This window comes from Dioscorea cayenensis, chromosome 20 (genome assembly GCF_009730915.1).
Source record: "Dioscorea cayenensis subsp. rotundata cultivar TDr96_F1 chromosome 20, TDr96_F1_v2_PseudoChromosome.rev07_lg8_w22 25.fasta, whole genome shotgun sequence".
NCBI classification, from domain to species: Eukaryota; Viridiplantae; Streptophyta; class Magnoliopsida; order Dioscoreales; family Dioscoreaceae; genus Dioscorea; species Dioscorea cayenensis.
Genome location: NC_052490.1, coordinates 31,683,003 through 31,750,984, shown reverse-complemented (window position 1 = coordinate 31,750,984; position 67,982 = coordinate 31,683,003). Strand labels below are relative to the sequence as shown.

General features: G+C 36.6%; 11 protein-coding genes across 17 annotated transcripts; 5 read left to right on the top strand and 6 right to left on the bottom strand.

Moving 5' to 3' along the window:
- The first annotated feature begins 13,122 nt into the window (after positions 1–13,122).
- LOC120251195 (hevamine-A-like) lies at positions 13,123–14,788 on the top strand. Its single transcript, XM_039259732.1, has 2 exons — positions 13,123–13,659; positions 14,208–14,788. Exons 1-2 carry the CDS (start codon positions 13,123–13,125, stop codon positions 14,574–14,576), a joined length of 906 nt encoding a protein of 301 aa, XP_039115666.1. The 3' UTR covers positions 14,577–14,788.
- A 662-nt stretch (positions 14,789–15,450) lies between these two features.
- Positions 15,451–16,184, top strand: LOC120251196 (disease resistance response protein 206-like). The gene has a single exon (XM_039259733.1). The coding sequence runs from the start codon at positions 15,489–15,491 to the stop codon at positions 16,050–16,052; it is 564 nt and encodes a 187-aa protein (XP_039115667.1). The 5' UTR covers positions 15,451–15,488; the 3' UTR covers positions 16,053–16,184.
- Positions 16,185–17,159: 975 nt separating this feature from the next.
- LOC120251117 (GDT1-like protein 1, chloroplastic) lies at positions 17,160–22,265 on the top strand. Its single transcript, XM_039259655.1, has 13 exons — positions 17,160–17,422; positions 17,528–17,621; positions 17,997–18,308; positions 18,668–18,721; positions 19,096–19,157; positions 19,845–19,913; positions 20,051–20,102; positions 20,193–20,267; positions 20,398–20,527; positions 20,613–20,683; positions 21,275–21,322; positions 21,827–21,918; positions 22,070–22,265. The coding sequence occupies exons 1-12, from the start codon at positions 17,283–17,285 to the stop codon at positions 21,896–21,898; spliced, it is 1,179 nt and encodes a 392-aa protein (XP_039115589.1). The 5' UTR covers positions 17,160–17,282; the 3' UTR covers positions 21,899–21,918; positions 22,070–22,265.
- Positions 22,266–25,852: 3,587 nt separating this feature from the next.
- LOC120251497 lies at positions 25,853–30,459 on the top strand. Of its 4 annotated transcripts, none has more exons than XM_039260015.1 (3): positions 25,853–26,005; positions 26,670–26,734; positions 28,033–30,459. In XM_039260015.1, the coding sequence occupies exon 3, from the start codon at positions 28,302–28,304 to the stop codon at positions 30,192–30,194; it is 1,893 nt and encodes a 630-aa protein (XP_039115949.1). In that variant the 5' UTR covers positions 25,853–26,005; positions 26,670–26,734; positions 28,033–28,301; the 3' UTR covers positions 30,195–30,459. The 4 variants fall into 4 exon arrangements, with proteins under 4 accessions (XP_039115949.1, XP_039115950.1, XP_039115951.1 ...); XM_039260016.1 differs by having other exon boundaries at positions 26,670–26,752; XM_039260017.1 differs by having other exon boundaries at positions 26,670–26,775.
- Positions 30,460–30,607: 148 nt separating this feature from the next.
- LOC120251676 (plastidial pyruvate kinase 2) lies at positions 30,608–36,125 on the bottom strand. The gene is made up of 12 exons (XM_039260287.1): positions 35,719–36,125; positions 35,104–35,391; positions 34,834–34,999; positions 33,856–33,990; positions 33,593–33,703; positions 33,404–33,492; positions 32,750–32,812; positions 32,068–32,243; positions 31,821–31,923; positions 31,579–31,727; positions 31,311–31,419; positions 30,608–30,912 (listed from the first exon to the last, which is right to left on the bottom strand). The coding sequence occupies exons 1-12, from the start codon at positions 35,947–35,949 to the stop codon at positions 30,805–30,807; spliced, it is 1,728 nt and encodes a 575-aa protein (XP_039116221.1). The 5' UTR covers positions 35,950–36,125; the 3' UTR covers positions 30,608–30,804.
- Positions 36,126–38,261: 2,136 nt separating this feature from the next.
- Positions 38,262–48,614, top strand: LOC120251522 (protein timeless homolog). Of its 2 annotated transcripts, none has more exons than XM_039260065.1 (20): positions 38,262–38,468; positions 38,573–38,725; positions 38,808–38,967; positions 39,377–39,695; positions 39,984–40,118; positions 40,219–40,408; positions 40,503–40,633; positions 42,062–42,277; positions 42,370–42,536; positions 43,651–43,729; positions 44,089–44,592; positions 44,671–45,029; positions 45,122–45,238; positions 45,311–45,421; positions 45,643–45,837; positions 46,343–46,402; positions 46,540–46,758; positions 46,908–47,009; positions 47,561–47,677; positions 48,285–48,614. In XM_039260065.1, exons 1-20 carry the CDS (start codon positions 38,366–38,368, stop codon positions 48,553–48,555), a joined length of 3,708 nt encoding a protein of 1,235 aa, XP_039115999.1. In that variant the 5' UTR covers positions 38,262–38,365; the 3' UTR covers positions 48,556–48,614. The 2 variants fall into 2 exon arrangements, with proteins under 2 accessions (XP_039115999.1, XP_039115998.1); XM_039260064.1 differs by having other exon boundaries at positions 46,334–46,402.
- A 167-nt stretch (positions 48,615–48,781) lies between these two features.
- LOC120251455 (probable protein ABIL1) lies at positions 48,782–50,852 on the bottom strand. Its single transcript, XM_039259972.1, has 10 exons — positions 50,840–50,852; positions 50,517–50,680; positions 50,361–50,447; positions 50,175–50,257; positions 49,808–49,958; positions 49,629–49,728; positions 49,473–49,548; positions 49,348–49,400; positions 49,147–49,256; positions 48,782–49,054 (listed from the first exon to the last, which is right to left on the bottom strand). Exons 1-10 carry the CDS (start codon positions 50,850–50,852, stop codon positions 48,902–48,904), a joined length of 990 nt encoding a protein of 329 aa, XP_039115906.1. The 3' UTR covers positions 48,782–48,901.
- Positions 50,853–51,026: 174 nt separating this feature from the next.
- LOC120251523 lies at positions 51,027–53,462 on the bottom strand. The gene is made up of 2 exons (XM_039260066.1): positions 53,086–53,462; positions 51,027–51,740 (listed from the first exon to the last, which is right to left on the bottom strand). Exons 1-2 carry the CDS (start codon positions 53,412–53,414, stop codon positions 51,254–51,256), a joined length of 816 nt encoding a protein of 271 aa, XP_039116000.1. The 5' UTR covers positions 53,415–53,462; the 3' UTR covers positions 51,027–51,253.
- A 1,293-nt stretch (positions 53,463–54,755) lies between these two features.
- Positions 54,756–57,695, bottom strand: LOC120251453 (G-type lectin S-receptor-like serine/threonine-protein kinase At5g24080). The gene is made up of 5 exons (XM_039259971.1): positions 57,460–57,695; positions 56,093–57,387; positions 55,841–56,021; positions 55,308–55,761; positions 54,756–55,225 (listed from the first exon to the last, which is right to left on the bottom strand). Exons 1-5 carry the CDS (start codon positions 57,693–57,695, stop codon positions 54,875–54,877), a joined length of 2,517 nt encoding a protein of 838 aa, XP_039115905.1. The 3' UTR covers positions 54,756–54,874.
- Positions 57,696–59,455: 1,760 nt separating this feature from the next.
- Positions 59,456–61,565, bottom strand: LOC120251793 (acyl-lipid (9-3)-desaturase-like). The gene is made up of 2 exons (XM_039260442.1): positions 61,250–61,565; positions 59,456–61,138 (listed from the first exon to the last, which is right to left on the bottom strand). Exon 2 carries the CDS (start codon positions 61,130–61,132, stop codon positions 59,783–59,785), a length of 1,350 nt encoding a protein of 449 aa, XP_039116376.1. The 5' UTR covers positions 61,133–61,138; positions 61,250–61,565; the 3' UTR covers positions 59,456–59,782.
- Positions 61,566–62,906: 1,341 nt separating this feature from the next.
- LOC120251227 (S-type anion channel SLAH3-like) lies at positions 62,907–65,198 on the bottom strand. 3 transcript variants are annotated; one of them, XM_039259763.1, is made up of 5 exons: positions 65,002–65,198; positions 64,574–64,674; positions 64,311–64,478; positions 63,467–64,237; positions 62,907–63,374 (listed from the first exon to the last, which is right to left on the bottom strand). In XM_039259763.1, exons 1-5 carry the CDS (start codon positions 65,063–65,065, stop codon positions 63,051–63,053), a joined length of 1,428 nt encoding a protein of 475 aa, XP_039115697.1. In that variant the 5' UTR covers positions 65,066–65,198; the 3' UTR covers positions 62,907–63,050. The 3 variants fall into 3 exon arrangements, with proteins under 3 accessions (XP_039115697.1, XP_039115699.1, XP_039115700.1); XM_039259765.1 differs by having other exon boundaries at positions 64,842–65,075; XM_039259766.1 differs by having other exon boundaries at positions 64,917–65,075.
- Positions 65,199–67,982: the final 2,784 nt, after the last annotated feature.

Sequence of the window (67,982 nt, the reverse complement as noted above, 5' to 3'; positions counted from 1 at the left end):
ATCGAAATAGTTTTTTCGATCGTTATGATTGCCTAATATTTATAACGCATATTTCCCTCTTTCGTTGACATGGTCATAGCTTACAAATGAGGTCGACGCGAAGAAACGATGTTACGCTTAAAATTTGTCGTTCTGGCTAGATTCTCGCCTCCTGCTAACAAAACGGGTCTCGCTAACATTTTATATCTCCTCTTAATAACCTAGAGTTTACCGCTTAAAACCTATATTTCCGCTTAAACTTTGTCAATACCGTTTATATGGTCATGGTGACATGCGGTCAACCTAGTTAACAAGGGCCGCTATTTGACAGACCGTGGCATCTTAGATAATCGAAAGGTACACGACCGACATCGGAGATTATTCAGGGGACAACGTCGTAGCTGCTCAATCGAACTGGAAGTCATATATACCAAGAGTAGTACTTCTTGATTTTCAGCAGCACGTTTGGCTCTGACCACAAATTCAGGACGGGAAAGTCACCGAAGCTCGCACCTCAAGACGCGTCCTCGCTCGTCTGCGTCACGGCGACGCGAGCTGGTCTTCAAGAAGAAAGCACTCGCGCTGCCTCGTGGCTGTGATTCAACAAGACACTCCACGGTAGAGACATGTAGGACTCCTGACTGCAAGAGCACTTCCGCGCAGGAACTTGCTTCGGGAGGTAGGCAAAGACACCCTCACATAACCCCGAGCTGCGCTCCTACGCTGTGAGCGCATTTCTTCCCAACACATCACGCCTTTGCTCCTAACCTGGACACGTACGATGACGCTACCGTACATCCACAGGACAATATGCATCGCGCTAGCGACTTTACGCTCTGCTCAGGAGGATATTCCACAAGCGTCACCGCAGCGCAAGATATAGACGCTACTGCGAAGAAGCACCAACACAGTAGTACATTAAGCGTCAGCTTTTGGTCACGCTTTAACGTCTGAAATTTTACGAGCTTCACCCAATCTGAAAGAAAGTCCGCTTTACAGAGACTCCCAAAGGACGTCACACATAGCGATTAAGTACTCTCACTCTAAGCAAGTCTACTTTGGGTAGAAAACGAGCTTGTCATATCGACAATGGAGAGAGAGGTAATAAATCATGGATCAAATGTCTACTATAAGTCTTTTCACGTTTAAACATTTTATTTAGCTAAGCTGACTCAGTATTTACCGCTATGAATTGTGTCCATAACCGCTTAAATATTTTGCTCCTCCGCTTAATTATAACTTTCGAGAACGCTGAAACATATAAAACGCTCCTGCTTAAATATAGTTTCTTATACTTTGAAGTTCCTTGAAGTGCATCTCATCGAAATTGTTCTACAGTTTATATACGCTAGTTTCAGTCAGTTCCAGTCAACGTCAAGAAGAAAAGTGCCATTTGTCAGTCAACCGACTCCACGCACGCCATCAAGCCTCCCGAACCACTCGTCAAGGCGACGAGAGGCGACATCATCGCGCTGGCTACCGATCGCCATACTCTCCTACTCTCCAACACCACGCCGCGCGATTCACTTTGAGGCTTCCTCCCTACAAGCAGATCGCAACAACCCCCTACCACGACAACGACGGATTCCCTCGACTACTAAGCAGTCCGGATCGCGCGCGTACTCTCAATCGGTGATATCGCGTAAGATGTCACCGCGAACCTTGGCGTGCGCAGTATCACGCCAGAGTATCGATTGACCGAAGTTTCTCGGTACCGCCTGTCAAAGTGAGGCGCGCTGGAAGGATCGCTTCACAACCGGCCGCGCCAGCCATCACGAAAGAATCCTATGGCACCGCGGGATTTAACGGTAAGGCCGGAATTCGAATGCATCACTTTACATCATCGGGAAGGTCATGCCCAAGCGGCCACATTCGCGTTACCAGACCGCATAGCAGAGAGAATTAACATCGCTTCCGCCTCCACCGCCTACTGACGGCTGAACACTAGCAACACCATTTACGGCTACGTGGCGTCAAGTATCGAGTCTGTTGTTGCTGATGATATGGTTGACGCGCTGAGGACATCGTGGATATGTATGGGTTGAGATGGTGGCGACTCTTCTCGATTAAATTGCCGACCCGGCTGAACTGGGCCGGTGATCATGAGATCAAAGATGGTGACAACCGAAGGTCAAGAACAAAGCGATGCTGGCTCCCAAACGATGTCATACGGCCAGCCTGGCCAGAAGATCGCTTTAATCCGCCGCTACTACCGACAAGATCAGAGCTGCTGTGACACAATCCCACCACAACAAGAACCATGGGTATGCTCATGGCCACGCCGCCGCCGTCTCCTCAAGATCGCTGCAAGCACAATCCTACAACAAGAACAAATAATGGGCGACGTGGTTCAGCAAATATGCCGTCAACATCGCCCCTGCATCAAGGAAGATGCTGATGTAAGACTTCCTAACAACGAGTTGTTCTAGAGATGATCACAGCCAATCAAATCGACCATCACTTAAAGTCATTCCTACAGTTAAATTATTCATCAACAACAACAACACACAACATCGTTTTAACAACACGAAAGTGAGTTGACGAGATCTTCCTCAACCGCCTACTGGACGTAAGCCGTGAACGCTTTATGATATTGTTTGTTAGCTTTATGTTGTTTAACTATTACCCATCAGTTGTTTAATACCACTACGTTATCATTTCAGTTTTCGCCAGCCTACCGCTTAATTATATATAATATCACGAATAACCTGGAGCAATATCATTTAAACATTTACACATGCCTCTAATATTCATATCTGCCATCCCTCGAAGACCAGCATGAAGAACGACGTCGGCCGTTAATTTAATACCTTTGCTGCGCTATACACGCCGCCAGGGGAAGGAGAATGTCACCGAAGTGACGTGATCGACGCCAGTATGCATAATACAAAATCGCCGAAGAAAGAGCCCATATCTCCACAAGAAGCGCTACCATCATCGTATCGGCCATACTGCTTTTACGCTGAAAGAGGACGTACGTTTATCACGACACACCATTAGCTATGATCTGGGATGTCGCTACAAGAACCCGCATGTTTCAAATCTGTCATCCTCCCGATAATCACGACGGCCACCTCCACGCTGCCGCTCCGGACAATGATAAACAACACTATTGTGTACTATTCTTCACGCCCGGTAACGTATAAGGACGCTACGATACGCAAGTTCTTTTAATTACGTCGAATAATAACCGCTTTGTGATTTAAATCCTGGGTGATTCTAATCCTCTCTGACTCAGACATCTCGATCATTAGCCGAATCTATCTCGGACCTTCGGCCGAGACATGGAGTTAGTGCTTAGCATGGCCACTTTGCAGCATCATTTCAAGACAGCGGCTACGTAAAACACGTCTTAAACAAGGAAAGCTGGCCGATCGCGCCTGGGCTCATCGCGGCTCATCGAAAGAATCACCGCAAGGAGAAGTCATACGCGCCACCAGACGATGCCTGCATACCTGGGACTGGCTGAGTATGCAAGGAGCTACTCTACGAGCAGCGCAATTGCCATTCAATACTTATTAGCGTAATACAAGTTAAATTGCTGAATAACATCTCTCAGATATCCTGATCACAATTTTGTTTTCAAATGTAATCCTGGACAAATTCAATTCATCGAGCTCGTTCAAAGAATACTGACCAGAAGTATATCTTTATACGTAAATTTTGCTTTGTTTTCGAATCAGAAAGTCGCGTTAAATCTCCATTCTGCTTTTATTTCATCGCTTAATTTACGCTGACGATCGTGCACATTTCACTTTCATTGTTTAAATATAAGATATACATGTCTTAAACATCAGCTTTAAATATTTCAAAATTACTGTGCACCCGCTTTAAAATAACACTTTCTCTGCTTAAATGAACGCACTTATTGCTTAACCAAATACTGAAAGTCGCTCATCAATACAGTCAATTCAATTCATTGTTTTTGTTTTCGGGTAAGAATCACGACTTGTATATCTCAATGTAAATTTTGTTTGTTTTCAATCAGAAGTTAAATTTCATTCAGTCATTTCATTGCTTTAATTTACGTTGTAGTTGTGTACATTTCGCTTCATTGTTTAAATATACCATATATCGCTTTAAACATCAGCTGAAATATTTCAAATTACGATGTATCCGCTTTAAAATAACAACGTCTCCGTAAATACATTCAATTCGTTATAACACACAATGCTTTCCTCGCCATCGCTCGCTTATTAACAATGCTCAGTTTCATGGACGCTTCATTGCAAAGATCGCCGATCGCGACCGGACCCTCGCGCGGCCGCAATGTAACCTCGTGGACATCAAACGCTGCGACTTCGATCCTCTTTCGCCTGCAGCCGCCCAGCCGCCTTCTAGATCACAAAGGTCGCAACGAAGCTTCACGATTTCCGCCTCAAGGCCCGTCATCGTCGCATGGGAATATAGCTTTCGTACGCCATCAGTAATTGCTTTCGACGCGCGAAGTACCCGCTCATAAAATCGACGTACGCTCAGCGCCCTGTCTGGCATTAGTCACGCAAGCATTGCTTGCAGGATACCATAACTTCACACCTTCGATACGAATGTTCCTGATGGCGAGATCCACGGAGTCTGCCGCAGACTCGTCAATCACTGCAGAATCTATCATCCGACACAACGCACTCAACACGTAAGATTTCACCGTCCTCAACAACGATCTCTAACTTCGAACGTACGTCTGGCACAAGTAGGTCTCCCATTCGTCGCCTCACGCCTTGCTACATAACACGCGATCAACTCGAACCCGCAAATAAGGTTAAAACAAAGACAAATGATGGTTAACAATTCTAACATGTTTAAAACATTATCAGAATTAAATAAACGTAAAACGATTAATATTTAAAGTCGTAGTGGTAATTAAACAAAGATCGAGAACGCTTAGTGCGGTAATACTAAAATGTTAAGCTGTAAATCAACATTCGCACTCTACGGAGTTTCCACTACCTTTCGCCACCCAGAAACGACGAGCTTCCTCGATCCAAGCATCGAATCCACTCCGCCGACGCTCGAATACATCTCACCCCAACGATCACCTCCGAAATGATAATCCACCAATCGCTACATCCGATTTATTAATCAACCAAAACATGAGCCGGTGATACGGCCTCAGCTCATTCTACTGGATTATCGAAATCTTTAGCCGTGGACGCCACGCAATGCGGAAGCATATGCACTCAAGACTTCCTCCTCAACGCCTTCCCAAGTCCGACATCGCTTTCATAAATCGCGCCTGCCGAAGACGTGACGACGACGTGGCGAAGAAGGGAAGACTTCGCATCGTGCCACAAGGCCCTCGACCGTCCGACACGAAGGTAATTATCTCACGATAATCTCCACCCTCGTATAAGGCATCGCCCAACTTAGATACTTTAACCAAGTCCAATCGCATCGGTCTCGCGTACGACTATACCGAAGGCGACGCGGAAAAACCATCATCACTATCTTTCCTCGCGCACCCAAGAGTGCACTCTCGATATTTTCCAAGCGAGGCTGGGTACCATCGAGAAAACAGCTCAGCCGCCCTCGCAAGCTCTCGAATCCTCACAATACACGCCACCGAAAGAAAAAGAACGCATCGCTTAAAAACGATCACCGCCTCTCCACGATCGCAACGCCGGATTTCGTCCTCACCACCTTATCCACATACCAAAGCAAACAATATACTGGAGACGTCATCGCTGGCCGAGGACCACCCGCATGCTCTTTTCCCAACCAAGCTCGCTAGTAGTGGTACGTGGACACCTATGTTCCTCGCAAATACGTCCTTCTCAACGTCGACGGCCTCAGCATAAGGGACGGTCCTCGAGCCTCGAATCACTCGCGGCGCTAACTCCATTTTTCGACGCTCGACGCGACGCCGAACCTACGCCACCACCGCAAGTGCGCTGACGGGTCGATCGTCTCGATTCTCGAAAGTATTTTTGTTATACTCTTTCGACGATGATAGGCCAACGACAACCACTCCGGCAGCCAGCATTCCACGCTCACCCGATGTTTTTCGCTCTTTACGAATTCTCAGTCAAAATTCCTTTTCGATCTGCATTTATCAAGTACATCCCTGAAATGTTCGACACCGCAAAAACGCTGACCAATATCCAACGACAACACTTCGTAATGATCCGACTGAGGGAGCAAGACATCCCACACCGGCCGTGGTCACCATGGGATGAACTGGGAGCACTCGCAGAATCTCAATTCCTCGCCAACACTTCACCAAAATGAAAAGATCAATATGTTGCTTTTGAGAATATAACTGTTTAAGCGTATAATGACAATAGTTAAACGTTAAATTAAATACTTAAACAATTAACTAATAACGTAAAGGACTAGTACAATATGTTAACCAAATGATTTTATATTATTTAAAACAATAACGACCCCGCATAACCTAAATAATTAAAAGAAAAGGAACTTACAACGAGTAAACCTCGCTTTTCATTAGGATTCGGAATGGCACATTTTTCTCGCCCTCGACGACAAGATCAACTACAAAGACATTTGAAGATGGAGTGGACGCTACACATCCGATGGAAGTCAACATCGCTTTTCATCGGGCAAACCGCTTTTATATCCATCTCGCGTGATGAACTTAACCCCGACAAGAGAAACTTCGAGACCCCCATCGCTCACATATCTCAGCCTAACACCAATTCCCAAGAAGTCTCGAGCCGTGAACATTAGCACTCTTCCCTCCCCGTGAATCTAGCAATACCACAAAAAACTCTCCATAATATATCTGGGTCGAAACCAAATCGTACAAAACCAAATGAAACGAAGAACAAAACGAAGACGACGGGTTAAGAAGTAGTAAGATGTAAAGAACAAACAGCTAGTCGTAATCGCAAACAAAAAAAGCGCATAGCTTGTACTGCATAGAGGTTAGATTAGACGCGATGATCAAGCGTATTTTTTTCCCTCCATCCCAAGGGCAAAAAGGGAAATATATGTCATCGTCGCGAGGAAGACATGTCGTCATCGCTCGAATGAAAGTTCTCAACTCAACACGAGTCTCCTGCAGAACGCTGCTTTTTTTATGTTTAAAACAGATACATATAGTGTTTAAAAATAACGGTTAACCGCTTTAACTAAAGTCTATATCATGAAATAATATGTTATCGCTTAAAATCAACGCTTTCACCGACAACGCGTCGCTAGATGGGTACCTCCCGGTCACCGCTTAAAACATATTTACGTATTTTCTTAAACACCGTCAGAATTGTTTAAAGAGTAACTCGAGTATTGCTTTAACTTTTTCTATCTGCTTTACAAATCGACGCTCGTTTCCCACATTGCTTTTTACTAGGTCTCGCTTAAATTTCGTAGTTCACAACAAATACGATCGCTTTTCGCTTTTATTTATAAAAGATTTACAACATTTACAACATTTACAAAAGATTTACAACATTTACAACATTTACAAAGATTTACAACATTTACAACATTTACAACGTCCGCTTCTGACTTCGACACTCACGACTCGACCGTGATAACGAAACAAGCGTCTCAGACATTCGAACGCTCACGGCTGTGACAACAAGCGCATCAACTCGAACCCGCAAAACGCATAAACATTAAAAAGGTTAAACAACACACATTCACTGAAAAACGACTATTAATCAACGTGTCATGGAGGACTTAAACGACGATCCCGGATGAGTTAAACACGTAACGTAATATCAGTACACCGACGCCATTTTCTTAAACGCTAATGTAAAAGTCTCAGCTAGAATGTCAACTCGTTTTAAAGTGATGTTTCACGATCTCCTCCTCTAGAGATCCTCCGCAATCACGCAATACGTGAAAAACTTTCTTTTCATACCCAAGTCGAAACGCTTCTCTTAATCGCTTTCCGTCATCCATCACGGAGAATCCTCCGTCGATTCGTGCACTATGAGAGGACTTCGGCTCAAGGTGAAAAGATAGTTTAACTAGTCTCAAAGCGACACTGCTTAATCGATTCTCAAGATAAGGAAGAAGGCTCACGAAACATCCTTTCTCAGAGCAGAGCGGTCAGTCCATGGGAAGAGGAGGAAGAGGATGATGGAGTGATGGCGAGGAGGATGGCGAGGATGGCGGAGGAGTGAGGACGAGGAGTGGTCATGTCCACGGGACGGGTTCTTCCCGGTTATTTAGCGCAAGTCCACTAAGCATCGACCTTCAGATCCGAGAAAAAGTTAAACGACATGTACGATATCGATCGACGAGAACGTAATCGGCTGTTCGGAAATTATAGTCACTGCATAAGAATTAATGCCGCCATTAATTCTTACGCACGGGATACCATAACCTCACACCGCCACGCGCCACATGCCAACAATTCAGATCAAACGAAAAAGATCACCGCTTTTACGCAGAGACTTTGAGAATTTTACACGCTTATTTGAATAGTTATACATGTAAAGATAATGTTAAACCGAGACTGGGAAGTATTAAACTGGATATGACAATTATTAAACATATTAGAAAAATATTTAAAACCTGATAATAGCAAATAGTTAAACATTATTTAAAAATATACAAATAGATAACCATAAACGAGAGTTAACTTTACAACGAAACGAATCCCTCGTCAGAATCATCGCTCTTCCTCGCCGTAATACAACTTTACAACCATAAACGAGAAGACTTTATTAACGGCACATGCTCGCCTCGACAATAAAAATCGACTACGCTTTACCATTCAAGACGAAGCACTCGACTCAATCCGATGGAAATCAATTTCATTTTCCGCTCGAGAAACCGATTTATATATTTTCGTGCATGATAACGAGGAGAATAACAAGATGTAAATGTAACTCCGCATCATTGCCTCATCGAAACCAGCTAGAAGCTCCCTTCAAAAGGTCGAATACGACGTGATTCTGCGCTTTCCTTTCCCACCATTTTCGCACTAAAACTGGATTTCACAACACGACCCATTCAGCTGAACTCAGAGGGGGTAAAGGGAAGTTAAACACCAACTGGCCATCATGTCTGCAGTAAAAGTAGGAGGGGGTTTTTGGGAAGTTTTGAAAAATTACGAGTAAAGTAATGTAATTTTCCCTAAAAATAATTACTACTTTTTAATCAATTTCATAAATTGTACATTAAATGAAAATTTATATAATCCCACCCACATGGAAAATGGCATGAGAAAAAAATATATATATCTATTTTAATATAGTTTTTTATGTCAATATTTCAACTCTCATTTAATTTGTTTATTAATTCATCCACTCAATTTATCAATTAGAGTTGTGTTATGAAATCTTTCAAATAACTAGAAGGGTTACACGAAATTCAAACTCTTGCAAGTTGAAAACCTTATGCTTTTAGATATGACAACTTTATTTAAATAGAAGATCATTTAAAAATACATATAAAAAAATAAATAAATAAAAAAATTGGTATGTTTTTATATGAAATTTTACAAGTAAATAGAAAAATTTATCCGTGGTATATTTTAGATAAGTACTTTCACGAGTTTACAAGTTTATATAAACCAAATCCATATACAATACAGATGACAATGAGTTTTTGTTAATATGTGATTATTATTGATTTTATTTTTATTATGATTCAATTTAATATTCATTTAATAAACATCTTTCATGATCAAAAATAATTTTTGTTAGTATTTACTTTTTATTGTTGTATTCCACTTGCCAAGCCCTAAAAAAATTTGTTTTAGTATATATAGCAATAATTTAATTTTTTTTTTATTAATTTCATAAAATTTAATATGAAACAAAAAATTTTGCACTACCCGCACACATGAAAAACAACATGAAAATAATATATGTTTCCATCTATTATATATGTTCATAATTTTACCTTTCATCATATTTGTTAAATTTATTCAGCTACTTCCCATGGGCTGGAGGGGGGGGGGCAAGGGTGTGCTTTTAGCACCCCTCGCTCCCATGGAAAAAGTATATATATATATATATATATATATATATTATATATATATATATATATATATATATATATTAACAATTTTAATTCATATTAGTTCTCTTTATTTTTTTTTAAATTCCACCCATGCTATTTTAAAATAAATTAAATAAAAAGATTAAAATTATTATATTAAATAAAATTGATGTTTAGTGATAATAATAAATAATAATATAATATCAGTAGTGAAACATGTATCTTCATAATATTTTTTTTAATTTTATACTTTAAATATATATTTTTTATTAAACTTATCAATTTATAATTATCAAATTTCTAAAAATATTAATATAAAAAATAATAGTATAACAAATAAAATAAAAAAACCAAAAAAACTGCAACTACTATTTCAAAAATCTCTAAAAAAAAATGTAACTGTTCTCTTTCAAGATCATATGCAATTTCTCTCTCTCTCTTTCTCTTCGCTCAATCTCTTCCAAATTTATGTTTCATCTTGTAAGGACTTATCTTACCTTTTTTTTATATTTAATTTAAGTTAATTTAATTTGTTTCATTGTTTGATTATTTTTTGTGAACAAAATAATATGATATTTATTAAATATTTGTTTTGTTATTTGTTATGAATGTTTGTTATGAAAAATTTATTTTGCAAATTATTGTAAAAAATTGTTAAATATTTGTTTGATTAATTGTTGTGAAAATTTTGATTATTCATTTAATTACTAATTGAATTGAATTATGAATTTACATGTGTTGTTTTCTAATTGCATTATTTATTACTTTAGTTTTTCATTGTTAGGTGAGTTAAATGTTATTTATGCACATATGATAAAAATTTTTACACTTAACCCAAAATTCTTAGATATATACATATTTTATATAGATTATTATTATAATCTCAAATTTAAATTAATAGAATTGTTTAAAATTAATATTTTTTTTAAATTTGAATTGAGCACCCCTTCTTTTTGTTTATAGTTCCGCCACTGGTTACTTCGATGTATTAATTAATTAATTTAGCTTATCATGAATCTTTCAAATAATTCTCCTCATTCATAAAATTCAAAGTCTTACCTAACATATGTATATATATATTTATTTATTTATGTTGATGAATTTTAACTCTTATCTTATTTGATTAATCCATTCACTTAATTACTTCTAAAGATATTAAATTAGAATATGATAAATTTTTTTCAAAATGAATTCCACATAGATTAATTTATTTTTATTGATCAATGCATTTACTTAATTACTTTTTAAAAATATTAAATTAGAGTATGATGAATTTTTTTCAAATGAATCCCATAAAGAGTAATTTATTTTATCGGTCATCCATTCACTTAATTTCTAAAATGATTTCTAGAATGATTGAATTAGAGTGCGATGAATTCTTCAAATGAATCCAACAAAGATTAATTTATTTTATCAATCAATTCATTCACTTAATTACTTCTAAAAATATTAAATTAGATTACAATAAATTTTTCAAATGAATCCCACAATGAGTAATTTATTATATTGATCAATCCATTCACTTAATTACTTCTAAAATTATTAAATTAGAGTACGATGAATTTTTCAAATGAATCCCACAAAGATTAATTTATTTTATCGATCAATCCATTCACATAGTTACTTCTAAAAATATTAAATTAAAGCATGATGAATTTTTTAAATGAATCCCACAAAGATTAATTCATGACAATCAAATCACACAAGTTTGAAAATTCAAAGCATGTTTTAAATTTGCCAACAGTGGACCTTTTAATTGTTAATCTTTGCACAAATTTTGGATATTAAATATGTCTTTTACTTAGCTTAGGAATTAAATAGACCATTATCTAAATTTTATTAAATCGATTATTAAGTTTATTTTGTTCAATTAAAATTATTCTTGAAAATTCATTAAATAAAACTTAGAAATTCAGAAACTAATATTATAGAAAAATTACAAAACCGCTCTCATGCCCTGATTTATAAATTAAAATTTATTTATAATTCTATAAATAAATGAATAGTTGAACATATAAGAAACCAATAATGCTAATCTAATCCAATGACATAGACAGTGAAGCAAAGTGTATAGAAACAGTATTTTCTTAATGTCCTTGCAGAAATCATTATCTACATATAATTAAAAATTTATATGAAAAATAAACTATCCTTCAATATAAATTAATATAAATTAAATATAATTTTTCATAAAATTATTATATTAGTAATTACCCAATTTTTTTTTATTGAGGCATAAAAAAACCACCTATTTTATTCCACACATTTTATATAAAATCAATAGCCTCCCATTACAACATCTTACAAACTATTATTATTCTCAAAACTTAAAGTCTTCCTGAATCAAAATAAAAAATAAATCTCAATAAACGCATGATCTCCCAATATTCTCTTTCATGATTTTTTTTTTTAAATAAGGTTCTCCTTCAATCTCGATAGAAAATAGATATATTTTTTCAAAAGATATTTATATTTAATTTATTTATTTTTATATGAGTGTAAAAAATAAAACAAAATAAAATCACATGGTTTTTTAAATGGAATTAATAGTACTCACGCACACATACAGTCACATGGTGCATAAAACTAATTTTATGTAAAAAATAAAGTCTTCAAAACCAACCAAAAAAAAGAAAAAAAAATAAATCTCAATAAATCGATGACCCAGTTTAACAAACAAATATCAATAAATTCATAACATATCCTATAATGTTTTTTTTTTAAAATATAAACAAATCACGTATTAATTAGTATTAAATATAGTACACATACAAAGTTGAATTCGACAAACTTCACTGTTGAGTTAAGATTCAAACCCATTTTTTTTTTTTGTGTAAGACAAACATCTTATTCAGGAGATCTAATGTTAATAGACTAAACATTCATTGGTTTTTTTATTTTATATATATATATATAAAAAAAACTTGCTTACGAAGCCAATAATCTCCCATTACCCCCCTTTTTTTTTCAACTTATTTTTGTTTTTTAGACGAAGTCAATAGTCTCGGTTTACAACTCTCATTTAAAAAATGGGAAAAAAAAAACCATACTCGCCATAAACGAAGCCAATAGTCTCCGTTTACAACGTATAACGCATGTTCTCATTTCAAAAATATAAAAGTCAGAAGTCTTCCAAAACCAAACCAATTAAATTAAACCAAACCAAACCTTCATCACTATATATAAATACAAGACCTCTAGCTTCACCATCCTCACAAACCCTAATTAATGGCAACCCAAAAAACCCTAACCCTCCTTCCCCTCCTCCTCCTCACAATCCTAACATTGGCAATACTCTCCATCACCTCCAACGCCGGCGGCATCGCCGTCTACTGGGGTCAAGACGGCAATGAAGGCTCTCTAGCAGACACATGCTCGTCAGGCAACTACAACTACGTGATCATCGCTTTCCTTGTGACCTTTGGCAATGGCCAAACTCCAGTCCTCAACCTTGCAGGACATTGTGACCCTAGCAGTGGTGGTTGTACTGGCATCAGCACTGATATCACTGCTTGCCAAACCCTAAATATCAAGGTTTTGCTTTCTCTCGGTGGAGGTTCCGGCAGCTACACTCTTGTATCTGCTGATGATGCTCAGCAGGTGGCTGACTACCTTTGGAACAACTTCCTCGGAGGATCATCGTCTTCTCGGCCGCTCGGAGATGCTGTTTTAGATGGTATTGATTTCGATATCGAGAGTGGAACTAATCAATACTGGGATGTGCTTGCTCAGAAGCTCTCCCAGTATGGCCAACAAGGAAATAAGGTGAGCCTTCAAAATAATTAATATCTTCAACCCTTTGGAATGGAGAAATCAAATACTAACTTTTCTTCTTCTTCTTCTTATCATCGTCATCATCATCATCATCATCATCATATAGCTAGTATAATGAATTATGTTAATATTAATTATATATATATATATAACAACTTACCGAAGGATATTCACGCATATAAACACCTTTCTTTTATATTAGAATACAGTTATGTAAAAATATAAGTATTTAATATATATATGTTAAAATATTTAGTGATCGTTTTAAAAGTTTTACGTAATTTGTTTTTAAAAATAAACCACCAATTAAAACATATTAGAAAGAAAGAAGATAAACTAGCTAGTTCCATGCAATGGTCTACAACAAAGAGGGAAAGAAAATAACCGCAAATAGAAAACCTATAGTAGAGTACAATAAGATCGATAATTAATTGCATGTAAAAACAATTGGTAATATATAGCCACGCAAAGTATGGGTTGACTAAACAAATATATATTGGTCTGAATATATATATATATATATATATATATATATGTAGGTGTATCTATCTGCGGCGCCACAATGCCCGTACCCAGATCAATATATAGGCACAGCACTCGGCACCGGAATCTTTGACTACGTATGGGTGCAGTTTTATAACAATCCTGCATGCGATTACTCCGGCGGCTCTTCTAACCTGATTAACTCTTGGAACACGTGGACGTCTAGCGTGCAGGCTACTAGCTTCTTTGTGGGGTTGCCGGCGTCGCCTAACGCCGCCGGAAGTGGGTACGTGCCACCAGACCAGCTGATCTCGGCCGTGCTCCCTTACGTCAATACTTCAAACACATATGGAGGTGTCATGCTTTGGAGTCGTTCCTATGATCTTTCCAGTGGGTATAGCTCTGCAATTAAGGCCAGTGTTTGAAGGCCTTTACTATTATAATAGGAAAATGAATAATGCTAGCTAGAATAAAGAGCAAGAGTACTTGCTCATTTAATTGTTTACGTTCAAAAGTCTATGTTGTGGGTGATGATCAGAAGTTGTTTGAAGATTCATTATTTATGCAATGAACGGAACCATGCATATATATGTAACTTGACTACAAAGTCTTCTTTGTAACACAAGTACACACTACTTCAAATATAAGCCATCCTTTTTATTCCAACATAATTAATGACCACAAGAACCACACTACGCATGCATCCATCTCATAATAATAAAGGCACAGTCAATGTGACTGTGCCCAATTTACCTTATAGTGTACGTGCACGCCTCAATAACCAAGCCAAACTCTTTCTGAGAAGTGAAGCAGAGGAATATATCTCATCTCACTCCGATTTAGTTAATAAAAGACATATAAAAAGTTACACCCTTTGCTACATATATAAATATCTTCCAAGCAAAGGCATGTATTTTTCCTTGCTCACTCCATAAATATATTGATGAAGAGAAGCACCTCCTGGAATATGTTTTGAATCATGTGGACCACTTTTATTCAAAATTCTTGAATCATCACCAACTCAAGGAAGCTTCATCACCTACTTCACCATCTAGAAGCAACATTGTCTCCACCGACTTAAGCTTTTGCTACCTTACAAATGCATCTAGATCTCTCTAAGGCACCGACCTATCATTCAATAAATTAAATAAGTGCTTCCCATTGTAAATAGAATATACAAGCTAAGCAAGTGAGTGCATAGAGAGAGATAGTGATAGCGTACAGTGTAAAGAATTAGAAAGTATTAATAAAATAAGTTCCACATATTCTCTCTCCATACTCAATATATATATATATGAACTTGATCAACATGTATTGAGAGAAGAAGAGAAGGCAAGATGGAAAACAAGAGATCATCCTCTAAAGCCACAACCACTACCACAATCCTTCTCCTCATCCTCCTTTCCTCCTCAACTACAAGTCAAGCAATGAAGAGAAAAATAAGACTAAACCAGCCATGCAAGACCTTACTGTTATACTTCCATGACATCATTTACAATGGCCGGAACATAGCCAATGCCACATCAGCCATAGTCGGAGCTCCGGTGTGGGCCAACCGGACTACGCTTGGCGATTTCATGCACTTTGGCGATGTCATCGTTTTCGATGATCCTATAACTATGGATAACAACTTGCATTCAGAGACAATAGGGCGAGCACAAGGACTGTATTTGTATGATAAGAAGCAAGTGTATAGTTCATGGTTTGGTTTTTCATTTGTGTTGAATTCTAGTGATTATAAGGGGACAATAAATTTTATTGGAGCTGATCCGTTGATGGAGAAGACAAGGGATGTGTCTGTGGTTGGTGGGACTGGGGACTTCTTCATGAGCCGGGGAGTGGCTACACTCACTACTGATGCCGTTCAAGGGGATGACTATTTCAGGCTCGAATGTTATTGATTTTTATAATTATTTGAGTCATGTTAATTTGTCTTTATTTATTTTTTATTTTTTATATCTTCAGTTGATTTGAGTTCACTTGTTTCACTTTCAACTTCCAACCAATTAGCATTGAAGTTCATCTGTCTTTTAATGTTTTTTTTTTCCTAGTCATAAAGTTTCAAATTTGGTAATTATATATATATATATATATATTATTTTTATTTATATATTATTATCTTTTGTAATTGTCTAGAATTTTTGAATATTTTATTTTCATAATTGCTCAAGAAAATATTCTATGATGTGAATTAGACCTTTATTGATTAATTTTAAATATAGTTGTGAGATATTCACAATACTTCTAAATTAGAATTAATAATAATGAAGAAAGAAAAGCGGAAGCGGGAGAACGGAAGAAGGCATTAAGGTTAAAAATAAATAAATAAATCAAATAATTAGAGTATTTTGAATTAAAAGTTAGACTAACAATGATGTGCCAAGGAGCTCATAGTTTAGCGTTACAACCCCATTTATTTAAGGTCAAAATAAAAGATTTCTGTTGTTCCGAATTTAAATTTTTCTGATAACAAAGTGGTAATAACGGATTTTTGGCATAGGCTCTATTGAGCTTATTATTTGAGTCTCATATTCTCAGATAAAAATGTAGGGTTGGATGTTCACTTTTTTATTCTTTGCATATTCTATGACATAGCAACTTTATAAAAAAAACCCCTAATGATGATGTGACTAAGATTTAACTTATTTTCTTATATCATAAATAATGGTTTGAGAAAGTTACATATAATTACAAAATTGAAAAGAGGTGAGTGATTAAACAAGACTAAATCACGCTAATTTAAAAAATAATCTACTTAAAATTTTAAAAAAAATATTAACTTGTATAATTAAGGAATAAACTAATTTCAAGCATATATATATCTAAGCGATAAAACGCAAAAAAAAAAATAAAAAAATAAAAAAAATAAAAAAAAATCCAATTGTCTGAATACATGCCACGTAGGACAATCAAGTCGAAGAATGCTGTTCGGAGCCTCGTACGCTAAAAAAAGCCACGTCATCAGAACCCTGGTGTTCTATCGGTTTATCTTATGGCGCCAATCCTCCGAGCTCCACGCTCTCTTCTACTCGCTGGTTTTGAACCAGAGAGAACCCTAAATCTCCCAAAAACCTTGGAAAATTTAGCCAAAAAAGTTTGAAATTCGAGGTTTTGATCTCTTTGATGCTGAAATGCAAACCCTAATCCTCTGCGAGGTCTCCTTTAGGGCACCATTTCAGCTTCGCAGTCTTGGAAAACCATCAGTGTCCCCTTTCCTCACTTATTCGATCCCACGGAGAAATTGGAGCCATTCTCATCGGATTTCACTGAGGTAATCACTTGCTTTCTGTTTCCTTGATTTTTATCCTTTTGCATGTGTGTGTGTGTTTGTTTGTTTGTTATCGTGAATTGATTTTCAAAGCTAATTGGTTTGTAGATCTAAGATAGAAAGTTCTCGTTATGTGAATGGAGTAGTTGATGGATTGTTGACGCACTTTGGACGAACACCTCGATTGGATAAGGATGGCATGGTGAATTCCTGGTTTTTAATGCTTTTTCTCTTGAGATTTTGCTCTAGATTGCTGTGAAAATTCATTGCTTTCATGACGTTGTCGAAATTTTTTTTTCCTAATGTTATCAATTCATGTTCTTAGTTCTACTCTGTTCTTCATTATCTCAGAGAATATGACAGTGTTCTTCTGTATGTCAGAGTTTGCATGATAGTTTAATGCTCTTCTTTATGTTATGTATGCAAAAATTTGTGAATTGCAGTACCAGTGAACCTATCTTATGAAGATGTATCCTGAATAAAAAGAATTTTACTTGTTAAATGAGATGGACAATTGTGAGCTTAAATTACTTGCAGTATCAATTTTGAAGCTAAGATTGTTTGTTATTCACCGCAGGAGAATAGAATTCTGGAAGATTCTTCCAGAAATACAACTCTGGATTCGAGTGAAATTGATTGTGTTTTCAATAATGTTGATGGCGTCCATGAAGATACTGGTCTTATGGATGGGAGCCACTCTTCTAGTTGTCAAGAAAATAGTGGATTTTCACTGTCAGATATATATAATGGGATTAAATTTGCAGCTTTGTGTGGATTGCTTGCTTTCCAAGGATCTCCATATGCAGTTGCAGAGATGGAATTCACTGGTGGAATACAGGCTATGAGTTATTTGGGGGATCTCAGTGATCTCAGTACAGGTTTTGCTTCAGTTAGGATAAGTCCCTTTTAACTTCTAATGAAAAACATCATGTATTCATCTTGCTCTTCAATTCATCTATATTTTTTGGCGGCACATAAGCATTTAAATATATTCCATAATTTTTTTTTTTGCTTCAGTGTCAACTTAAATGCACTAATTATAAAGCCCAATGAGAGCATTAGTACCATATCTCTAGTGAATTTTGAATTAAAAAAAATATGTCAAGGAGTTCAAACACTCAAAATTAGCAGTAGAGTTAAATGTTCACCTCCCCACTTTAGGGCATCATTCCTTTCATCAAATCATTTATCCATCAGATTTTTACCTTCTCCATGTAATTTATGCTACTGGACTCACTCCTTGGGCAGGCCTTTTTGCTGATTTTCTTCTCTGAGCTGGGAGACAAAACATTCTTTATAGCGGTAAGTATGAACCTGTTGAGTGTGCTCTCTTTTGTAGTTACTGATGGTGAAGCAAGAAGAAAATAAGCGAATATCAACAAGAAGCTATTTATAGATTTTTAAGGTCCGCATGTCTTAACTGTAAAGTAGCATAATACAGTATGTTTATTTGAAGTATATGTGTCTGAGTATGTGGAGAGACATGAGCTGTTTTCTAGATAGTACTTTAAATACAGCAGAATAAATTTTGTGTACTCAGTCATTAGATGTACTCAAGAAGTGTTCCCTTGTACCACAGTCTTGCATATTGCAATATATATCTTATTAGATCACAAAGATCTGAGTCATAATGCATAATACAAGACCCTGATCAAGATTCTTTTTTGTTTTTACAGGCTCTTTTAGCAGCTCGGAATTCTGGAGCTGTTATTTTTGTTGGCACTTTTGGTGCACTTGGGTAAGTTCAGTCACTTTGGCATGGCAATCATAGCCTTGCTTCACTTCTCATTCCTTTCGTGTGGCTCCATTTCTTCAAACTAACCTCATCCAGAAAGAATTGCCATTTTACTTGTTGTTACTTCAAGATCTATATTTCTGTTGGTAGAACTAATTCAATTGGAGATATTGGAAACTTGTGATGATTCAATTCAAGCACCTTCAATGGAACATATCTTTTCGATATGAAATCAACTGACTATTCACATATGATTTTTACACCTTTCTTGATAGGATCCAAATTTGAATTCAATTGGACTATACCCTAATAAGTATCACAGGTTCATGGCAATTAACTATTGAAATGGGAAACACGCAGGTTAAAGACAATCCCTTGTCCTGTCACGACCATATTACAAATTTTCTTTTACTCTATATTACCGACGAACTTTTGTAGATTTATTGTTTTTTAATCCTTGGAGCAGTAACATATTGTAGTTATTATCATATGAATCAATTAAAGAGAATAATTTCAACATGCAGCATTATATATAAAAAAGAACTCATGTTGCTTTCATTTTTGGAAAGAGTGAATGTTCCAATAAAATCTTCCTGATCTGAACTGATTCTCATTTTTTTTTTTTTGTCAGTTGGCATGGTAAGGTAAATTGCTTTTCTTGATAGTTGAGAACTCTTCATGTCGTAACAGGGCAATGACAATCATATCAGTAATTATTGGGCGCACATTCCACTATGTTGATGGCATCCTTCCATTCAGGTACTTACTTCTTATGGACTGCAGCATTTCTAAAGTTGGTTAATTTTTTTGTTGAACAGTCTTTTCAATTCATAAAATTTTCATTTGAAAAAATTCTTATAACTTTGTTCGTAAATTTCACAATTTTATGGAGCCAGAATTGGTGAGACAGATTTGCCAATTGATGATATTGCGGCAGCCTGCCTTTTGGTAACTTTAATCTGTATAAGAAAAAGTTCTGATATCTTAGCATTTTCACAAATTTCAATATCATAGTTATCATGTGCCACTCTGTTTCAGATTTATTTTGGTGTTTCTACTTTGCTTGACGCTGCTTCAGATGATGACTTGAAAATGAAGGAAGAACAAAAGAAGGTGAAGGTTTTTTGTTGCAATTTTACTTGGTATTTTTAGCGGCAGTAACATGGATGCTTTGATTATAATCTTCTACTGATATCTAATGATCTAACTATTCTTCTTTTATGGTCTTGAATTTTTAAATCAGGCAGAATTAGCAATTTCAGAACTAAGAGGAAATGGTGCAGGAATATTGGCTGCTGCTAGCACAATAATCAGCACTTTTGTATTGGTTTTTGTTGCTGAATGGGGTGATAAATCCTTTTTCTCCACAATAGGCGAGTTTGCATGCGATCTCCTAATTAAATTCTGAAGTTAATGCTAACAGGTGTGATCTCTAAGAAAATTACCATCTCTATGCAGCCCTTGCCGCAGCTTCTTCACCTCTTGGGGTGGTTGGTGGTGCACTGGCTGGTCATGCTGTTGCAACTTTGGTAAACATTAGCGAAATTTTGTTAATGCTATTGATTCTCTTCAGTTGAGCTACTTTTTCCAAAAGAAAAATTTACCAGCCTCTTTCCGTCGAATTCCTTTCGTTAATGTGGATCTTGCTTTTTATATTTCTCTGTGGATCGAGCTTCTCATTGTGCTGCCTACCACACCTTTGCCAATATCGTCTTTATTAAATAAGCCTTTCTTGCAAGGGGGTCGCAGAGTTCCTTCTGACTCATTCAGTGTTTGTCACTTTGCTCTTTATTAATTAGCCTTATGTTTCTTTGTTTCATCAGAGTTGCCCATTTCTTTTTTGTGATTTTCAGAAACCTTTTAAACTTAGTGTTGGATCCCAGCTTTAAGGCATATTATTTCGTGCTACCATCACTGTCAATTATTTCTGATTTTTTTTTGACATTTCTGAATCTAACATTCCATGTGCATTGTTGGAAACATCCACCTGCTTTTTGTGCATTTTTTCCCATGGAAAATCCTAACCTGTGCATCACTCATCACTCAGATTCATAGAAATGAAGTGTTATTCAATTTCCTTGTTTTTGCAAAGTAAATTTATGTTACCTTCCTCATTGCAGATTGCAGTTGTGGGGGGTTCTTTACTTGGGACTTTTTTATCCGAGAAGGTAAATTTTGATATTTACATCACCAACATCTATCGTGAAGAATATGTATATGCATTGTTTGTTAATCGGCCAACATTTGTCATGCTATATCATGCCTGTATTCATCTAACAGCTTGGAGCTATGAGTGCTACACACTGGCTGATGATGTCACATTACCATCTACAACTCTGATCTTAAAGCTTAAAATCCTTAAATCTTTTTGAGAAATTGCTATTCAATATTTTAGGATTTTCTGGTTATTTTTTAGGTGAAGCTGAAATTTTTAATGTCCAGAAAGATGGCATAGCATAAGTCCTAAGACAAAAAATCCTAAAAAGAATTATAACCAAGTGATAGGAGAACAAACATCCGGGTATCCTTCATGGTTTTGCTGATCTTTTGAGTCAAGTTTCACATACCATGACAGGGAATGTTTATACCTCTTACTATCTCACATACATTGTGATGCTTTTTAAGGGTGTTCTGGATTTGGTGCTCTGAGTTTAACATATTTTTGTATACAGGTTATTGCATATGTTGGCGGAACTCTCTTTCTTGTTTTTGCGTTGGCAACAATGATCGAAGTTGTTACTTGAATTGCCACAAATTTCGAAAGGTAAAGATGAACATAGAATAATGTGTATCAGCATCTCATTTAGCATACAGGACCATGTGATACAGAAATAAACAAATTCTAGATATCTCATGGGCATTGGAGAATCAGTTAACAGAAACTCAAATAAATAAGACTAGTCTTTCTTGTGCAGGTCCAAGGTTTAAACGAACATTGCCTGGTGAGTCATTCAAAAGAATGAAAACAGTTCTCTGCTCCAGGTACACTAGTTAGTCTACTGCAAACAGAGTCCTTTTTTGATGTTCATGTATGGGTTGAATCATTCTTCATCCTAATTGTCACCATTCTATTGATTATTAATCAAATATTATGATTATCTTCATATCTAACAGTGAGTGCCACATGTTTTTTGTTGTTCTTGGGGACCATTTATAATCTAGACGACACTACTAGGTTTAAGCAAAGGCATATGCTTCTCATATTCTTCACAATTTATGCTTCTTGTGTGTGTACATATATATATATATATATCTATCTTCATCTGATGTCTCTATTAAAATGAAAGGATCACACCATACTATATAGAGAGGCACGGTATAATATATTTATTCTCTGATGATATTTATAAAAAAAGGTTAAGTGGGACTCTGCCCTGTGGAATATGCCATGCATTATTCCCTTTTTTATCTTCATAAAGGTGTGCATCTCTAGAGATTTCTTCAAAATGGAGGTTGTGTGTGCTTTCTGGATTTGTTAGGCTGTGTTGGCTTAAGATACTAATATGATGTGATTGATGTGGCCACTGTTGTCACTTCAGCTCCTGAGAAAGATAACTAACATGAGAGAGAAAAAATAAATAAAGAGATGCATATATATAGATAGGGAAGAAAGAGCACATGCAAGAGGCCAGATCTTGTAGTGTGTCCTATGGCCAAATTTACCAAGTGGACTCTTAAATTATGTTATGGGACCAAGCATCTCCTAGATGAATTGGTGGACATCCATCAAGCCATGCATGCATGTTCTCTTCTCAATGGGATTTTCTTTCTTAAATCACATCACATATATAAACTCTATGTAGATTATATATAATCTTGTTCTTTCTTAATTTTATATAGTAAGCATTCTACTATTTACTAACCTCATTCTTCTGGTTATCATATAAGGAACAAAAAAAAGCTATTAAGTACATGGTATGTCTAGATATAGTACTAAGACCCATGTGGCTGTCCCTTGTTGGAGCATTGGCTCTTATCCTTGCTCAAAGGGCACCCATATCTAAGAAAGAAAGAAAGAAAAATCTAGTGGCACTCACTCACACTTTGGCTCTTGGTCTTGGTGTTTTTGGTTTCTAGAGTTTGGCTCCAATTCTAATGTGTATCACCCAATCAAAGTGCCCTCAGATTGAATGGCTAATTTATATCCAATTCAAGTAATGAAAGACAAACTTAGATCTATCTTTGATTTTATTTCTTTGTCTTGCATTATATATATATATATATATATATATCATAACAAGAAAAGAAGTCGCAATATCTTTTTTGCTTTTTTTGTTTTAGTTGTTAGTGAGTGTAATGAAAAAAAATGCCGGTTGCGCGCGATCACCAAAGCTTGACTTGCTGTAGGTACTGACTTTTAATTTCTGCATATTAAAAAAAAAAAACGAGAAAGAACTTTGTGATGTGTTAGTAGTGACATATTCGAATCGATTTACATGTATTTATATGCCGGTCAACACTTTTTTATTGATCGATTGATGTTAGAATAATGTTCTTAATAGTGATGAGAAAAGAATCTATTCTTCTTAATGCCAATAAAGGATGGACAAGAGAAGGTAGTTAGGATGCTTTCTTGTGGCCATACTAGAAGACCAAGACTTAAGATTATGAACTTTACATATAAATGAGCAGACAATGTTATTCGGTAGAGTACTGGAAGAAAAGGAAATTAGAACCATTCAATGAGCCTATTATGATGTTGTTTAGGAGTACTCTTGATGCTCCCCTTATAAGAAGTCATGTTCAAAGGCATCATGGATTGAGAAGAAGAATATGATTGATTGAATAGAATCAACCTTTGCTTACTTTGATGGCAATGAAAAAGAATGGAGCTCAAATTTCCACTAATTTGGAATTTGATTCTTTGAGTTGGCTTGGATATTTCTTGGGATTTACCAAGCTTATCCATTTAATGCATGTGTGTGTCTTTGAACCTCACTCTAGAGCTTTTATTCTCTAGTCTTATGAAAAGCTAAAGTGAGGATTAGGATTAACTCAACGTCACTTTTGTTTAACCACTACTTTTAGTGGATCCAGACACATACGCCTTTTTTATATTTTATAATTATATATATTATACTGGAATAAATTACAGTGATCGGCAATAAAATAGGAAAAAAATTAAAATAGAAAACCTGATTCTGTAAAAACTGGAAAAAAAAAAAAGTCAATCCTATTTTAAGTGTTCATTTCTGGAAGCTTTTTCATATGACAAATAATTTGACCATATATTATAATCTTCTAATTTAACTTTATTAATCTCTTTAAATGCACCGATCACTATTATTTTAATAACTTTAGTAGATGAATGGAGAAATGAACGAAATAAATTAAGCATGAAACTTTTAATGCAGTTTTTTTTTTTCACTTTTTAGTAAAACAGTTAAATTGGATCTTTACAATGAAACGGAGAGAAGAGATAATATATCGTCACAATAAAATTGGAAGTTAAAAAATTTAATAATAGCATTTTATATAAAATTGACAAAAAAAGATTCATTAATATTAATAAAAATAAATATTTTTTTTTAAAAAAATATTTATTATTTATTAATACAAACAATTGTAATTAATTATTAAATATATATTTATATAATAAATAATTAAAATTTGAGATAAAAGAATAAATTTTAATTGATTCTTAAATAAGTAACGCGTGGGAAGGAACGAAAGGGACACCCGCATCTCAACGACCCAAAAACACCATCGTGGTCGGCGATCACTCGGGCCGCCGCGGCACAAACCTCATCGCTCGAGAGGGTGCTCTAAAGAGTAAAGAGACCCACACGTGGGGTCCACGCTGTAATTAAGTGGGCCCACTCACTACGCACCATCAACGGTGGTGGGGCGCCGCCTACGTGGCCTCTCTGACGGCACCGATGACGTGCCACTCCGTATCCCGTTCCTCTTATGGAACGGAAACGGGAATCGAGAAACGGAAACGATGATTGTTTGGAATAATATAAATTTGGTGTATGTTTTAGCTGATACGTTGCTTGAAGCTAAAAGTAAGTTTTGGTTTTGGAATTCTCAACTAAAATAGTTGTATAAAAAACATTTTTTAAAAATTATATTGAATGAGATCACATTTTAAAAAAAAAAAGCACATTTATTCATATACCTTTACAATATATTTCTATTCATTTATGATTTATCTTCTTTTATGGCTAAAATTAATTAAAATTATTTCTAAAAACGTGATTTACTTCTTTTTTTTTCTCATTGTATGTTAAAAGATAAGAAAGAGATGCTAATATATTAGTATATAACAATGATTTTTATAAAATATTGAAAAATAAATTTATTTTTTAAAATTAATATCAAAAAGTGTCAAAAATTTATAACAAACATTAATAGTGAAAAAATTATACATGATAAACAGCCCTTAATGAGAATGGGGAGATATTCCCCCGAACAAGAGTGACGTGAATCCAAAAAATTCATCTAACTAGTTAGAAAAGGGAAAAAATTACTTACATCATATTTGAATATAATTTTAATTATTCTCAAAATTAATAAATAAAGACGTTTAATATATATATATATAAATCTTACAACATTGACACATTTACGGAAAAACGTTTCCCATAAAAAGGGTATCGTTTCCATTTTCGCATTGGGACTAAACTACGCCGCTCCTTCTAACGTGCGCTGAGAAGGTGATCTTTTTATGCCACCCCGCCTCCAATCGTCTTTGCTCTCTCTTCGCTCTCGCTCTCATTCTTCAAAAATCCCATCTTTTGGCTTTTTGCTTCTCTCTGTTGAAGAACCCTAACCCGACGCCGCCGCCGCCCGGAACCTCGGATTCAGCGCAATCCCGGCTTCGCCCTCGCCGGGATCCGCTTCTAAAGGTGCGTTCCGTGATTTACTCCTCGCCAAATTAGCTCCTTTCTCTGCTTTTTGGATTTTTTTTCCTTGGTTTTTGGCTTTTCTCTGAAAAAAAAGCTTTTGATAGGGACGAATCTTCTAATGAATATGCGTTCATGAGTCTTTGGGTTTGATGAATTTCTCTTTTGTGAAATTTCTGTTTGGTTTCTTTGTTCGTAGGTGTTTTCCCTTTGGTTTTTTTCTTCAGAAAAAGAAGGGTTTTTAAGCCTAAAGAAAACACTTCAAGGTCTTATTTGATTGATGAGGTTGAAAATTTTATGATTTCATGGACTTCTGGAAATGCCTCAATCGCTTGTTTTCTGGTGCAGTTTAAGAATTGCAGATAATTTTTGTTTTTTTTTTTCTGTTTATGGTCATGTTTGTTTGTTTCTAATTTTGGGTTCATTGATGGCTGTCTTGCTTAATTTAGCCATGGTGAATTCCTTTTATTTGAGTGGCATCTACGTTGGTCCTTAGTGAAAAAGGATCAAATGAACCTGGACTGGGGTATTTGTTTCACGCATCCATCCAATTAATGTTAATCTGATGTAATCCTGTCAAAGTTTATTACTATTATTTTTTGTCTGGCAATGGAATGTTTTAAATGTAGATTTTTTGTTCATTTTCTTACTACTTTCTTATATGCAGGTTAACATCATCCTTATTCTTGCCTGTTGGTGTGTTGTCCCATTACGTTCAGGAATTTGTTTGAGGTAACACAGATCTTCAAGGTTTGGTTTACTTTCTTATTCTGGTTAGTATCAACAAAGTTTTTTTTTCTTTTTATGTTAATTGCAATTCTTTGTTCTTCATGCTAGATCTGACTGTGTTTTGATTGCTCTATGTTTGTATGATCTTTTATTTTATTTTATTTTTTCTTTCTCTCTTTTTGGCATCAAGTGTGTTATGATATTGATTTGAGGATAGCTTTCAGTGGCTCGAGTTCTTCTCAATTGACATTGGGTGGTGAAGCTTTGTGTTTATTTTTTGATTTATGGCATATATTTGAGTTTGGCTCTAAATCCAGTCCTAGAATATCCTCTTTTGTTGTGGATGTTATTTCATCATTACACATTATAAGATCATCTCTGACATAATTTGATTAGGATACTCTTTCCTTTGTTTTGGTTTCTATGGGTTCAGTGGAGCTTTGGAGATCTTCAGGTAGTGTGCTTAACTTTTGAATCAGGCCATCTGTATATTTCATTTTCATTGATTTTGTTTCCTGTTCTTTCATTTTTTGTTTTTGTAAAGAATTACCGCAATTCAAATTTGAAAGAGGTGGAGAGCACTTATTCTCCTTGTCGTCAGAATCTTTCTATTCTTCCCCCCACACAGTCAATTTTGTTTCATTGTATTTTAAACTATTTTCCATCCACCTTTACTGAAGTTCCTGTTTGATTATAGGTTTGAAGTCAATGTCAGTATGAAATATCTACCAGTGTTGAAAATTATGGAAGTTAAATTACCAATATCAAGGGATATAATCTTTTCTCACTTTGAGTTAATCATTATTTTTCTTCAATTGCCATAACATGTGTTGTGAGATGCATAAAACTTCGGAAAACTTTTCATTCTCTTATTACTTTTGAGTTAATTTCATGCATTACTAGATGGCATGCCTTTATATATTCATGACAAAATAAAACATATCAATTAATTCAAGATTCTGCAATTTGTTGGTTCAGTAGATAACTGATCCTCAGTTAGGTGGCGGTATGAAATAATTATAAGATTTGTTTAATTTTGAAAGACTTCAGAAAGGTTCTGAGGAATCCAGGAGAATGGAAAGATGGTGATAATGGGTATAGAGCTCTTCATAGTGTAAATTTGATTGCTGGATGGATATTTTTCCCGTTAATGATGAATTATTTGGAAAGCTGTTCTTTAAGTGATCATCTGATTTCAAGTCATGACTGAAATTAGTAATTTACTTACCTGTTTGATTTTTATTTTACACTGTTAAATTCTAATTAAGTTGAATTTTTTCATTGTTCTGTTGATCTTTCAGGAGTAAAATCTTGCCTCTTCATGTCATCAACATCTGCTGACCATCAGATTTTCAGCTTCGTTTCTGAAGAGTAGACTTGCTTAAGTAGCATTTTTCGAACTTCTTCAGAGATGGACCGTTGTGATACATCAGGTTTTGTTAGTGGTGGTTGCAAGCACTCTCACAGTGTCCTCTAATCCAATTTAATTCATTTATCTGATTAATTTATTAGTCCCAGTCAACTGGTTTTTTTCATTAGACATTGTTAGGAATAAGAGCTTTTGCTACTAATGGTCGGGGACCGACCGGGTGCTGTTTATATACTGTCTTCTGATGCTTGTGGAAATCGGAACAAAATTCTATCAGGATCTGAGTTTGGTACAGATACAACATTAAGGCTTAATTCTCCTGGCACTGCCACCCTGTTTGATTCCACTTTGAATGGCACCAAGCGGAAGAGGGATGCTATCAATAAAGTGGAGGGTTCGGCACATCATTCTTTACTGTTTCTTGGTTTAGGACCTTCACCTAGCTCCTCTGATAATAGCAAGGGGAGCTCATTAACCGTCTCTTCAATGTCTTCAGCGAAGGAAATTGATGAGGGATCATCTATTGATCTAGATTTGAATTTTGATCTTCATCTTGACAATGAGAATATGGCGGGCATAACAGATTTTGCAGCTGCTCCAAATGGAACAGGACTGCAGTTTGACTTGCAATTAAGTCTTTTGACAGGTACAACCAATTCTGGTATGACTAGTCTCAGTCCCATCTCAAAACAATGTCAAAATATCTTGGAGGCATCAGCGGAGATTAGTCCACTGCCAACAGCAGAAGAAGGTTCAGTTTCATCAGCTCAACTGAAATTTGGGAATTGTCTGCTCCAATCTTCAGGCACAACATGGAGAACTAGCATGTTTGCTCCTGACCTGAATGCTCCAGCCACTGTCGAGACAGTTCCAGCTATACCAGAGGAAAACCCAGTTGCCTGTGCTTCCGAGATCGCTCTTAGACAACAACGCAACACTAACACAAAAAATTGTCAGTTTTTGGGATGTGGAAAAGGAGCCAGAGGTGCGTCTGGGTTATGCATAGCTCACGGAGGTGGAAGAAGGTGCCAAAAGATTGGATGCCACAAGGGAGCCGAGGGAAAGACCATTTACTGCAAAGCTCATGGAGGTGGCCGACGGTGCCAATTCCTTGGGTGCACGAAAAGTGCTGAAGGCAGGACAGATTACTGCATTTCTCATGGTGGTGGCCGTCGTTGTTCTCATGAAAGTTGCACCAAAGCTGCTAGAGGAAAGTCTGGTTTGTGCATCAGGCATGGAGGTGGCAAGAGGTGTCAGAAAGAGAATTGCACTAAGAGCGCGGAAGGCTACTCCGGCCTTTGTATCTCTCACGGAGGTGGTAGGCGTTGTCAATTTCCAGAGTGCACCAAAGGGGCTCAAGGAAGCACGAAATTCTGCAAGGCGCATGGAGGGGGCAAGAGGTGTACATTTCCGGGTTGTGATAAGGGGGCTGAAGGAAGCACTCAATTTTGCAAAGGGCATGGTGGAGGAAGGAGATGCTCATTCGAGGGTGGTGGTGTCTGCCCGAAAAGTGTTCATGGTGGAACTCAATTTTGTGTTGCACATGGTGGCGGGAAAAGGTGTACAGCCCCTGAATGCACCAAGAGTGCGAGAGGACGGACAGAGTTTTGTGTGAGGCATGGTGGAGGCAAGAGATGCAAGTCTGATGGATGTGGGAAAAGCGCGCAAGGGAGCACTGATTTTTGCAAGGCACATGGTGGAGGCAGGCGTTGTTCGTGGGGTCAGGCGGGTTCGATCTTTGAAATTGGTGGTGCACCATGTGAGAGGTTTGCCCGGGGGAAGACTGGCTTGTGTGCGGCACACAGTGCTTTGGTGCAAGATCAGTGTGTTCATGGTGGAGGATCAATGGAGATGGCACCGCCATGCGCTGAACTTTTGACAACTGTTAAGCCCGAGAAGCCGAAAGACGCTTTGCTAATGAATCATGCTGATGGTTTCTCAGGATTGAACAATTCTGAGGAAAAGATGTTGGTGATGCCTTCTCCAATCACTCTCCAGACTACAATGGCTTCACTTCCTGAAGGGAGAGTGCATGGAGGGAGCATGATGGCTAAGCTTTTTGGTTGTGCAACGGTGCAGGCTCTTTGGATGTAGGCTCAAAGACTGGAACTTTCAATGCTTTTGAATGGCGTTTTAGTTCCAGTCTTTTTATTTGGAAGTGAGGAAGTTAGTTTTTCTCATTCATTGGTAGTGTCGGGTATGATTTATATATAAGCTTTGTAAAAATAATAAGTTCTTGGAAAGGATAAGTTTAGTTCAGGCTTGTGGTCGGTTTCTGTTTAGTGATTCATAGATGAAATGTATGCATAGGGTGATTACATATAATTTCTTACTAAATATAATCGTCTATTACTAGAATGCTTTGGTTTGTATACTTTTCACTAGCTATTTATTATAATTATTTTTATTATTAAACTGCTTCATTCCATCATGTTTCTGAACCAATGCATTATAAATTCACAATGAACTATGAAAATGCAACACTGGACTATCACAAAAGCATAAGAGACAGCAAATCTAGGAACGGAGTCTAGAGTTTTATTTAAGTTTGCAATCAATCTTAAGCAATCTAACATTTAGATCAAACAATCTAATAGTGAACAATCATAACAACAACAATAATAAGTTTGAAAAGATTTTTCGATAGCTCAACAAGTTGGAAGTCTCCAGATTGGTAGACATGTATCCATGTGCTTTGTAACTTTTATACCTTTCTGACCTGGATGTTGTGTGTGGAATGAGACCTCCAGATGGCTTGTTTACCACTTTGTACTAGTGCTACCTCCTCACCTTCCTTCACCATTCCTTGCTTCTGCATCAAATTCATGTATTGTTATTAGCATGCATGAAGTTCGACCAACTCACCGCTCTCTCTTTTCTCTTATACTTGTTTCTTCCATTTTTATGTCCATTTTAACTCAGCATCATCAAACAGAGTCCTACCTATCCTATTTCCTTTTCAAGACTAAGAATCAGTAGATTTGATCGATCTTCAAATTTAATTGTTTATAAGACTTCAGATGTTTGATTCTAAAGAACAAAGCCAATGATGTTGATGTATTATTCTTCAGTCACATGGGGAGTTTCTGGTCATACGAATCTAAAGCATTGCTTCTTCCTAGTTTATTTCTTATGTAATAAACAGGGGTATTGTGAAAAGCATTCAGCATTATGATCCAACATAGAAAAGAATTAGCTATGCAAACTTACCTGCAAGTAAGAGAGAGCATCAGTGAAGGTCTTTTCAGCATCATTTGAGAATTGCAGATATATGGGGCAAACGCCTTGATAAAGGGCTAGCCTTTGCCTCACTCTCTCACTACAAGGTCATAAATTTAGTAGGGTTACATGCTGTGTCACTCAACAATAAAAAAATATCCGATCAACAATTTTAAAATTTTAAAAAAAAATGCACGAGATAATTCCTTAGACAGTCAATTTATTACTGTATTGGTCTAATTAGAGGAAAGATACTCACTTATCTGTGAAGGCATATATGGTTCCGGAAGGTCGATAGTGGCTAAGCAGAATAGCCATAAATCCAGATCTGGTAAATACTACGATTGATGTCCCTAGAGTATTTGACATCATTGTTGCATGGTAAGCGAACATTTCACTCATGTGGTTCTACAAGACATGCAAATATCATGAGTATAAGTGCAGGTTCCAGCCAGCATAAAGAATCCACAATCACCAATAGCATAAAAACTCGATTTTCACCTTGAAAGCCAAACCGAGATTAGCTGGTTTTTCCCCTCCAACAATGGTTGCTTCAGTCCTCAAAGCTACTGTATGCATGACCTTCACAGCTTTAAGCGGATACCTAGAGCATAATTATTTTCTTAGTTGCTCATATAGTCACAGATTGCATATGCTATGTAATATATCGGAGTTGGTTAAATATGAAACTGGTTCACACTACTAGTCTACCCCAAACTAAAGAGGGAAAAAGAAGAAATCTTCATACTTTCCATGAGCGGTTTCACCAGAAAGCATGACTGCATCAGCTCCCTCACGCACTGCAATGGCAATGTCTGACACTTCTGCCCGTGTTGGTGTAGGATGAACAATCATGCTTTCCAGCATGTTTGTTGCTACAATAACAGCTTTTCCCATGCTCCGGCACAACCTGATAATCTCTTCCTGCAATGTAAGAGCTAAACGACTAAGTTCATCATATGGTGACACCTACGTTGACTGACTTCAACAAAAGTTAAAAAGCTAATCAAGAGAATGCTGACAAATTGAATCACAAACAGGGACATTGGATTATTGAACCCAAGTCACACCTTCATGTGCATTATGAGGATGATATTTCCATAAACTACCACTGCTCTTTTAAGTTGGGGCACAGTGACTAGAAAATATTGTCCACATGCAATAACATGGATAACTACAAGCTAAATATTCCATTAAAAAGATTTCAAATCTCAGGCTATTAACAAAGACACCATCTGAACAATTGTGACAGAAGTGCTATCCTCCACAATAATGTAATAAATGTTTTTCTAAAGCAAACTTTACCCAAAGGTCCTATATTATTTTAATCTAATATTATAATCAAAGAACAGTATTGCTTCTAATGGTAAGCAAAATATCATTCTTGAAGAAACTAAGTTAATACAGATGATCCAGGAAAAAGCACGTACCTGCAATAGCGGAACCTCCTCAATTGGGAGTTCAGCTCCAAGGTCACCTCTGGCCACCATAGCCTAGAATTGAACATAAATAACCCAAAGGAGAAAATCATCAGCATCATCAAAAGCTACAAGATCTAGTCATCATATTCAAGCTTGAAATTTGTTGACAGAAGTCTACATCAGTCATGAAAGAAATCCACAAACATTTTTAAAAGGGAAAACTTTCATAAAGAAAGTAATTTATGGTGGTGCTATTCTATTCTCCAAGATTAAGAACCCAAACTATCAAGAATATGATATGAGATTAACCAATAAGTTAAAATGCACAAATTATGTGCACTTCAAAATTAATTATTTAATATATTCTTGAATGCATATGCACATGAAATTTCACACACATGGAATTTGACACCATATACATATCTACCATAAGATAGAAATATGGGTAAGAAATTTTAAATTATCACCGAAGATGTAAAGATCATTCTTGAAGAGACTAATTTTGTCAAATATTAGTTTGATAGGGAAAAGAGCTCAGATCAAGACCAGAATACTTCAGATAAGCATGTATGCCATTCACTTAATTCTTCTAGATATAATATAACCAGCTTCATGAAATCCGAACCGTCATGTTAATATAGCCACAAAGGTTAATGTGCTCACCCCATCAGATGCAGTAATAATGGAATGCAGATTTGGAATGGAGTCGGCACTTTCAATTTTCACCATCACATGTATGTCAGCACCACAGTCTGAAAAGCCATGAAATGCATTAAGACTGATGCTTACTAAAGAAGTAGCAAAATAAGAAGGAAAAGGCAAATCAATAATCAACGTTCCAGTTTGCAATACCCCGTAGATAATCCTTTAATTCATGGACAACTTGTGCATCTTTGACAAATGAAACTGCATAATAATCTACTCCATTCTCCACGCCAAACTTGATATCTTCCCAATCTTTTTCTAAATTAGATAAGAAGAAATTCACAATAAATAAATAGGGATGAAGTAGATCAACAACTTTAAAAAGTTTATGCCAAAAGGGAAAATGCATTGAAATTAATTAGAATCATCACTAATGAGATGGAGAGGATAGAGTTGTATAGTCCTCTAACCAGTGATAGATGGAAGAGTAGCGCTTTTCCCTCGAACATTTAGGTGCCGCCTTGATTTAAGTTCGCCTCCATCAACGACTTCACACTTAACAGAATCTTCAGTCTTAGACTTAACCACCAAGGACATCATTCCTCCTATAAGACAAGTTATGATCAAAACAATGTCAATAACTAGAGAATGTAACAAATTAAATGATAATATTCTTTGGGTCATGCAATAGTCAACTGATGGAAATGAAGTCAGCCAAAAAAAAAAAAAAAAGGCATATTTTTAACAGAAAAACTTCAATACCAATTCAATGTATCCTCCATTTCAAACATTCAAACTAAAGAGAATGCCCATCAGCCATGTACGAAACTGTACGTCGAATTTTAAAAAGAAAAAAGGTACAATTTACCCGGTGGTTAGTTGCTTGATATATGTCAAAAAAGCTGCAAGTTCAGTTCAGATGGAATTGGAAATCTCTAGTGGAAATCTAACATAATAAGAAACAGACACCACATGATCACCAAGAAAGAGGGCCTTCTTTTTCCAAAGTTCAGATGACCCTGAGGCATCCTCATGAGTAAGGTTACTCTTTTAACCAAAATTCACTTCAAACACAGATATCTCTATAGCTGATGATCACACTAGGTAAAAACTTCAAAACTCTGCCAGAGAAAAAATGGTAAAACTTGAGGATAGCCTGCATAAGGACAGTTGAGTTCATTTCTGATTATAACAATCATTTGCTCAGAGAATATCATAAGTTTGTGGATGTAAGCATATCGTTCATAGATCTAAGAGATTTAACATGAAGTCCTTTGATAGATTTTCTAAAATTTTATCTTTTTAGATGTAATGCCACAGCATATCCATATTCATGGAGTTGTCCATATATTCATACATATGAACACACACAAATGCATGCGCATATTAGCATATAGACAAACATGAAAGCATGAATCAGTGAAAATCGGAAAGGCATTCTTGCATACCATCTACAAGGAGCATATCACCAACTTCAACATCATTAACAAAGTCATCATAATTGACACTGACACAGTTCTCTGTGCTAACCCCTCTTTTTATTGTGAAGGTGAACTCTTGACCAGGTGCTAAGTCAATTGGCTGTGGCACATCACCACTCCGAACCTCTGGACCCTGATATGAACAAAGGGACAATATCATACATTAGATGAACGTGAATATACCATTTATGCATCAAAAGTTGAATTATGAATGAAAATTTCACAGATAAAACCTGCCTTGGTATCAAGCATAATTGCAATAGCATTGTCTTTTGATTGAGCATTATACTCCTTAACCAAATCAATGACTTTCTGATGGGATGCATGGTCTCCGTGAGACATATTCATCCTAGCAACATTCATACCAGCCTCCGCAAGCTTCCAAATCATCCCCCTGGTGTTGGTAGAGGGACCTATGGTACACACAATCTTTGTCTTGCGCCTCACATTGGGTTTCAACCACACCCCAGACGATCCATCATTAAGTTGCTGCATCCCCTTCAGATGCCTGAATTGCTCTTCATCCTAAAAACCAACAATGCCAGCGTTCATGTACAACTCACACAAACAGGAGAAAATATCCGAATCATGATAAATTTTCCATATAGAACCAATGGTTATTTGCAGCTTATATACTAAAAAAAAAAAAAAGAAGTGAACACACTCTCAATTTCGAGCATGCCATCTTTAAAAAAATCAAGTAAATCGAAGTTTTAACAGCTTAGAAGCATTCATCTTTGCTCAATTTGACAAAACAGAGGTGACTAGTTATCCTATAAATCTAGAATACAAAAGCAAAACATTTAAACGCTACAACGCAATAGATATATCAGAGAAGATGAAAGGAGAGACCTTTACAGTATCTTCCGGCGAGACAGGGAGAACCTCAGTCTCAAGCCGAGACAATCTATTAGCCACGGCGACAACCGGCGACCAGCACCGACCTTTACTACTCCTCTCCTTCGCTTTGTAGAACCTCATCGGAACACTCTCCGGCTTAAGCTTTTCACGCAAGACTCCCCCACGACCGGATCCAGGGCATGAAACCTGCACGGTTCGAACAGCCGCCACCACCTGCGCCATCGCTACCACCTCCTCAAGCTCACGATGAAAAACCTAGTAGAGAGAGGGGAAGAACAAAGCAAGAGCTTCGTTCGTAGTGCTATCCTCGGGGAGATCGTAGGGGAGCTCAAGCCGCCATTAATAGAAGGAAATCGAGCTTCGTTCTCATCGAAGCCGAGAGCTTGTTCTCATCGAAGTCTCCGTCAGGTAACCTATTTCAAACGGCGCATTTGAATTTACCGGAAAAGCCCTGAAGTGTTGGAGTTATTACGGTAATGCCATTTGAGTGTGTTTTTGGTGGTCTTGAATCCTGTTTCACGTGGATTGAAAGACTTTTTGTGTTTATTGGTTGGCGTGGAGTGAGAATATGATAATGAGAAGAACCGGCGGAGTAGTGGAACGCTTGATGATCAAGAACTTGGACCGTTGGATGTCATCGTTGATCAGGACGTGTACAACGTTATATTATATTGTTATTATTATTTTATCTTATTTTTTTTATTTGCTTTTATTGTGAAATATCTATCACGCTTTAATATTTTTTACTTTTTATGTACTACTACTATATGGTAGTCTTTTCTCTTTCTAATTAATATGGTTCATTTAAAAAAAAACAAAAAACAATTTGGTTTTTGTTTGATGGTAAAATGCACTGTTGTAATTTTAATAGATACAATGTTTTTTATGCACTATTTTACCTTTAGGTATTATTTATTAAATCTATAGAAGTTTTTTTTCATGAAAAGTGATATATCTCTTTTATCGGTGATTGCATGATAAGGATTTTTAAATCACCTATGATATATTTCAAGAGATAGATAAGCCATTATAATAAGTTTATTATGTACTTGCTTATCATTTAATAAAGTTTGTCATTTGCTTATCACTTAATAGAGTTTGTCATTTGCTTAATAATAATAATAATAATGAATCATGTGTTAAATAATAAAAATTAAATTTAGTTAAAAAATAATTTAAATTTAGTACATACGAATAATAATAATAATAATAAAGCAAATAAATCACGTGTTAAAAAATAATAATTAAATTTTAGTATGTACGATTTAAAAAAGATATTTATACAATTGACCAAATATAAAAAGTATGTAATTTTATCAATGATAAAAAAAAATACATCAAACTAATTTTTATTGTACATATGGTGGATTTATACATAAAATAGCTCAAATATAAAGAACCAGAAATAAAAATATTAAAAAGTATGTAATTTTATCAATGATAAAAAAAATACAACAAACTAATTTTTATTTTACATATGGTGGATTTATGGGTAAATTTTTTCAGTGAGTACCTAATTTTGGTCTTATATCAGTTTAAGCATTGACTTTCAATTTGTATCAAAATAAATATCAAGTTTTAATTTCATTTCTTCGGCAGGACAATTGAGGATTTTCGGTGGATTTTTGGTGATGTAGACACCGAAAAACTTTCGTGGATGCCCTGGGTCTACATCACCAGTCTCAGTATTCTGGAGAGAGAGAAAAAGAAAATGATGATGAGAGAGAAGCTAACAGGTACGTCCTACGTGGGAAAAAAAAAGCCACATTAGTTGAGTGCCTAAGTTGGCGAGTCGGTGACGTGGACACAGGGCATCCACGCAAGTTTTCCAGTGTCCACATCACCAAAAATCTACCAAATCCCCAATTATCCATGAGAGAAATGAAATTAAAACTTAATGCTCAAACTGATATAAGACCAAACTTAAGTACTCCCTAGAAAAATTTACCGTGGATTTATACATAAAATAGCTCAAATATAAAGAAGAGGGGGGCTTTAATAGCTTTCGGATTTTCTAATAAAGTTATACTTCATCCATTTTATTAAAAAATACATATACTAGTGTATTGTTGATGCACCGCCAAACAATAAATTAACAAATTAATAAAATTTCAAATAGTTCTAGGAATGTTAATCATACAGTTTCTTATTATTTGTTTTGGTTTAAGTAAATCTATGTTAATTTTAAACCATAAATAAAATAGATTTATTTCTTTAATATCTTGTGAATTTTTAATTTTTATATGTTTGAAAATAATAAATTACCAAAGAGAATAACTTGTGAATCAACTCAAATATTACAAATAATAAAACCAAAATACACTCAATCAACAAATTTAATGAAAACCTGAAATAAAATAAAAAGGAATTTTCAATTATATCGGACAATAATAAATAAATAAATAAATAAAACCACTCTATATTAGCGCACGCGGATAGCACGTGCCTCACCTGGAATAGCGCGGGAAAACCCTCCAAATTGGCGGGAGTCTAGAGGTTTTTGGATTTCCCTCCCAAATCTATCCCCAATTTCTTCGTCTCCGTCCCGTGCCCTTAACGTCAATTCCATCCCTCAGAAACCCTAATCGATCGAAGAGCATCCAAAAGAGAAGCTCCATTTCTCGATTGCGGAGAAGAAATGGATGCCGAGGGGCTTTCCATCATCTGCACGGGCTTAGGATTCGCGGACGAGGACGATAATGGCGGCATCCGAGGCTACGTTAAGAGCGAGCACTGCTTAGGTAGTTCTTGAATCTTGAAGCTTGAATTCTAATATCGTGGTTTTAGTTTCCGTGAATTTCATTAAAATTTCCTTTTTTTTGTTGGTATCGTGGCTCCTTTGCAGATAATTTGAAGGATTTGCAGAGATATCTCCGACGAGAAGATCCAATGCAGCGGGATGTGTTCAAACAGATCTGTAAATGGAGAACTGTGCCTCAGGATCTGATTCCGATTATAGAGTATTACCAGAGCGATCGCAATCTGGTTATAAATGCTGGTAAGGTTTTTATAGATTTAAACTTGTGAAAAGAACTGGAAGTGATCGTTTCTGTACTTTTCTTTATGTCTGGAAATGGCAGTGAAGGTGTTGGTGTTCCTTACTATGCCTATAGACCCTACCTCGTGTGACATTGCTCAACAGATGGAGTATATGTGGCACTTAAAGGCTGCGATGACGCACAATGTTGTGTTAGCGTCAATTGTCTCTTTGCTTGAAGACCCTTTGGATCATTTGGAGCGGTAAATCAATTTTTTGAATTGTTAAAAATTTTAGCAAAAAGCTGTGATTGAATTCCTTTCTTTTCATAAAATAGTCCAACTTGTTGCTGGTGGGATGAAAATTAAAATTTAATTTGCAAGTTTGGTCACTAATGATTCGTTACTGATTGTTTAATGAAAAGAGAATAATTATTGTTTTAGTTAATTTTCTTTTTTTTTCAGTGGTAAATTAGATTTTCATGAAGCAATTGCAGTTAACTTATGGTGAACTTAGCTTTATTTTCTTGTGAACTCTAATCTATGGCTGTTACCTGCAGTACATGCTATCCTTTTATTGTTCTGTTATTGATATTACTCATCATTAGCCTTTGTAGTACTTGCCATAGTTTGTGCATGAGCTCCTTACTTTTTTAATACAAATGGCTGCCAGTGATGCATTCACAGAGGATGACTGGAAGTTGGTTCAGCTAGTGCTCACTCTGTTCAGAAATGCATTAGCTATCCAAGACATTCCATTACACCATAAGGCATCTGGATCTACCACTCAGTTTTTGTTTTTGAGAGAGAGGTTTCTGGAGCTCATGTTTCAGGAGAATGCCATGGATATTATCTTAGTTCTTACTCAACATATTGATGGTTCTTGTGGCTATCTTCATGAAGACAATTTGCTCTTACTGGAAATTTACCACTACATCTTTCTGGGACAGGATGCAGATCTAATTTTAAAAGCTTCAAAAAAAAGCTCAAAGGTTTGTTTAATTTTGCTTGTGCGTGACATCACCATTGTTTTCTTTCCTGTGTTTTTGTTGCTTTTTCCACCGCTTTGATTCAAAGAAGCTAAAGTGAGAATTATTTTAGTCTGCACTTTATGTGTGAATTGATCTGTCTTAAGTTTTGAAAGGTATAATAAAATTCAATTCTTTATTCATGAGTATAGTCTAGGCTTGATAACATTCTTCTGTAAGGTACAAATGTTATTGATAAGCTAAATTCTGTGGACATTGTAAAAACCATAGTTTAGTACTTTTTGTGTGCAGGCTGATGAAGATGTTGCAACGTCTGTAGATTCTCTTAAATTAATGATGGAAGAAGAAAGCAAGGGAAGAATCACCAGATTAAGGAACTCAGAATGCCATTCAAACTTCTCTGGGATGTTTACTCGGCTTACCATGGCATGTACTTTGTTCATTTGTCAGAGTCCTTATAGAGATGCTTTTGATTCTTGTTAGCAATATAATTCAATCTTCATTTAATCCTTTTTGCTGGCATTAGGATGGTTCTAGAACTATATATAAAGGTAATCCAGTTTGTGCTGGAGATGGCATGCTTAAAGTTCACAAAATTCATCGAGGTCCAGTGAAAAAGACTGCATGGGACTATGAGAGTGCATCTTCAGCAAAAGAGAATATTTTGCAACTGCTGTATGACTTTCTAAACCAATTCTTATCAGGAGGTTATAACGGTAAGTTAATGGGACTGAGGTTCTATTCTTTTATAGTTTCTGCTTCCTTTTATGTTCTAGCTTTGTTGGCTTATTGTAACACATTGCTCATCAGCTCTTATGCAGTCTGTGTTTAGTGACATCATAAATGAGAATCAAGCTGTTCAGAACGCTGACATTATCATATTTTTTCAAGTTGCTCAGTTTGCAATAGCCTTTCAATACCAGAGGATCTCAAGTTCAAAGGTAAGAATTTTGGCCTAGTAACCAATACTTATCCTCTCTCTCTCTCTCTCTCTATATATATATATATATATATATTGAGAAAGTTGGATAAACCACTTTGAGGAGGATGCAGAATCCAACCATCAACCTGACCGGCAGAAGAATAAATCGTCTTATTGTGAAGATGTCCTTATCCTAGAATTTTCATGTTATGTTCCTCGCATAATATCTAGACTAGATTAGTAGGTAATTTTCTTTGATAATACCAAATGGCGCAACAGTATTTGCATTACCTTTCCTTATTTTTCTGTTTCAATCCTCTTCCCAAATTTACTAATTCAAGAATTGAAGATGGATTAAGATAGGATAATTCTGGGTACTCAATGTGTATAGATGTTTTACTATGACATTAGGGACATGTGACCTTGGGTGGTTCTCCTTGCATGATATTGGAGCGATCTGGTTAGCTATCTTTCTAGATGTTCAACGTTCAAACCTTCACAAGTTATGCTGGAGATTCTTGCGCATAATTATTTTGTGCTGTTATTCTATTTGCACTTTCCCATTTCAACTGTTTTTGCATACTGGATATTATAAAATTCTTTCCAAGTTGCTAGAAGTCCTATGCTTTCACCTTCTAATTCCCTCTCAATTTAGGATTACATAAATTTGATTCACTTGCCTTCGAGATCAAGCAGGTTATTCTAAGTGAAGATTCATTATATCAATTTTCCTGATGCATTTGATCCCTCCACATAAAATTGTGGACCCTTTTGACTCTTACGCTTAAATTAATCCTTTATTTAATTCTCTCTTTTTTTTTCCCTTAACTGGCCTGAGTTTATTTTTTTATCTTATATATATATATATATGTATATATTGGTAAAACCTTCATCTTTTGTTCCCAATAAATAAATAAATTAAGAAATCTGAAAATTTGGGTAATTAATAAGTCAGATTTGGATGGGTCAGGCCCCTAGCCGTGTAAATTGTCATGCCTGCGCCACGTATCACCCTCTCCAGGGATAAATGGGGTGTCTTCGGAAAGTTGAGTTGCCAAATACGGAAGGTTTTGGGACAGGGTTGGCTGTGTTTGCATAACCTTCAAAAATTAAAAGAGGAAGGCAAAGAAAGGAGGTTTGTTCATCCAGATTTGTCTTAATGTTAAAATGCCGGTAAACCAATGAGTATATTTATTGGATCTAAAAAATACATGCAAAAAAAGCTACATATTTTTATCTAAATGTAAAATATGCGCGTTTTTTTTTTACTCAAAACCAAAGTATAGGCCTTACAACTCAAGTAGATTGACTACAGCAAGTATTCCCTTGAAAGTTTCTAGCTGCATAGCATGTTCTGATCTTGTTCAGTTTGATTTGTGCATTTTGTGTTGTTTCTTATTGGAAAAGTTTGACGGCATTTGAACTTCCCAATTATCTATATTGTCAGAAGCAAAATACAGAGGATTCTATATCTGAAGCTGCTCCAGATCATGGACCTGCTGATAACCTATTCCATGGAAGCTTATGCGGGCCAATTGCAGCAACAGTCAATGAGGCAATGTTCTCTTTAGTCATATCTAAGTGGCGTGAAACCTTTGAGGGGTTGAAGCAAACTAACGACTTTAAATCTCTGTCTGCAGCAGGATCTCTAATTAAGAACATGGTGAGCAGGAAACCTGTTGCAATTACATTCAATATGTATTATCCTTGTTACTCTGGTAAACTGTCTGTTCCAATGGTTGCATTGTTTTGCAGATTCGCATGTTAGATACAGTGCTGAAATTATTGCCGGAAGATTCCAAAGAGAGTCACACAGCTCGTGTACTATTATACAAGATCTTCTATGATCAGACAGAAGAAGGGCTGACTCAGTTCCTTTTGAACTTGTTCAAATCTTTTGACACCCATAAACAACCAAAAAGGTTTGTGCCACGGAATTTTTCCTTGCTTTTCTTATTTATTTGACATCTTAGTCATAATTGTCCTGTCCATTTGTAGCTCTGTGGAGCCTACTTCACAAGCAATTGGACTAACTTTTGGAAATATTCCTACCCAGATGTGGGAATTTCAACAGAGTTCTTATAATGCCAGTTCTCTGGTTCGTTTGGCTTTGTGTTTTTCATATTATACGCCATTCATCTCTTCTTTTCCTAAATAAAAAGTCCAAGAACATAGCAATAAAAAATTATTTCCTGGGCCAAACCACTTGGGTCAGGTGGTTGTGGATTCAAAACCCACGTAGAGACATTAACTAAGTAGGAGTTTGCACTTTTCATGCGAACCCCAATAACCCAAAGTGAGGGCGCTTGAGACATTAACTCCGCGCACGTTCTTTGACTAGACAAAGGCTTGTCCCTTTGTAAAATAATAAAAAAAATCCTGAAAAGGTAGTTTGAAAGTTCTTTTTTTTTTGGACCAAAATTTTCTTTTTCCTCTTGGTTTAATTAGTATGGACATAATTCGTTTGCAAGCCTTCCCTGTGATGATTGTAGGTGCATGGGAGGTGGAATCAGAAAAAATTATTGGTTGATTTAGTTGGGTTATTCTCCTTTTTAGCTATCTAGCCTTTGCTAATCAATTTCTGCCATGCTTTAATTCCAGTTCTCTGTCATTACTAATATCATTTTGCTTATTACTTTTACAATGAAATTATATTAGCTACATCAGCAAAACTCAATTTGAAAGCTCCATTGCATTACGTGCTCATAATTTCAGGTTAACATGTAAAATAGATCTGATTCTCAGTTCCAATTAAACTCCAAAAAAAAGAATCCAGCCAGCTATTAATTATTATCTGAGATGTTATTAACAAGATGTTATTGTATCATACTTGATAATTAATCCTGAAGTGGAACATTTGCAAAACCTAGTAGTATCATGCGCTTATTCCCTTGCTAACCCTTATTATGTTATTTGTGGCATCATTGGTATTGTTTAATTGCGTTAGCGTTCCATAAAAAGGGGCAAATCTCTACCTTAGGCTTGCATTTGAATTTATTAGTATATGAATTGATATGTGTTTTTTGCCTCTTACAGTGATCTTGCAGATTTACTTGAAATAATACATATTGTCCTGCGCCTAATGGAGAAACTTCAAGACCGTGGCACATTAAGGGTATTTTTAACACTGGCTCCTTTTAATACATCCAGTTTATGAGTATCACAGACTTCAAGGCAGCATGGCATTTTTTGGGGGTCTTGGTCATTTGCATGTTATCACTCTGATTAAACATGTTTCTTGTGATGCTTATGCCGTGTAATTAAGTTGTAGCAAGTGATAGTATATGTGTAAACAGTAATCCTGTCCCTGCATATCTGTTTGTATGTTCATGTTGATCTGCTTGCCCTTTCAACCTAAAACAAGCATGATTTTTAATTATTACTTTGTTGATATGTACGCTATAGGTCTTTTGGTGCTGCCATTTCTTTATTTTTTTCCCTAATGTCTAATGTGGCCAACTGATTATGATTCAGGTCTCAAGGAAGTCAAGAAAACAGAGAAAAAAGAAAACAAAAGATACCAATGAAGTGGAAGTCGCTAATCAGGGTAAAGACAAGGAAAATCCAGAAAAGACTGGAAGCCCTTCTTCTGCGGAATTATCGAAGCCAGATACTGTTGACAAAGAATTAGGAACTTCAACCTCTAATCCAATCACTGAACCAGGAGTGGCCACACTTGGACAAGGCAATCTTACAGATGGTCCTTCTCATATTGATATTGAAAGGTCAAATGATAATATTGCTGATCCAGTATATGACACTGATGGTTCTTCAAGTGAGGATGAGGTGCCTGCTACGTATGAGGTTGATTTCAATATATCTAAGTTGGTTGTAAGTTTTGCAAGTGAGGATTCCATTCGTAATTTATGCTGGTTACTGAAATTCTATAAAAGCAACTCAGCTTGTACGAATCACTACATAACATGCATGCTGAAGCGGTTCTGTGATGATTTAGACTTGTATCCAATGCTCTATCAGGTAAATCCCGCTCATGAAATATTTATGTTATGTTGGCCTCAATCAGGTTACTTAATGATGTATTGGCTAAACTTGCAGCTGTCACTTATGACAACATTTCATGAGATTTTGGCTGAACAAAAGTCATCTGTGTCAAATGAATACAAAAATATTGTCGATTTTCTTTCCAAGGTCGCGAGGAGAATGCTGAGAACAATTAAACATCAACCCTTGCTTTTTGTTGAAATGCTCTTCTGGAAGACACGCAAAGAATGCCACTGCATAAATGCTGAAGTTATACAAGGTGATCTCAACAAATTGAAGGGTGAAATAAGAAATTTTGATGGTGAAGTTGGTCAGCCAAATGACAGAGCAGGGTCAACCTATAAAAGCATGGCAGAATCTCTCGGTGATGATGAAGCTGATGTTATTATCCAACATAATTTTAATGATCAAAGGTAAGACTCGTGTTATGCTCAACTCAATGCAGTGTTTATACTCTGTTATTTTCAATTTAGCTAAAGCCTACTATGTCCATGCTATTGTGTAGGCTGGAGAATTCACTTGATGATCTTCGGAAGGATTTTCTGAATTCTAAGCGAAGTGTGGGATCTCAAAGTAGCCCAACATCCATGTTGGATGGTGATTTTGATAAGAATGGTCAAAAGTAAGAAGAGTTCACTGAATTCAATTTTTCTTGGTTCTACCTTCGAATAACTGTCATGTTTGATTGGTTCAGTGAGGGTGTTCCATCTGATCCTCAAGGACACAAGCCTTCCAAAAGGCAAAAGGGTTTTGTGCCTGTTTTTGATCAAGAGCAAGAGGATACTTTGAGACTTCTGTATGAAAAGTAAGTGTGACATTATAGAGAATTCGCTTATAGGATAGCTAGCAGAGAACTTGCCATGCTAACCCAAGTTAGACAAAAGAAGTCTTAAGCTAATGTTGATCCTGACTTAATTAAGAGAATAATTCAGTATGCTACGTAAAGTGGGCAGATTGTCTGTTCCACTCCGTCCTGTTTTTTAATAATAAAATATCTCACTTTGGTTCTGATTTTGGAAATTTCAGATACAAGGATGATGCACGATGTAGTCGTCTTATTGCAGAAGCCATGGATCCTGATGGAAAAATAACCGCTGTTCATGTTTCTGCTAAGCTTAGGCGGTTAGGTCTCAAGATCTCTGGCAGGAAAAGGTTTGTGAGTGATGATGTTCCTGGCAGCTCAAACAAACTCAAGGATAGTTCGTTTCCGGAAACCTCTACGTAAGTCTCGCTTCAGATAAATTTTTCTGTAATATACCTAGCTATAGGGACGCTATAAAATGATTCTTAAAAGATTATTTCATCACTGGCCAAAGCTATGCAAGAAATAATATTTTTGCATGTTCAAATGTATTTTTCAAAATAAAGGGTCCTAGTTATTTTCTTTATTCCAATATTAGTCTTGTTCCTTTCTAATTTACGTTTACGTTTGGAAATTTGTTTTTGTAGGGCCCCTTTATTTTAATATTTCTACAAACTTTAACATGGCATACATAAATTTAGTTGGCTTTATGGTAAAACTGATAAGTGATTTACAAACGTGGCAATTTGGAGAACAACTATCTGGGTCAAGCAATATGGTATAAGTAAAAGTCTGTAGTAACTTGGTAATTTGTGTTTAGCAAGTTGATGGGGTGAAGGTTTAATATATTTTATAGACCAAGCTTATGATAATTGTGTCAGATTTGCTTATATTGCTGCTTTCTGATTTACTCAGTCATAATAGGAAAAGAGTACGAGCCTTCAGTGAAGAGCAGGAACATGAGATCAAAGTCTTATTTGAACGGTTCGTAGTTTCGGAAACTTTATCTAATGAATTGATAGCTCACTCAAATTTTTCATTCCCTTCAATAAAAATACGTGATTATACTCGATCTTTATTCTTCATGACTATGTACCATTGAGTTTACCTGTTGTTTATAGGTTCAAGGATCACAAGAAGTGCAGTCACATGATTGCAAACGCTCTTGACGGTGAGGGTAAATATACTGCTGCGCAAGTTTCTCGCAAACTCAAGAATCTGGGCCTTGTTGTTCCTCAGAAAAAGAAATCATCAGAAGCTAGAAAGCAGTTGAGCGACATTGAATTAACAGACAGTGGGGAGCAATCTGATGAAGAAACACTGCAGGCGATCCTAAAAAGGTGAGTTTTGTGCATCTATACTTCAAATATCTCTCAGGTTTGAGATAGGAAAGCTGGACGCTCATATGATTATGTCGGAGTTGATATTTTACTTAAAAATATACTGCTGCACAAGTTGCTAAACTAAAGAATTTGGGCCTTGTTGCCAGGAAAATGAAATCATCAGAAACTTCAAAGCAGTCGAGTGACATGGAGTTAACTGATAGAGGAGAGCAATCTGATGAAGAAACACTACTTGCAATTAAAAAAAGGTTGGCTTTGTGCATCTGAACTTCAAATATTTACAATCTTTTTAATCATAATCAAGCTTGAGCTAGGAAAACGGGGTACTCTCATATGAATGTGCCTGTGTCGATATTTTACTTAAATGTGATGAAGCTGCTTATTTCCTAGTTATATGCAATGTAGTGCCTGCAGATAACAAGGAGAATGTCTTCTTTTTTGGGGCCCAAGGCATCCCCTGCAATCTGCACCAACATGCAGGACAGTGGCTTTCTGCCACTGTTTATTTTTCTCCATCAACAGTAATTATTCTAATGGAACCCTTCAATGAATATACCTATTAACTGATTTGCAAAAATAAAGCATGATAAAGAAAATAGAATGCTCATATTCTCAACAGAAGCTGGAACTTTTTCAAGCCTTAAAATACTTCATACAATGGATCTGATTCTACTGACTTAACTGTCCGCATAGTCTTATTGATTAGTTTCTCACCTTATATGCTCACACTTACTGGATCATGTTCATTGCTATTCTACTACATTGCTTTGCTTCAATCTGTGGGCTGTTTTCTTTGTAGGAACACAAGAAAAAAGAGCAAGCCGTCAACTCAGGTTACAGCAACAGAAATATCTAACCATGAAACGACCGAACAAGAAAATAGTGTCCATGACGAGGAATTGAACAGGATGCAGATGTAAGTTACTTTCCATTATTTATTTGCAACGTCTTACATTTACAATTAGTGTTTATGCAGTTATGTGCACATAGTCGAGCACTCTGCAGATTTATTTTCCCGTGAATAAATGCAAAATTTAGTTTATTTCGGGGATTAACATCATGGATTTTAGTCTATGGTCCAGTATGAGATCTAGTAATTAGGAAATGTTCGCGTGCATAGTCAATTTTCTGTGTCCCAAATAACCAGCTTAGGTGAAACCAAGAATCACTTCAAGTTATTGCCCGGAAACCAAGTTTTTATACTTAATGATGAATTGCAAGGATTAGCTCGAGATACTTTGTAGTGTGAATCCTCTTCTGCAGCCATCTCAGCCATCTCTTGTGCTTCATCCTTTTATTCTTTAGTCACAGCAATTAGCATCGCTAAATGTAGTTATGATGTAAACATCGACTTTGTTATGGACCAAAGTGCTAGATGCATAAAATAAAATTTGTGGATATGGCAAAATCATTGTTTTATACCGTTATTTATGGTTGATCTTAAAAATCACACTACAACGAAAGGCATTCATTTTTGTTACCAATGCATGTAAACATGACCACTGATCCTGCTGATTCCACAGAGATGAGGGATCTGGTGGACTGGAAGCAGTTGATTCGGCTGCTTTGAGGGGAACTGATAGTCTCAAGGACAAGCTGAATGATTCCGACATTGATGAACCAGACAGAGGTCCGGCCATCTCCGCCGATCAACATGCAGACCAGTGGCTCCAAAAACACAAGGAGCTTGAGGACATCATTGATTCAGGAGACGATACAAGCCCGGTTCAGTCCACAAGACCAGGATCCAGGAGAACTTTTAAGATGATTGTTGATATCGACGATGATGAATAAATAGTACAAAAGCAGTTTTTGCATTTGAAGCAATGCTGAATCATGGACTTGATTTTTGGCTTTTCCATCTTGTACATGCCACCAGGTGTGAAGATTGCTGATGATCATCTAGACTAACTTGAGCTACAGTTAAAAACTGACAGGGTGTGTTTTATTTTATTTTATATTCTTCTTAACTTTATTGAGGATTATTATATGAGCGGGGAATATCGACTATAAGCCAAGGTTACCAAAATTCATGTTATTAACGGCATCAAACTAGGAAGAACTTTGGTTACAACTCACAATTTCAGCTATAATACTCCAGCTAATACAAACAACAACATAAGTATGAGATTACATTGGGTCACTTAAGTTTCTTTTGTTTGGAGGATTTGGTTTTGCTGAAGAGAGATACAAGCATGCTCTTGCTATGCAGTGGGCGACGGTGAAGCTCAAAGCCTCTGGACTTGTCAAAGGATCTAAATGGCGTCAAAGGTTTCAGAACCCCTGGAGGATTCTGCAAGAGAAGTTTTCCATTTGCAATTATCTTCCCATTTTATGTCAGTATCATTACTCAAAATTAAACATAATTATGATAAGAGTAATTACTTTAACATCAAATCTTTGTGAAACCACATTTGATCGAGGAATTAAGGTAGCTGACTTAGGATAACTTCTTATTGATGATTGTGAGGCTGAGGCAGCTTTTTCTCTATCTGCTTTCAGAAGGTAATAATATTGCAAATTTCATCTTGAGATGTAGAAATAAGAAGAAACATGAAACAATATGCAAAATAATTTAATGGATACCTGGAAGCCGATAGTCCTCAGAAGCCGGCAAATGAGCATCAGGATCTCCAGTGCTGTAACATTGGTTGTTCAATAGATGTCAGTGTAATAAGAGAACAAACTAGCCCAGATGTTTCAAAGCTCACCTCTGTGTTGGTGCTCCAGTTTGTGCAGCATTTGTTTGTTGGTTTGGACTTTTCTGTGCCTTTTTGCTTAAAGTTTCTAGCTTGTGAAACAAAACGGTCGAATTACTGTCTGCATCGTATCATTGCCTAAAGTGATACAATAAGTTAACATCTTACCAGGCAGAATATAATGTTTCTGATGTCTTATGATGGATGACAACGTTTGCTGCTTTCGCAAACCTTCGACATCTGTGTATGTTTGGCAAGTAAGGATTCTCTGAAAGGAACAAAGTAACACCAATTTCAATCCAGAACATTTTGGAATAGACTCCCAATTTTTTTTATTATAAATGTACCTGATTTAGACATGAGACATTTAGTTCCAAAGTCAAGGCATCAACCCTCTGTTGTTCATAGAGGTCTGTAAATTTGTTTGCAACTGTACCAAGATGATCCACACTATTCACAAGGGCTCGGACCACATAATCCTTTAGATTATCCAGTACTCTGATAGGAAGATTTAGTTCAAAAGACAAATAAGTTTAAACACATCATCATTCAAGCATGAAACACTAACAAAGCAGGGATATCTTTCGGTAAATTTAGTTAAGTTCTCAATAAAATTTGACAACATGGTAAGAAAGAGGATTATTGCAAAATACAGCTTGAATTCTATGCATGCTTTGCAGGACATTAGTGAAAGAAGAGGGAAGACAACCATACAATTGCTTTTCTTCATTATGAACATAAGACTTCTCACAGTACTCAGCAGCAGAGTAGAGCTGAGGTCTCAAGCTCTTCAGTTCCTACAAACCAAAGGGACATGAGAGTTCAAACAAGAATGAAAGAAAGGAAACTGTAATCATCAATGCTTCATTAAATAAAAGGAACAAAACAATTCAGAGTCACCTGCAGGGCATTTACAAAGCTCTTGTTGCATTCCATTGAGACATCGTTTAAGCTCATGGATGTGGGGTTCTCCTGCTGCAATTGCTGCTGCATTTCTCTCAGAAAAACATAATATACAAGAGCTTAAACAGGTGGCAGAATCTAAAAAGCTATTACCTGGCATTTTCCTTTTTTCTGCACATAATAAGTGAGGGTTGATTGAAGAAAAAGAAACCAAAAACCAACTTGGAGGAAAAGTCGTTGCAGCTTATCTTCTATGAAGGAATGGGTGGTTGTAGAATGTGTTTCAGTGGGGCAGACAACCAATGTGAAGCTATGAACTTAAATGATAGTCTTGCTAGTCTAAACCAACTGGTATTGATTATGATTTCCTAATGCTTAGCCATTGCTTTTGCTTCAATGAGAGTCTTGCTACTCATTCTATTATTTGTATCATTGGAAGAACAAGGTCAAGTGGGTTTGTTGGCACTGGGGCTCACCCTCAGGTGCCATTATTGCATTGCAGCAACAGGCATTCATTCAAAGACAGAGACAGAAACAAGGGAATAACCAATCTAGTGGGGGCTTCATGAGGCTTTGGGCTGATGACCTTTTTCTGCAGGCATCCAACAAACAGGGTACAAACAGCTCATGCGCAATTTATAGCCGGGACACAGAAGCAACTCAGAATGAGAAACATGGAATTCTGCATTTATTCAATCATAATAGTCTTCACAGCTTCTCAGACCACACTTCATAATGTATACTCTTATGCTTGTAGACTGGTACAAAGAGTGTATCTAACTATACAACACGATACTATACAACATTACAGCCATCAGGTTGGAGATTGCTTGACAATATCGTATAGCATTCTGGCCAAAATTTCTTGTAACTTCTTGTATTCTAACTAGTCATTCTTCACCTACGTATCGCCAGGCAAGAGTGAGGCAAAGCGCAAGATAGAGCCTCACCCAAGTGAATCTCAGCATGACAGCCATATATGGTGTGGCTGAGAACAATGCTTTGAAGAAAGTTGGCTTAGGTGTGGATGGGCATCCAAGAGAATGTAACATTTCCTCAACGGCTTGGACCTTGAATTTCGGAGGCGAGTTGAGAGCCACATTGTCAACTCGATGCTCGAAAATCTTCCCCTTTTTATCAAGCTTGTACTTAGATGTGCCATCAAGGCGACTGCGTCTCTCCCAAGGCACCCGAGGGACGCCATGGGCAATCCATCGGATCATTATGATGTTCTCCATTGGCTGCCATATACTCACTATTTCAACCCATAAGGCCTTGAAGCACAACTGACCACTGAAGCGGAGAGCAGAAAATATTAATTTATAGTTGTCGATGCCAGTGAATGCATTCACTGGATCTTTGAAGACGACATCATCCCTATAAGGTGAAAGGGAGCTTAGAATTGCAAAGGAAAACAATACAAAGATGGAAGAAAAGGATTACATGACAGATATATGAAAAGAAGCCATCAGCTGATCTGACAGAAAATTACAGATGAAAGGTAGAGCATAGACAAAGTACATCATTCAGCTATTATAACCATTTTCCATGAAGGAAAAATATGTAAAAGATGAAAAACTCAATATGTAGAAACATCCAATAGCCCAAGCGGAGATATTTAGATTCCATAAGCAGACACAGCTAAATTTTTTCAGGATTCCTGAACAATGTAGCTTTATTTTGTAGAAAAGGCTAAATTGAAAAAGTTTAATCAAATTCTCAATAAAATAGCCCTGACAGTGTCATTACACTTGGCAATGAAAGTTCATGATTTGAGTTCGACGCACATTAGACTACATAGCTAACTATATTACTGTCCAAACACAAGACCAGGGCTTTGAAGCATACAGTAAGTATGTTGATTGATATTAAAACCTAAAAAGCTTCAGATGTTCTCCATTACAGTCACAGGGCATCAAAGGAAAGGAACAAGACTATTTAGAGAACTTAAGGGTAAAATAGATGATAAATTTGATGAGATTTGCAAAACATAAACCAATGATTAATACTTATCCTCTATATATAAATCCACAAGTTGAAAGAGGAAAAAGAAAAAAAATCATATTATGACACTTTGTTATCAACGCATCTTAATGTTACAACTGTTGTCCCATCACCAAGTTGAGTCCTGATTTATTAATGCTTGTATTTTTTATATTTCAGTAGGAGTTTTTTTTCCCTTCACTTAAAAACAATTCCAATCTCTCTGCTCCAAAAGAACCTACAGATTATAAACAGCCTCTGGTTTATACTATAAACTAAACTAGCTCATCAGTACTGTAAATTTTCCCTTAACAATGGGATCATTATCCAAAACGTTGAAATCAAACTATATGCTTTTGCTCATAGGCAATCCATGCTGAAAAGTAACTTTGTTGCAAATGCCACACCAAATAACCAATATTCACCTACAACTATTAAGAATCTTAAAAAATTTTGTTTGTTCTAACATGAACTCTCAAATCACAAGTTCTCTTTAAACTTAAAACTTGTACTACAGTCCAAAATCTTCACTTCACTTGCTTGGTGATTGAACAAAGTTCCTCATTTTTCTAGGATCGTGCAATTCAAAGGATCAACAAATCAATCAAAAAGATATCCTAAAACAACTGCACAACCTATCAAATATACCAGCAAAAACCCAATTTTAGTACAAAAATTATCAAGAATAACACACAAATCCACAAAACATAGCTCAAAGAGCCTCAAGGAAATCACACACCTGTAGATATCGAAGCAAGGCTCACGATAGAACATCTCCGGCAGCTCCTCCCGGAGAGTCCGAATAGCATAACCCATGTTAACATAGTAATCCCCCTTATCTCCACCTCCATCGTTCTCCTGCTTCTCCCTCAGCGACGGAGACGGCGGCGAAGAAACGCAGAGCAACGGAGTTGGAAAAAGCGGCGAGATTCCGAGCCTTCGCAACGGGTCTGAATCCCTACCAACCCTCGTTTCCGGATCCTTCACCCGCCCGGAGGCACAAACCCTAGCTCCGGCGAGCCTCGTGGCCACTCCGGCGATCTCCAGGATCGGGAGCATAAGCGCCATTCGCAATCCGAAACAGCGAATCAAAAGCAAGTGCAAAGGATAGTATCATGATTTTCTGATAAATTCACTCCCATTCTACAAATATCTGCATTCCGATATATTCTCTTCTGGAGACTGAGGCGAGTACACTTTATGAATATGATGTGTGATAATATCGAAATATTAAATAGGATAAGGTTATAAACATGTGGATTTTTCACATATATAACCTTTTTAATTTTCAAAATTACAAATATATTAAAGTTAAACAAAAAATTTTCCATAGTAGTATATTTGAGTGAACCCAAAATTTATGAAAAATAGGTGATAGACAACTAGGGGTGTAAATGATACACCTCTACTCGCAAGCTACTCGGGCTCGACTCGGTGAAAACTCGAATTCGGCTCGGTCACAGTCGAGTCGAGCTCGAGTAGTCGAGCGAGCCGAGTTCGAGTATTGTGATACTTGGCTCGAGTGCTCGCGAGCCTAATCGATAATGTATGTATATATATAATATTAGATTTATTTGATAAAAATCAAGGGGAAAAACTTTCGAGCTCGAGCATAATGTTTATGGTTATTTTCAGTTTTTTCGAGCTTAATCGAGCGAGCTCGAGTAGCTCGATTTGTGTATAGAGTCGAGCTCGAGCTATAAAATAAATACTCGATCGAGCTCGAGCCGAGTATCGAGTACCGAATTTTCAGTTGAGCTCGAGCTCGCTACTGTTCGGCTCGAACTCGATTGATTACACCCCTATAGACAACACTTGATTTGTCGGGTGGTAAAAAGATTTAGTAGTGTGGTAGGTGCATGTTCGAAATATTTTATCTGTGGTATTGTTCATATTCTGGTCCAAACTAAAGCATTATATTGTTTAAATGAGTTTTAGCCAGTCCTACGTAGGAGGAGTGATATCTTTCCTCATCAGAGTCGTATTTAAAAAAAAAAAATTAGTTCTTGCAATTTTTTTTTTGTACACATGTTAGATTTTCATTGTTCTATATGACCTCTGGTCGAATTAATTAGTTCTTAAGGGGTTTATAAACTATTATAACCAGCATATCTCTGCATCTACTTGTTTTTTGATAAATTTTTAAGTGAGAGGGTGCTTAGCGCCATTTTTTTAACTGCTAGGCGACAAACACCCCTTATTTTAAGGATTGCCAAAGAGATAGATAGTTACGGAGGAGCACCAGTTACAGTGAGTTATAGACCTTAAAAAAATTTCCCTTCCTTCAACTCTATTGTATAAAAAAGAAAATATATATATATATTTTTTAAGAATTTTAACTATGTATAAAAATATATCCAAAATTACGAGAGTGGGTGAATATATTATCATTGCATATTTGCACTTTGTATCATTAAACATCCGGAACACTTCAAATGGTATAGAAACTCTGAAACCCCACCAGAATTTTGAACCATTTGAGTTTGATTTTCCGGTTTAGATTACAATAAATAGCCATTAATTAGTTTCTATCTGGGTGACATAGTGGAGTAACTGCATGTTGCTCTTGAGGACGATGGTTGGCTGGTAATCACAGAGGAGGAAGTGATGGGATAAGCGAAGAGGTCCCTTTTCATGGCCTTATAAATGTTCTCCAATCCTTCATCCATTAACTCTAGTATTGCTTGAGGCATTGGTGGTTCATTGATTTCAACTGATCCTTCCAACATTCTCACCACTTCTCCCATTGATGGCCTGCTCCATGCTTCTTCTTGGATGCACCAAAATGCACACTTGAGAGCTCTCACCATTTCCTCTTCATCAACCTTCCCTTCTAGTCTTCGGTCCGCAGCATGCAGCGGCGTACCGTTAGTCATTTCCTAGAAGCAATGGCTTGTGCAGCGATAGTTAATATGTTTGGTTTACATCTAACTTAAGATTGTAAAATATTTGAGAAAATACCTTGAAAGCCCATCCTGGATAGTAGTAGTCTTCTGCATTGAGAGACATGTCCAGATTTCTCCGGCCTCCGATTATCTCTAGAAGTAGCATTCCGTAACTGTAAACATCGGCTTTGACAGTGATCGGCCGGCTGCTGATCCATTCCGGTGCTAAGTACCCTCTTGTGCCTCTAACCATAGTAATGACTTCAGAGTGGCCTCTGTTCATTAGCTTAGCCAGTCCGAAATCAGAAACCTTTGGACATAAATCATCATCTAAGAGTATGTTCTCTGGCTTGAGGTCACAATGTATGACCCTATTCCTGCACTGCTCATGGAAATAAGCAATACCTTCAGCAATGGCGATCGCTATATTAAAGCGAGTCTTCCAGTCTAGAAGCTTGTCCTGCTGCTCGTGCGTCGGGAAAATCCACTTATCCAGTGATCCATTGCTCATGTACTCATAAACAAGAAGTCTGTCAATTATGTTAGGAATACTTGAATTCATTGAGTTGAAGAATTATATTGATTTAACATGCAGAATCAATCATTCACCTATGTGAACCTTCAGAGCAGAATCCACAGAGACTGACCAAGTTCATGTGATGCATGGAGCCAATGGTAGTGACTTCAGTTATGAACTCCCTTTCACCTTGTGGCAACATTCTTTCCAGCTTCTTTACTGCAATCAAGGTCCCATCTCTGAGTGTCCCCTTGTACACGCTTCCGAAACCCCCTGATCACAATCATAAACAGACAATTGAATCGGAATTATACTGAGATAAGTAGTGATGTAGTACCTAATACCTGTCCCAATTAATCGAGAGAAATTTCCGGTTGCAGATTGCAGAACATGGTAACTGAAAAATACAGGAGCTCCAGGGAAGCTCAGCGAGCTACTGATTGCGTGGTGTCGCATTATTCTCCTCCTCCGAATGTTGTAGCATAACAGGAAGATTAATAGGACAATCACAGCAGAGGTACATAGAACCAATGGAAGAACAACCGCTTGAGCACCCTTGCTCGATGATGAATCGCCACTGGAACTTCCTCCAGCTTGGGAGCCATTGGAACCAACCTTCATATAGAGAGTTGCACTAGGATCTTGAAATCCTCCGAACACCAGACTCTTCAGGGTCCAACAGCTTGGTTTGTCGTCCTCAAGCCCGTAAACTGCCGCAACACAATCACAGTCAGAGAGGCAGTGCTCGGCGCATTGTGAGGCTACCATCACATTGCTGTAATTCTTAATGGTGGAAGCACCAGAGAAGTAGTAGTTTGTTTGTGCCACTGTTTCCATCGTAATTCCAATGCTGTGATTTTCACTACATTTCACTGGAGAAGGCTTTGATGCGCCCAAAGAACAAGCCTTATCTCCTGAGCTCGCTGATGAATTCTCCTGCAAGCAAGTGCAGCTGGAATTAGTCTTGCTTGAATCTAGAGTACACACACCACTGCCACAAACTCCAGCAGCCATGCATGGGTTTGACAACGCTGACCATTCAGTGACCCAGGCTTCATCCCACCGGTAGAGACGAAGATTTCCATCGGTTCCAATTGTGATCCTTCTGGGAGATGTGCTCCCTCCACTATCATTCTTGTGCACATACATCGTCCCAGATGAAGATGATCCATACATGATACCGAAATTCCCTGACTGGTCCAGCACTGCAACCACATCACCTGTTGCATTTGATATCTCTGGGCTCGACCAGTAGGAGTAGTTTGCATAGTACTCCGGCGATGCACCAGAGGACTCCAGTGAAACATATGTCAAGGCGAGGCTAAGAGAAGTGCGTTGCTGAAGCATTTTAAGTGAATAATAACCAAGTGAGGACTTGACCGATGATAGTTCAAGGGAGCCGGTCAATTGCTGGCCAGGGAGGAGTGTGTCTGAAGGGTGCCAGAAGCTCTGCCACGCAATCTGGCTGTCGTTGTTACTTCCATTGTAGAGAATGAAGCTCCCGGATTCCGACATCACTGCATACTTCACTCCTTGGTGAGAGGTGTTCGACATCCACAATGAAGAACTGCCATCAACCAAGACCAGGTTCCCAGTGAGATCAAGCTTGACTGTGGCGTCACTTCCAACCGGAGATTCTCTGCATATCATGAATGAAGTAGAGTTATCAACTGCAATGAACTCAATGCTAGAAAAATTGAAATTTGCTAACCTGTTAGGAGACCATGTTACTGTTGGATCACCAGGGAGTTTAGAGTACCAAATTGCAAGCAAGAACTGACCATCAGAACCAGAGGAAGTGAATCCAAATGCGAAGGTGCTGTTCTCGGATAGCCAAACTTGTTTTTGACTGGCTGAAAGCTGTGAACCAATCGGTATCTGGCCCGTCGAAAAGATGGCAAGCTCTACAAATAGAGAGAGAAAAACAAGGTAATGAAGACAAGCCATAGACTTAGCAAAACAAAACAATTCATAGAAACTTGAGTTGTTCTTTGAGAGTATATTGAATTGCTGCTGAACAGTAATCCAAGAATGAAGTCAAACAGAAGTATGATTGGAGGAAGAGATTGACCATACAGGTGTAACATGGTTGTTGACCAACCAAAGCTCAAAACTCCGAATGTTTGAAAATCCCGCCAGTGGTCGGCAACAGCTGATCAAAAGATGGTGACATTTGCTGAAGTGGAGAGGCTCTATCCTTCTAAATTCGTATGTGTAAGTGTGGAGACAAGAGGCTGGTTTGTAGCACAAAGTCATCAGAAAAGGAAAGAAAAGTTAATATTGAGTTGGTGAGCACAGATAGGCAGTGTAAGTAGGTAGTGAAGAAAAATAAGTCTTACTGATTCTTAAGAAATTTTTTCCAGAAAAAATAGTGAGAAAATAGTGATTAAAGAAAGCCATGCAGATATGCTTAAAAAATGGAGTTTGCTGGATAAGTTTTATCAAATTCAAGTGTTCCATCAATCAAAGCCTAAAGATTTTCCTCATCAAAATTAGTACAATGTAAAATTGAAAACATAACTGACGATGAAGCAATAAATGGTCATGTTCAAAGCCTATCTGTACTGATTTGGAACCACAAAACAAAAGAAAGTAAAGAACAATCAGAACACATCTAACAGTATCTGGTTGGATGGAGTACAAAGGTGCCAACAACTGGTCCTTGTTCGGTAACAGGGTTTCCAAAACTTATGGTGAACATACACATTCAATGGAATAGAAATAAGGCGAATCCTATCACAACGTTTTGGAATATTCGGTATAAATTGTATTCATAAGTTATTCATATCATAATGCCAGATGAAAGTTAGACGTCACACGAGGATAGAAGAGGACATACAACAAAATTTTCACATCATATCAAGAAAAGATGTGGACAGCAAGCAAAAACATGAAAGTTGTCACAGAAATATGTACAAATTGATAGCAACGTGCAGGTGTGAGCCTGAGCCTCAGAAAGCATGCAACTTCTGTCAATAACCAAAGCAAAAATCTCAAGGTAAATTGAGGTACCTGTGACAGTTACAATTGATCATGGTCATTACTTGGCAAAAACACAGAATTCGTTAGATTATGAACATTAGAAGTTCATTGCTTTTCACTACAAGAACAAAGTAGGATTGATGAAGCTGTGAATTAAATTGAGATAAATCTAACAAAGAGTAGGTTTTTCAGAAATAATATTTCCCAGAGAAAGGAGATGCGCATCCAGTCATCTCTATGCACCCAAATACCTTAAAAGAGTTTACTTTTTGCTGTCATGGGCCATTCGTCTTATCTTTCAAAACTTAAGAGTAGTACTTTGTTCTTATTCTTTACATAAAAGAATGGGTCTGAAAGTAATTGAATTATTATTCAGAGGATAAAGGTGGGTTCACAAGCCACAGATCATTGTAGCTTCTCAAAGACAAGGGAGAAAGAATGAGCATGATCATGGTCATTTGAATAATAAAGTGAAAAGTAGAAATCCTGCATGAAAGACATAAAAGAAGATGTAACATGAACATAGAGAAACCACACCATACAGGGGGTTGCTGAGACAGGGAAGCCTTCTTGAGCTCAGAACAGTGATATATATATATAGCAATAGCAAAACCAAAAAACATCTAAATGTGAGAAAGTCAGTGCTTGATGCACAGAAACAAGCATTGGTGTAAATCATAAAGGCACAAAGTTGATCATAACCATGCAAAAAAACACAAGTCTGCTGCACAAAAACAGAATTTTTGCAATCCAAGTGATTTTACTATCAAGTCACATCCCTAAGAGATGCCAAAACTCACTGGAATCCATCCTAGTGATACCAGAATATGATATCACACAAGAAGATGAGAATAAAAATACAACTGAAACAGATGGAAATATAGTTCAAGACAGTTGTGAAAACAAATGCTAAACATATGCATATTGCGCTCTACCAGACGAAGTTCATTTGAGCGCGCAACTATCTCTTCCTATCAAAATCAAATGAAAGGAAAGAATGGTCCAAATTCAATATTAAGTATCAGTACTTAAGTGAAAAGACCTCGGAAACTTCATCCATGGGTATTTACCGCCTCCCACACGAGGTTCTTTGGAATTGGACCGACCATCTCCCGTGCTTGCAATGCAGCAGTTCTCAAAGTCTTAATTGTCAGTCGATTTGCTTCCCAAAATGATACGCTAGAATAGGCCAATTTATGCTTCTTACATAGCTCCCTCACAAGTGGAGAGATTGCCCTGAGATGGCATCTTGGCAGGCGAGGGAACAAATGATGTTCCACTTGGAATTGCAATCCTCCATGAAACCAGTCCATCCAAGGAGAGCAAGAAATATCAAGAGTGCCCATAGTCTGCTTCTCAAACCAATCATTCCCTTTCGGAGGACCGACATAAACACAGGAAGAGAAATGGTTCAAACAGAACTGAACATGCTGAATTCCAGTAACCACAAAGCTAGCAATGACAAACATCACCCTCTCACTCCAAGTAGGTAAGAATGACACAAGACAAGGATACCAAATCCAGAACACAATAACACCAAGAATCTCATGCCATCTATAAGGCACCTTCTTCTTTGAAACTAAGAGTAATATAGACTGAGCAAAAAGATTAACTCTTGCAAAGCACATTACGGGGTAAAATGTCCAGTGCTGGTAGCTAACCAAGAACCTTGAAACGGCATCAAAATACATCTTTCTCTCATAGAAGTAGGATGTGAGGGAGGCAAAAAGCTTGGAGGAGACAGCAAAGAGGGGCATGTGCTGCAGATCAGGATCGAATTCCAAACTATTGCAAGCAATGTGATGAGCGTTGTGGTTTCTCTTCCACCAGCCAATGCTGATCCCTGCCAAGCAATTCCCAGAGAGGATTTGAGCAAGACGGTTAAATTTAGGGCTTGTCATGACTTGATAATGGCCGGAGTCATGGCCAATCCACCCTGACTGAATCCACAGGAATCCCATCATCCCGCCACACAGCAAGTGAATAAAGACACTGCTAGTCGCCAGGACACCGTAAACCGCCATCATGAACAAGCACCACATCAAGCACATGGAGAAGAAGACACCATGCCCCTTCTTCTCAAAAAGTCCCATCTTGACGAACTCGGCCACAAGTTTCCGGTAATCCTTGGAAACCTCGGAGACGCGGTAATCGGAGTAGTAGCCAATGAAGAAGCGGTCTAGTCGCGTCCAAACGGAGCCCGGGTGGAAGGCAACAAAGGCATCGGTGGCGTCCTGGCCAGCGAGATCCAGCAGCGGGATCTCACCGCCGGGATGGTCCTTGAGCCAATCCGTCACGTCGTAAACCTTTCCCTGGATTGAGATCCATAGATCCGACGCGGAGTTGTGCTTCTTTAGCTCCTCCGAGGAAATGTACCGCTTCTCCTCCCCCTTCACCGCCATTGGTACCTGAAAATCAACAAAGTTCACAGCTTTCTGTCTTTTTTCGATCAAAAATCCCAAGTACGAAAAAGAAAAACCTCTAGAACGTAAAAATGCACAAAGTATCAGGAGCAAAACCTCTTCTTTTATAGATCAAAAGACACAATGTGAAATGCACAACGGCTTCTTTCCCTTTCCCTCTCTCTGTTTTCTCTTTCCCGGCGATGGAAGAGAGCGAGGGAGGAGAGGGAGAAGGGAACGGAGAGGAGAACGGAGGAGAAGAAGGGGGGAGAATATTTGAAGAGGAAGGAGAGAAAAGGCTTCAAAGGTGTCGCCTTTTTCTCTCTAGAGAGCTGGCCTATTGTTGGTATCTCGGAGCGAAGTCAGTGTTCGTCCTCGGAGAGAATTCAGGGGGATATTCTGATGATCTGATGGGTTAGTATTGATTCTTGATGCTGTTTGCTGTTCTATGCGATGTAGCTGATCTGGTGAAACAGAGGTCCTTGTTGTTTAGGGTTGTGGGCCCCGCTTGACAGGTTGTATTTTCAAAGCTTTGTCCCGAGGAGGATCTTCTGAAAATTGACAGCGAGGTTATTCCGTGACATGCCCACCTGGAATTTTTTTTTTGAAATTTTCTTTATTTTTTTTTATTTTTAATGAATTATTATTTATTTATATCACCACCAGTTTAGCGGTTTTACTAAATCAAAAATATTTTTTTATTAAAATAATAATTTTAAAAAAAATTAATATTTTTATATATTCTTTCACCTCAGTAGAAATGCCATTGGGAGAGGTTAATGAGAATCTTTCGATTAAAATAAAAACAATCCTCACATTTAAAGTTTATTTTTTATCATTAGCAGGAATTTGTTTCGGTTACATATCATAAGAGATATGAATAACTGATCCAAATATTGTAAAATAAACTTATTTATTTTTATTATTTGATTTTATAATATAATTGAGTAAATTTTATAATAACAAATGTATAACTATTATAAAATTGATAATTATTGATAAATTCTCATAAAATCAAATTATTTTTATATATACTCTAGTTTTATTTATTTAATAAATAAATAAATATCTGAATATCAGAAAAAGATAAAAAAATGATGATGATATCTCATAAAAACAGTAAGTATGTATAAATAAATTCGTATAAAATTCAAATTATGTGCATATTTGATACAATTGTACTTCCTTATATTTGTAAACCAAAATATTTGTATAATAATAACTAAATCACAACCGCCAATTCTGATAATTAGCGAAGTTAATCAAATATTCTCTAAATCTAAAATTCAAATTATGTGCATATTTGATACAATTGTACTTTCTTATATTTTGTAAATCAAAATATTTTTATAAAATAAATAAATCACAACCGCCAATTCTGATAATTAGTGAAGTTAATCAAACATTCTTTTTTTATGGATTTTAGTAGTACATGACACAAAATAATAATAATGATAACAATAATAATAATAAATAAATAAAACTTAAGAATTCAATTAGTACTATGAAGTTTGAGTTCTCAATAGGAAGACTCCCACTTTGAGTGTCATTTGCTTATCTTTTTCTAGTTAATTTGTATACAGGTCTAGTGAACTCCGTCTCATAAATTATGTAATCTCTACCATTGTAAATCTCTGTATCCCACTTTATCTAAATAAATAAATAAATCATTTGATTTATTTATTTATATAAAAAAAAAATTCACAAACAAAAGCAACACACAAAAAAGTGAAAAACCATCATATAAGACATGGAAAGAAACAACAAGTGGAACAAGAAAACACCAACAATCACATGCAACATTAATCATTCTCGGAGGATTCTTTGCTTTGTCGTCACTTTTGTTAATTTCCCAATAATATACGGTCTTCAATATTCTTCAAACAAAAAAGAGATAAGAAAAGAGCAAGAATTAGCATTAATGAGCATCATTAGCAATTGATTTGAAATGTGAGGACTTTTTTTTCTTTAACTTTGGTGGTCTCTTGTGAGTGATGGCAATGGAGATGTCATTGGGGATGAGGTCATGAAGAACAAAAGCATGGATGAAGGTGGAGACAAACACAGATGCAACTGTGAAGGTTGAGATGGAGGAGAGTACTACAGAGAGTGTTGGTGATATCACATTCTCTGCTTCATTTGAGTACCTAATGTTTGCAATTGAAGCTCCTGTTATTGGGAAAGTGTATGCCCACCAAGCAAGAGAGAATTTGAATCCTCTGAAAAAGTTTATTCTCACTGCCTGCAAATTTATAGATGATCATCTTATAATAATGTTAAGAAAAGGAAGAATGGTTTTGTAGTTTAGTTTTTAAGGACAAAGAGAAAGATTACCAGAGAGGCATAGAGGAAGAGAGCAATGAAGTATGTTATCCTTGAGATGTAATCAAAGTGATTCTGAATCTTTGCCCAAGCCATGCAAGCAACACTAGGTGGAGCAACAAAGAGGAAGAAGACAGGATGGAGTTCCTTTGGGAGAGGTTGATTGGTTGGAAGTCTTTGATAAAGAGTGATAAAGAGGACAGTGTAGTGAGCTAAGCCAACAGAAAAGAAGAATATTGAGGCTTGTTTTAGTCCCATTGATGCACCAAGCAGAGCACCAACAAAGTTGCTCACAATTGACAAATGGTTTGATGGGTTTGCAACTTTTGAGAGCTTCCTTTGACCTCCAGACATCCACTGCCCATAGATTTTGAGCTCAAGGCACAGGATTGGTGCCATTAGAGCATACCAAAGAGAAACATGAAGGTTCTGTGTTACTGATGGTGGAACACCAAGAGCTAAGAAGAGACACGCTATCCATGGAGCAAAGAAGAAGTTGACTCTGATTGGATGGTGATACTCTCTTTTCACTGCTTCAAAGTAGAAGATAATCTTCAAAGAGTAGATGAATGAGATAATGCATGTTAATGCAAGTGAGATGAACCAGAGGTTGAGGTTCACTTTCAAGCTGACATGCAGAAATTTCATGGATGGAACAGTGGATAATGCCTTCCAGAGAATTGCTTGGCTACTAACACCAAGACACATGCCGAAAGACGATATCGGGAACCGAAGAAGAAAAGGCCATGTTTTGTCTTCAGGGAGAGCTAGTGTTTCTGTCGCCTGCCATGAATTTAAGCTTCAGTAAAAACTAATCACAAACAGCAACAAAAAAAGAAAACAAAGATTTGTAGACCTTGAGAGTGTCTAATTCTGGTCCTTCTAAAGCATCGAAATATAGATGTACATCAGGCACAGCCTCATTAGCCTCCAAATCTAGTTCTTGTGTTTTTCCTATCAACTCTGATAACTGTCTCTCAAGTTTGCCAGAGCAAGTCTTGAAAGAATTATACTGTGTATCTCTCTGAATTTATTCCATTTGAGATTTTTTGCATGCATGACAACAGTTAGACATAAGGTAAACAGTAATATAAGCATCTTCAGAAAAATACCACTTACTTTAATCACTTGATTGGAAGATTCTGATGCCACTTGTTCTTGTGAATATTCATGGTTTAATGAGTTTGCATGGGCTCTGTCCTCCATCCTTGTCTTCAAATCTATGTACCAAAGAAAGTCAGTAAAGATTCTATTACATATATGCTTTCATATGTAGTCTATCATTCTTTAATTATATATATATATATATATATAAAGATCCATCTTCAATTGAAGAAGAATCAAAGAAGAAGAACAACAAATTAGCCTCTGAAGAAGAAGAAGATACCCAAAAACCAGAACTAAATAGAATGCAAAGCTTGAAGCATGAGTTCAAAAAGGAGCTTCTTATATTCACACATACACAGAGGAGTATAGAAGTGGCGAAAGGTCAAGTGTCTCTCTAATGGCCGAAGAAGAAGAAGAGATTATTAGGCCAAATAAAGTACCAATGGATAGAGTCAATGCATGCGAACGGTGGTGGATGCATTGTGTGAGCCTTGTCATGTCCATTGTTGAGCCTTGATGTTTGAAACATGGCGACGTTGGCTTCAAATCTGCAATGACTCTGCATCACGTGCATGGAAAAGTATTGTGAAAAGAACACACAAGACATTTCGTCGAACACTCCAGAATACCAATTGGACTCAAGTGTTCGACGTATTGCCTCAAGGATGTTTTGACTTCAAGTCTTCAAGTTGAGTATGCGCATGAGAATTGAAGGCCATGCTTTGGTTGCCACTTTGAGTTCATGGTCTTTTTAGGTAGCTAATATTGTTAGTTTAAAAGCAAGTTGGCAGCTGTGAATGTGTAATTTTATCAAGTCAATGATGGAATCCAAACATTCATAAGAAAGTTGGTGGAAAAAGTTAATCAAAAGTCAAGAAATATGTTTCCACTATAGAGTAAACTTTGTAAATATAATTTTGAAATAATTTATTAGTCATTAATAAAACTTATTTTTTTAAGTAGAAAATTGAATAAACTATGTGCATTAAATTAAAAATAAAATATAGTGGCATTACATTAAAAAAACTACACTAAAAGAATACGATAAAAACTACACGATAACGTGGTAATTTAAAAACCACCATATGATAGTATTTTTACACTCACCACAGGTTTGAAGGAAAAAAATCTGACATTGCATCGACTGAAATAAGAAAAAAGTAATCACTATCCATAATAGATTTAAATTAAATAAAATATTTATTATTAAAGTATCATTAATTACTTTTATTCTTATTTCAATGTAAAAACAACACCATTACTCTCTTCTTTACAGTTTGGCCATGATCATGAGTTGATTTATACTATTTAAAGTTTTTTGAAAAATTATTGGTAGGTCGGAATTGTAAAGCTTATTTTAAGTGCTGTGAATTAGGATGATATTGTAGAGTGGAGAAGAATAAATTGCAAAGGGAATTAATATGAATAGGTGTGACATTTGATAGTGCTAAAACCATTTACTTAACTAAAGCATTATCTTTAGCTTGTGGATTAAATGATCTATTTATGCCAAGGAGGATGATACATTATCCTTTGTTTGAGATTTTGATTACGTGAATTTGGTGAACGAATAGAATATTTACAATGATTTTTTTTTAGCCTACACACTAATGTGATTTGGGAGGAGGAAAAAAATCTATGTTGTCCTTATTAATAAACAAAGCACATTTATTTATTTAAAAAAAAAAGTTATGGCACAGGATTAAAAAAAAAATTTTTGACAAAGAAAAGCAACACACAGAGAACCATCATATAGAACATGGAAACAAACAACAAGTGGAACAAGATAACACCAACCATCACATGCAACATTAATCATTCTTGGAGGATTCTTTGTTTTTCCGTCACTTTTGTTAATTTCACAATCATATGGAATATCTTACGATAATATACGGTCTTCATTCTTCAAACAAAAAAGAGATAAGAAAAGAGCAAGAATTAGCAGTGATGAGCATCAGCAATTGATTTGAAATGTGAGGACTTTTTTTCTTGAACTTCGGTGGTCTCTTGTGAGTGATGGCAATGGAGATGTCATTGGGGAAGAGGTCATGAAGAGCAAAGGCATGGATGAAGGTAGAGACAAACAAAGTTGCAACTGTAAAAGGTTGAAATGTGGGATAGTGCTACAGAGAGTGTTTATGGATTCAAACTACGTAAGTGATTTGGATGATAGGAGATCTGACATAGGATATGTATTTACTCTTATAAGAGGGCATGTTTGTTGGAAGTCTACTATTTAATCTATTGTTACATTGTCTACAATTAAGGCAAAATATATGACAATTGTTGAGGCTGCCAAAGAAGCTTTGTGGCTAACAAGGCTGATCAGAGAATTGGGTAATGAGTAAGGTGGAGTTAAATTTTATTGTGACATTCAAAGTACAATCTACTTGGCAAAAATAAGTCCGGTCGCGTTGAAGACATCTTTTTCTCTAAGGAGGAGGTTTCGTTGTCCAGCTTCTCATAAATGATGTTAGGATCGGTAGTCTCATCCTCGAAATCGAAAAGAAAACAAACATAAAAAAAATAAAATATACTCTATCCGTTCTTTTTTATTTGTCACATTTACTTAATTCGCATTGACTAAGAAAAGTTGGTTGAAATTAGTTGGTTACCTATATTTTATAAAAACTTCAATTATTTTCCAAAATTACCCTTATTTAAAACTCCACTAAGTTGAGTATATGATTTAATGCTTAATTGGTTGTAATTTATTGAAAATTATACAAGTACATTAAATTAAAGAGTAAATTTAGAAAAAAAATTTATTTAATATTGTACAAAATTTCTAATGTGACAAGTAAAAAAGAATGGAGAAGAGCTCCAAAACGTGACAAGTAAAAAGGAATGGAGGAAGTTTAATAAAAGTCTATCATGCTAGAACCAAACACACTGAGATGAGATTTCACAAAATTAGAGAATATTCACACCTCAGAGAATGCAATTGATATATTCACAAAAAAAGCCACTACAGAGAAGTTCAAGTATTGCTTGGACTTGATCAATGTCTCTAAATGCTAAGGCATGGCACCCAACCCATCTAGATAACAAGAAGTTTCAGTTTTTTTTTTTTTTAATATCCATGAGATATATTTGCCAAGGTGGAGATTGTTGTATATGACTCATATACAAGGGTGAAAGGGCAGATGAGATTTGACAAGATAGGGTGGGGGTGCGGGGGCAACACCCCTAGAGTACTGTACATGGGTATTTTGGTAAAATTATACCAGGTAAAGTTTATATATATAAATATTCATGTAATATGTAACACTAATTTTCTAATAAGAAAACCGATAGCCGCTCTGCTCCCACGGACGTAAGCATACACTGTCCAACCTCGTTAAAATCTCTTATATTTGTGATTGCTTCTTTTCCCTTTGAAATTGTGTTTAATTTCTCAACACAACACTATATGCAACAA

Excerpts from the sequence above, each read along its gene's own strand:
- LOC120251195 (XM_039259732.1), top strand. The coding sequence starts at position 13,123 with ATGGCAACCCAAAAAACCCTAACCCTCCTTCCCCTCCTCCTCCTCACA. Across the intron at positions 13,660-14,207 it reads ATGGCCAACAAGGAAATAAG|GTGTATCTATCTGCGGCGCC; the intron begins GTGAGCCTTCAA and ends ATATATATGTAG.
- LOC120251497 (XM_039260018.1), top strand. The coding sequence starts at position 28,302 with ATGGTCGGGGACCGACCGGGTGCTGTTTATATACTGTCTTCTGATGCT.
- LOC120251455 (XM_039259972.1), bottom strand. Across the intron at positions 49,729-49,807 it reads ATGTCTCATGTCTAAATCAG|AGAATCCTTACTTGCCAAAC; the intron begins GTACATTTATAA and ends TGTTCCTTTCAG. Across the intron at positions 49,257-49,347 it reads TGAGGACTATCGGCTTCCAG|CAGATAGAGAAAAAGCTGCC; the intron begins GTATCCATTAAA and ends ACCTTCTGAAAG.
- LOC120251453 (XM_039259971.1), bottom strand. The coding sequence starts at position 57,695 with ATGGCTTGTCTTCATTACCTTGTTTTTCTCTCTCTATTTGTAGAGCTT. Across the intron at positions 57,388-57,459 it reads GTAACATGGTCTCCTAACAG|AGAATCTCCGGTTGGAAGTG; the intron begins GTTAGCAAATTT and ends CATGATATGCAG. Across the intron at positions 55,762-55,840 it reads TGCTCTGAAGGTTCACATAG|ACTTCTTGTTTATGAGTACA; the intron begins GTGAATGATTGA and ends CATAATTGACAG.
- LOC120251117 (XM_039259655.1), top strand. The coding sequence starts at position 17,283 with ATGCAAACCCTAATCCTCTGCGAGGTCTCCTTTAGGGCACCATTTCAG. Across the intron at positions 20,103-20,192 it reads TTGCGGCAGCCTGCCTTTTG|ATTTATTTTGGTGTTTCTAC; the intron begins GTAACTTTAATC and ends ACTCTGTTTCAG. Across the intron at positions 20,268-20,397 it reads TGAAGGAAGAACAAAAGAAG|GCAGAATTAGCAATTTCAGA; the intron begins GTGAAGGTTTTT and ends TTTTTAAATCAG.
- LOC120251196 (XM_039259733.1), top strand. The coding sequence starts at position 15,489 with ATGGAAAACAAGAGATCATCCTCTAAAGCCACAACCACTACCACAATC.
- LOC120251793 (XM_039260442.1), bottom strand. The coding sequence starts at position 61,132 with ATGGCGGTGAAGGGGGAGGAGAAGCGGTACATTTCCTCGGAGGAGCTA.
- LOC120251676 (XM_039260287.1), bottom strand. The coding sequence starts at position 35,949 with ATGGCGCAGGTGGTGGCGGCTGTTCGAACCGTGCAGGTTTCATGCCCT. Across the intron at positions 35,000-35,103 it reads CAATTATGCTTGATACCAAG|GGTCCAGAGGTTCGGAGTGG; the intron begins GCAGGTTTTATC and ends TGTTCATATCAG. Across the intron at positions 31,924-32,067 it reads GGTGAAACCGCTCATGGAAA|GTATCCGCTTAAAGCTGTGA; the intron begins GTATGAAGATTT and ends ATTATGCTCTAG.
- LOC120251522 (XM_039260064.1), top strand. The coding sequence starts at position 38,366 with ATGGATGCCGAGGGGCTTTCCATCATCTGCACGGGCTTAGGATTCGCG. Across the intron at positions 39,696-39,983 it reads CTTCAAAAAAAAGCTCAAAG|GCTGATGAAGATGTTGCAAC; the intron begins GTTTGTTTAATT and ends TTTTGTGTGCAG. Across the intron at positions 45,838-46,333 it reads TCGTTTCCGGAAACCTCTAC|TCATAATAGGAAAAGAGTAC; the intron begins GTAAGTCTCGCT and ends TGATTTACTCAG.
- LOC120251523 (XM_039260066.1), bottom strand. The coding sequence starts at position 53,414 with ATGGCGCTTATGCTCCCGATCCTGGAGATCGCCGGAGTGGCCACGAGG. Across the intron at positions 51,741-53,085 it reads CCTTGCTTCGATATCTACAG|GGATGATGTCGTCTTCAAAG; the intron begins GTGTGTGATTTC and ends TTCACCTTATAG.
- LOC120251227 (XM_039259763.1), bottom strand. The coding sequence starts at position 65,065 with ATGGACATGACAAGGCTCACACAATGCATCCACCACCGTTCGCATGCA. Across the intron at positions 64,675-65,001 it reads TGCATTGACTCTATCCATTG|ATTTGAAGACAAGGATGGAG; the intron begins GTACTTTATTTG and ends TTTGGTACATAG. Across the intron at positions 64,479-64,573 it reads CTTCCAATCAAGTGATTAAA|AGAGATACACAGTATAATTC; the intron begins GTAAGTGGTATT and ends GAATAAATTCAG.